Source organism: Hemitrygon akajei, unplaced genomic scaffold, assembly GCF_048418815.1.
Source record: "Hemitrygon akajei unplaced genomic scaffold, sHemAka1.3 Scf000144, whole genome shotgun sequence".
Lineage (NCBI taxonomy): Eukaryota > Metazoa > Chordata > Chondrichthyes > Myliobatiformes > Dasyatidae > Hemitrygon > Hemitrygon akajei.
The window spans coordinates 1,217,036-1,271,767 of record NW_027332030.1 but is presented as its reverse complement, the minus strand read 5'-3'; the positions used below and the strand labels follow the sequence as shown (position 1 = coordinate 1,271,767).

Below are 54,732 nucleotides of genomic sequence, written 5' to 3'. Positions count from 1 at the left end.
ACTCGATAGTCTGCTGTCAGGCTTTAGAGGTGCATTGCAGCAACCCAGCTGTCTGAGGCACAGTCCTTTGAAATTGGTGAAAATGACACAAAATTTGAAAAGAGCAGGGAAATAGGAGTTTAACCACCTTAGTCCAGAGCCCTGGGGAAGGTCAAATACTCAGCGAGATCATCGTGTTAATTAGCCTGGGGAAAATCATGCAGGAAATTCATGCAGGTGTATAAGATGATGAGAGGCATTGATCGTGTGAAAAGTCAGAGGCTTTTTTCCCCCCAGGGCTGAGATGGCTAACACGTGGGGGGCATAGTTACGTACACAACGCTGGAAGAACTCAGCAAAAGGGGGGGGCATAGTTAAGGTGCTTGGAAGTAGTTCAATGGAGGTGTCAGAGATATTTTTTTTATACAGATGGTGGTGGGTGTGTGGACTGCACTGCCAGCGACGGTGGTATAGACGGGTACAATTGAGTCTTTTAAGAGAATCTTAGAGAGGTACATGGAGCTTAGGAAAATAGAGGGTTCTGTCGTAGGGTAATTCTAGGCATTTTCTAGAGTTGGTTGCTGTGGGCCGAAGGGCCTGTAATTTGCTGCAGATTTCTCTGATTCTAAGAAATTCAAGGGAAATCTCTTCTCCCACGGAGTGGTGACGAGTTGCAACAGGAAGAATGAGAGATAATTTTTAAAATACGGATATGGAACAGAAACCTGGGCAGAGAGCAGATAGACCGAGTGGCCTTTCTGGTGTACATTGTGAGTTTGGCAGTGACAGTAAGTACCTGCGACATGGGATTTGATACAGAATTGATTTATCTTTCACAGATCCACAATATTAAACGCCAGTGGGGCGCTGTCTTCTCCCGCATCTCCAACTCCACATTCAAGGATCGGTGGCATTCAAACGCTGGGAAAGGCAACACGTACAACACACTGGAGGAACTCAGCAGGTCGGGCAGCATCCATGAGAACGTTGTGTAGAGGGGGTTTCTTATTAGTATAAGGGGGTTCCTTCTTTGTGAGGGTTTATTTTTCTTTTTTGTTACTGCGTATGTTAATCAAATGGCTTCTTTGTTTTGTTAAAAGTAGGAATGCTTCTTTGTTGCGAGAGAGTGCTGGAAGCTTGTTTGAGTTAAATTTACTGATAACGGGAATTGTATTCATTTGTTAACCAATTGGGATTAATGTTATTCTCTCTTCTGGGTCTGTAAGCTATTGTTGGTGGGCTTTTGGGGAGATCGCCGCGAGGGGGTGACAGAGAGAGAGGACGCGATGCTGTAAACTGGGTGAGGAACGGACCCCGAGTGGGGCTCCGAGGCCAGGATGTTCGGCGAGGAGAGAAGACGAAGATAGATGTGCTTGGTTGATCACTTCGAGTGGTCCTGAGCTACGAGTCGAGGAGTTCGGAGGGGATCAAATGGTGGCCAGAAGACTTTGTTAATTGAGCTCCAACGGTTGTACACGAAGTGGTTTGGACTTTGATAAGGCTTGGCGCCTTTTCTTTATTTTCTTTTCCTTTATATATATTGTATCATTATTAATCACATAGTTCCAGTAATATCTATAAAGTGTTATCATTTAATCGCATATGGTGTGCTGTCTATTATTATTTATTAAACCCAGAGTTTCGAGCTGCTTGGGAGGACTTGTGTAATAGCCACGGGCCGGTACCGAATTCAAACGAGAGCCGGTGGTGGTACTGCCTGGGGCAAGTAACTGAGGGTGAGACCCTCTTAGTGGACGCTCCGAAATACCACGATGGAGGGGAGTTGACCGCTGAAGATACCTCGGTGAGAGAGAGAGGTTGCGGCGACTGGGCCCTGAAGCCGTAGGAGACGTAGGCAGCGTGAGTGTGGATTATATTGCGCTGAAGAGGTGCACTGTCAGTGACCAGAATACGGCCCTGAGGGCCGAAGAGGCGATGGCCTGTCTGAGTGGTGCGACGTGGTTTAAGGTGCTGGATCTGAGGAGTGGATGTTGCCAGATCCCGATGAGTGAGGCCGACAAGGAGAAGACGGCCGTTATAGGTCCCCTAGGATTCTTCCGGTACGAAAAGATGCCAGAGGGCATATCCGGAGCCCTTGCAACCTTCCCGCGGGGCATGTGGAAGACCATGGGGGATGTGGAGGTGTCTGGAGTTTTGGCGTATGTGGATGTTCTCCTGGCATTTGGATTTGCCTCGGGAGAATCTGAAGCGAGACTGTTGCAGGAGCGACTGAGAACTAAAGAGCTAAAGCTTTCTCTGGTCACGTGCCAGGTCTGGCGAAGGTCGCAGCTCGTGAGTGACTGTCTCTACGGAGTCAAGTTTGATGTGGAGATGGAGAGGCCGAATTCTCAGCAGAGACCGGAGAAAGTGATCCGGTATCAGTTGGGAGACCAAGAAAGTTATCTGATTAAGAGTAACAGCAAACCGAGAGCCCGGAGAGGGGAGTTTGAGGAGGTGAAGCAATTGCGGACAGATCTTGGAAGAGGGAAGCGGAAGCTTGAAGGGAGCCTGAAGATGACCATCGACAGTCCAAATGAAGTGGAAACCCTGAAGATTGACCTTGAAGAAGTCATCAGGAAGGAAAAGCTGGAGATAAGTGCAGTGAATACAGAATTGTTGAGACTGTGGCGGGAGTTGGAGGAGCCAGAGAGGAAGCTGATGTCTCGATTGCGGGAGGCTGAAGAGGCTGGGGGAGCAGTGCAGGCCACGTGCTTCCGTTTGGAGAAGATCAAACAGCAGCTACCGATCGCAGAAGTGAGGAAGAATACGGATTCGAAGGATGATGCGCTGGATGTGTGGTACATGCTGCCGTTTGCCAACTTCCCCTCGATTGAGGAAGAGACCTTTGGCCCTTCTACCACTGAGTCAGGTGTAGTGGGGAGGGTTAGCCGTGGACAGCAGGCGGATCAGAGTTGCAAGGGGTTATGAGTGAGAGATTGAGAGAGGAGTTGGCAAGCGGACCCGAGGTATCCCCGGTTGTGTCCGAGCCTGGAGGGTTTTGCTGAAGGGGTACGGAGGTCTCGGAGGGTTAAGGAACTCCCAGATAAGTTGACCTGTGTAGCGCCTGAGGAACAGGGCGTGAGGTCTACTGTTTGGGGAGCAATGTCACTGTTTGTGCCTGGGTTAGGGTGTGTATTGGCAGGAAGGGTTGGGGAGTTATTTAGAAGTCATGAGGACATGACTTTTATTTGGTGGGGGGAGAGTGTAAAGGGGGTTTCTTCTTTGTTACTCCGTCTGTTAATCAAAATGGCTTCTTTGTCTTAGATAGATAGATAGATAGATAGATACTTTATTCATCCCCATGGGGAAATTCAACTTTTTTTCCAATGTCCCTTACACTTGTTGTAGCAAAACTAATTACATACAATACTTAACTCAGTAAAAAATATGATATGCATCTAAATCACTATCTCAAAAAGCATTAATAATAGCTTTTTAAAAGTTCTTAAGTCCTGGCGGTAGAATTGTAAAGCCTAATGGCATTGGGGAGTATTGACCTCTTCATCCTGTCTGAGGAGCATTGTATCGATAGTAACCTGTCGCTGAAACTGCTTCTCTGTCTCTGGATGGTGCTATGTAGAGGATGTTCAGAGTTATCCATAATTGACCGTAGCCTACTCAGCGCCCTTCGCTCAGCTACCAATGTTAAACTCTCCAGTACTTTGCCCACGACAGAGCCCGCCTTCCTTACCAGATTATTAAGACGTGAGGCGTCCCTCTTCTTAATGCTTCCTCCCCAACACGCCACCACAAAGAAGAGGGCGCTCTCCACAACTGACCTATAGAACATCTTCAGCATCTCACTACAGACATTGAATGACGCCAACCTTCTTAGGAAGTACAGTCGACTCTGTGCCTTCCTGCACAAGGCATCTGTGTTGGCAGTCCAGTCTAGCTTCTCGTCTAACTGTACTCCCAGATACTTGTAGGTCTTAACCTGCTCCACACATTCTCCATTAATGATCACTGGCTCCATATGAGGCCTAGATCTCCTTGTTAAAAGTAAGAATGCTTCTTTGTTATAAAAGAGTGCTGGAAGCTTGTTTGGGTGAAAATTTACTGATAACGAGAATTGCATTCATTTGTTAACCAATTGGGATTAATGTTATTCTCTCTTCTGGGTCTGTAAGCTAGTTTTGGTGGGCTTTTGAGGAGTCGGCCCGAGGGGATGAGGGAGAGAGGACGCGATGCTGTAAGCTGGGTGACGGAACCGAGGCCAGGTTGTACATGTACATCTGTACAAAAATGACAGGAAAAATATAAATGGACCGTGAGCAATGGCTACAACCGCGACAGCGCAGGGATCTACCTGCAAATTAACTGTGATTGTGCAGGTAGCTCATTGCATTAGTTTCCATTCAATAGTACCGATTACAGAAACAACATACCATCTCGATTTCAGACAAAACCTAGGTTCAGCAGCAGATTCTATTGGTGCCAGATATTGTTTCAATCAAAAACTATTTCTGCCCAATCAATTCTAAGCGCTGACTATAGACAGCGCAATGCGACAGATTATGTGAACACAGGACAGGGCCTTTCTGTGAAGTTTCTGTCCATATTCCACTTCAATCGACCGCTTAAACGTCCAAGTTTCGCAATTCCCGCGATGTGCTCTTCGGTGAGATTAAAGAATGTTTCAGTGTCGTCAGGGACAGTGAATATGGAGCACAGAAACAGATATAACGGCGGTCTGAAGTTATTTATTTATAAGTCAATTTGCCAGATATTTAAAATATCCATTTTAGTAATGCAGTGAATAATGTTCCATGTTTGCCGGAGCATAGAGAGCAGGTGTTACTGAGGTTAAAGTAATGGAGAGCCCTATCTGTATACCTATGTCAGTCACTGAGGGATATACTGTGCCCATGATTGTAAGCAGGTTCCTCAAAGTCGTTCTGCACAGCAGCCGCTTCATGTGACGTCACCGCCGACTGTGCGGTGAAGCTCCTGAAGTTTTGAGAGGTAGTTATGCCTCTCAGAATGCAGAATTCTGAGCAGCGCCAGTGTGGCCACGGAGTTAATGTTACAATCCGCAGCCGCTTGCCATACTACAATTACCTATCATGGAGCATGAGAGTCTGTGGAACGCTTTGCTACAGTCTGCGGTGAAGGACAAGTCTTGCTTTACATCTCAAGCACAAGTCTGTCGTTTCCTGAAAGGTCAGGGCATCAAAGGATATAGTGTGAAGACACTATATGGGGTTGCGTGGAATCCAGGATCAGCCATGAACTGGCGGAGCAGACTCGATGCCCAATTCTGACATTTCGTCTTCTGATCTTATGGTCCTCTGGAGCTAGAACTGGAATATGGAGAGTCCTCCATATCCCTCCCGTCCATGTGTATTTTGTATTAGATTAATAAATCGGGAAGATGGGGAGTTAGAATCTCTGCTGAAATTAGAGAAAACACGTTCGACAATTAACTCCCACTCAACAGGAACAAATGTTGGCAATTATTTTCTCAGTGACTCTAGAACTAAAGGAGTCTATTCACGTTCATTATTTAACACAAACATTAAGAGATTATTGCCATACCATCCGGGCAACTGCTGTCGCAAGAAACCCCCTCCTCCACGGTAAACAGCGGGTTTCATTTCACAAGCAGGGGTTGTTGACCCCACCCAACCGGAATCATTTGTGGAATTTGTCTCCCTGAAAGTCCATAAGACAAAATGACCATAAGACATCGGTGCAGAATCAGCCCATCAGATCCATCGAGTCTGCGCCGCCATTTCATCATGACTGATTCCGGTTCCGTCTGAGCCCCAGTCTCCTGCCTTCTCCGTGCATCCATTCATGCCCTGACCAATCAAGAGTCGATCAAACTCTTCCTTAAATATACATAAAGATTTGGCCTCCACAGCAGCCTGTAACAAAGAATTCTACACATTCACCGCTTCCTGGCAAAATAAATGCCTTCCAGAAGGACGCCTCTCCATTGTGAGGTTGCGTCCTCTGGTCTCAGACTCTCCCACCAGAGGGAACATCCTCTCCACATCCACTCCGTCAAACTCTTCAGTCAGGCTTCAATGACGTCACCTCTTATCCTTCTGAAATCCAGTGAATACAGGCCCAGAATCAAACACTTTTCATATGACAAGCCGTTCAATCGCAGAATCGTTTTCGTCAACTTCGTCTGAACTCCTTCCAGGTTCACAGCACTTTTTCTAAGGTAATGGCCTGAACTGCTGACAGTGCGGCCTCACCAGTGCTTTACAAAGTCTCAACAGGACATCTTTGCTTTTATATTCTATTCCTCTTGAAATGAATGCTAATATTGCACCTGCCTTCCTCACCACAGACTCACCCGGAAAACTCACCTTTAGGGAATCCAACACAAGGACTCCCAAATGCATTGGCGCCCTCGTGTTTTTTCGTAATTTCCCTCCGTTTCGAAAATACTCAATCCTTCCACTTCTTCAACCAAAGTGCCTGACAGTACATTTGCAGACACTGTGTTCCAACTGCCATTTCTTTGTCCACTCTCCTAATCTGGCTGTCCGTCCCCCTGTACCTCCTCAACTTCCTCAAAACTACCTGTCCCTCCACCCTTCTTCATCTCACCTGAAACTTTTCAACAAGGTAATCAATAACATCATCCAAATTCTGGCGTACAACGCAAAAAGAAGCAGTCCCAACACATGTCCCTGTGGAACACCACTAGCCATCGCCAGCTAACCAGAACAGGCTCGATTTATTCACGCTCTTTGCCGCCTGCCAATCAGCCACTGATTTATCTATGCCAGAATCTTTCCTGTAATACCACGAGTTCGTAACTTTTTAAGCAGCCTCACTGTAGGAAGGATGTGAAAGCATTCGAAAGAGTACGGAGGAGATTTATCAGGATGCTTCCCGGTTTAGAGAGTATGGATGATGATCAGAGATTAAGGGAGCTAGGGCTTTACTCTTTGGAGAGAAGGAGGATGAGAGGAGTCATGATAGAGATGTACAAGATATTAAGATGAATAGATAGAGTGGACAGCCAGCGCCTTTCCCCCAGGGCACCACTGCTCGGTACAAGAGGACATGGCTTTCAGTTAAGGGGAAGGAAGTTCAAGGGGGGTATTAGAGGGAGATTTTTTACTCAGAGAGTGGTTGCTGCGTGGAATGCACTGCCTGAGTCAGTGGTGGAGGCAGATACACTAGTGAAGTTTAAAAGACTACTAGACAGGTATATGGAGGAATTTAAGGTGGGGGTTATATGTGAGGCACTGTTTGAGGGTCGGCACAACATTCTGGGCCAAAGGGCCTGTAATGTGCTGTACTATTCTATGTTCTATGTATGGAGTCTTGTCAAAGGCCTTCTGAAAATCCGAGTACACAGTTTCGATCGATTCTCCTTTACCTCTCCTGCTTGTTATTTCTTCAGGTAATTCCAACAGATTTATCAGTCGAGATTGTCCTTTGAGGAAACCATGCTGACGACGGCTTATCTTATCATGTGATTCCAAGTACCGTCAGATCTACTTAATAATAGACTCCAACACCTTTCCAACCCGAGGTCAGCCTAACTGGCCGACAATTTCCTTTCTTCTGACTCTTTCCCTTCTGGAAGAGTGGAGTGACACATGCAAACTTCCAGTGTTCCGGAACCTTTCCAGAACCCAGTGCTTCTTGAATGATCATCACTAATGCTTCCACAATCTCTTCAGACACCTCTTTCAGAATCCTGGGATCTCACCATCTGGTCCAGGTGACTAATCTTCCTTCAGACCTGTTAGTTCCCCAACAACCTTCTCTCTAATGATGGTAACTTCACACACTTCATGAACCATGACACCGGGAAATTCCACCATATTGCTCGTGTCGTCCACAGTGAAGACTGATGCAAAATACTCAATCAGTTCGTCCGCCATTTCCTTTCCCCATTACTATCTCTCCAGCGTCTTTTCCCAGCGTCCGACACCTAGTCTCACATTTTGCTTCCGACTGTAAGTTTCGAAAGAAACTTTCGATATCCTCTTGGAATGTCGCTTATTCCAAAGGGCCAACTGATTTAACACGGGAAAGAGTGATGGGCTGATCCAAAATGGGAACCATGGAGGGAGTGAGGTAAGAACTTCAGTAAAAAATTGTTGTCAGAATGTCGTCTGGGAGGGAGAGATGCACTCACTGAAAATTTTCACCTGTGTTAAAATGCCCGAAGGGAGGGTATGACGACCTGATTGACAATCAGCGAAGGAGTGAGCCGCGGATTGAAAATGGCCACCTGTGATGAAATGCACTGACCTCTTCAGGCTGTAGAGCGGGGAAGGTGTCTTCAATGGATTTCTGTGCCAACTGGAGGCGAGGTTTAAAGGTGCAAGTTGGTAAGCGTCAATCAAGACCATCTTCTACAAGGGACATGGAGAGCGGGAGAGGGGATGGGAAGAGATTGGGGAAGAGAGTGGGGAAAGCGAAGTGGAGAAGAGGAGGAAAGATGAGTGAAACCATCATCACCCCTGTGTCCTCCATCTCCACTTACCCTTCACATTTCTGTCCCTCTCTCCACCAGTCTTTCCACTCACTCTGCACTCTCTCAACCCCCTCGCTCTCCGCCCACACTCTCGCCTCTAGCTCTGCACCGCTCCGTCAGCACCCCCCTCACCACCACTATACTTTCCTCTGCACATCCTTTGTCCTTCATTCCCCATTCCCCCGGTCTATCCCTCTCTTCCCATCCGTCCGCTCCATTAACCCTACCTGTAAGCCTCATAATTTGTATAATCTCTATCAAATGTCCCGGAAATGTACATTCCAAGGAATAAAGTCCTAACATATTCAATCTTTCCTTATAACGTAGGTCCTCCAATCGCGGCACCATACTTGTAAATTTTCAAAGTATTCTTGCAAACCTATTTACATATTTCATGCAGTTCAGTGACCAAAACTGCAGACAATACTCTACATTAGGCCTCACCAACTTCGACATAACATCCCATCTCCTGCACCCAGTACATGAAGTCCAATGCGTCAAAACATTTCCTTACGACCCTATCCACATAGGACGCCATTTCCAACGTATTGTGACCTTGTATTCCCCGAACCCATTGTTGTACACACTCATCAGTGTCCTACTTTTAATCTGTAAACCCTAGCCTCCTGGTTCCTACCGAAGGTCCATTTGCTATTTATCCAGCTGATCCAAATCCCTCTGCAAGATATGATGGCCTCCTTCGCTGTACAATATACGCGCACTTGGTTAAGTACATGATCTGACGGATTTACAGTTCGACACGGTGATCGGGAGCAGTGCGTGGAAATCGCAATACCCCCAACCCCCACCTCACCCCTCAACACCCCCCTACCCCACCCCAGCGTCGGGTTGCAGAACCGGGGCCATGTGCGGTAAAAGTTTCGCTGTGGGATTCCGAGACGAGGGCCACAATCTCAACCATGACTAACATATTCGCCACTGTGGATAAATAACTGGTTAGTTCAGTCATTCTGACCAGACGCAGCGCCTCTCACTCATCCATGTCTACTCACTACCGCTCCCCTTCGCAGTGGACTCTTCTTCCAGCCTCTCCCTCTTCCCTTCCAAATCGCTCCACTCTCCTCGCCACCCAAAACACTGAACCCTCCTTTCTATGAACCCGGTCACACTGCACTCATTCACTCATTTACGCTGCAAACTCGTCTCCCCCTCTCCTTTCGCTTGACGCCATTTTCACTCACCTCACCTTCCTCGCCACCCCTATAGCTCACCCCCACCACCTCGGTATCCTGCACACCCATCCTTCCTCACCCCTTTCTGTAGCCCACCACGCCGCCTCCCCCCACCCCACCAATTCCACCTTTCCATCCCAGTCTCCGTAAAAAAATACTCTCCACTCCCTTTCTTTTAGCCCTCTATCAAGTTAGTAATGGGTCTCAAGGTAATGAGTTTGTTGAAGCGACAGGTTACTATCGATGCAATGCTCCTCAGACAGGATGAAGAGGTCAATACTCCCCAATGCCATTAGGCTTTACAATTCAACCGCCAGGACTTAAGAACTTGTTAAAAGCTATTATTAATGCTTTTTGAGATAGTGATTTAGATGCATATCATATTTTTTACTGAGTTAAGTATTGTATGTAATTAGTTTTGTTACAACAAGTGTATGGGACATTGGAAAAAAAATGTTGAATTTCCCCATGGGGATGAATAAAGTATCTATCTATCTATCTATCTAATACCCGAGGGATAGCCTTTCAAAGCAGTTTGTCGTTGAGCCTACTACGGAATCAGCAGTACTGGATTGGGTGCTATATAATGAACGGGAGGCGATTAGGGAGCTTAAAGTAGAAGAGCCTTTGGAAAATGTGATCGCAACACGAGTGCGAGCAACTAAAATCATTAGAAGGGAAAAGATGAAATATGAAAGCAAGCTGAGAAATAATATCAAAGTGGAATATAAAAGTTTTTCCCCAAGTGTAAATTAAAAATAAAAGAGAAATTGGAGTGGATCAAGGACCGCTAGAAAACGAGGCAGGAGAAATAATAACCGGGTACAATGAGATGGCTGATGAAACTAATTGAGTATTTTTCATCATTCTTCACTGTGGAAGACACTAACAACACGCCTGATATTGTGGTGTGGGAAGGAAGAGAAGTGGGTGCAGTTACTATTACAAGAGAGAAGGTGCTCAAAATACTGAAAGACCTAAAGGTACACAAGTCACCGTGACCAGAAGAACTGCACCCTGGGGTGCTGAAAGAGGTAGCGTTAGAGATTCTGCTGGCATTAGAAAATATATTGCAATAATGATTAGACTCCAGCATGGTGTCGGAGGACTGGAAAATTGCAGATGCCACTCCACTCTTTAAGAAAGGAGGAAGGCAGCAGAAAGGCAACTATAGACCAGTTAGCCTGACCTCAGTTGTTGGGAAGATGTTAGAATCAATTGTTAAGAGTGAGGTGATGGAGTACCTGGTGACACAGGACAATATAATACAAAGTCAGCATGGTTTCCTTCAGGGAAAATCCTGCCTGACGACTCTTTCGGAATTCTCGAAGGAGATTACAAGTAGATTAGATAAAGGTGATGAATTGGATGCTGTACATTTGGAACTCCAGAAGCCCTTTGACCAGGTGCACACACGTGAACTGCTTACCAAGGTAAGAGCCCATAGTATTACAGGAAATTCACTAAAATGGTTAGAACATTGGCTGGTTGGCAAGACGTACGGAGTTAAAATAAAAAGGACCCTTTTCTGGTTGTTTGCCAGGCACTAGTTCCACAGGGGTCAGTGATGGGACCGCTTCTTTTTATGCTTTATATAAATGATTTAGATGATGAAATAAATTGTTTTGTTGCCAAGTTTTCAGATGATGCGAAGGTTGGTGGAGGGGCACTAGAGTTGAGGAAACAGGAAGGATGAAGAAGGATTTAGTTTAGGAGAATGGGGAAGAAAGTGGCAAATGAAGTACAATGTGGGAAAATCCACGGTCATGCAATTTGGTAGCAGAAACAAATGTGCGGACTATTTTTTAAACGGGGAGAAATTCCAGGAATCTGAGATGCAGGGGGAGATGGGAGTCCTTGTGCAGAACACCATGAAGGTTATCTTATAGGCTCAGTCGGTGGTGAGGAAGGCAAATGCCATGTTAGCATTCATTTCAAGAGGTCTAGCCTACAAGAGCAAGGATCAGATGCTGAGGCCTTATAAGGCACTGGTGAGTATTGAGTATTTTGAACAGTTTTGAGACCGTCGTCTTAGAAAAGATGTGCTGCCATTGGAGAGGGTCCAGAGGAGGTTCACAAGGATGATTCCAGGAATGAAAAGGTTATCATACGAGGAGCGTTACATGGCTCTGGGTCTGTACTCGCTGGAATTCAGAAGGATGAGGGGAATAAGGAGCAGACTCGATAGGCCAGATGGCCTCATTCTACTGCAATGTCTTATGGTCTCTCTTTCTCCTCCTCTCGTTTCCCCACCATCTCTCCACACACTCACTTTCATCTGCAGCTACCCACTCTCCACTTTCCACACACAACTTTCTCAACACCTCACTCTCCTCCCATTCCTCAGCAATGGAGGGAGGTAGCGTTCTATCTCTACCTCCACCCTCATATAAAGATCACTTAACAAGTCAGTAGCTCTGACCGCGAACGCTGCAGATTCCAGATTCTCGGTAATGTTCGTTATATTGAGGAAATCACAGTTAGGAACGCCACGGGCTGGTTTATGTATGTTGCAAGCGGGAGGGCGGGGGGCGCTGGTAGCGGACCCAAATGCAAGACACAGACACTGAAGTACTGGGAGCAGGGCTAAGATTATCCAGAATGCAACGGAAGTCAGGAGGAAAGGACGCTGGACATGGATACAGGCCCTGGACGAGACACGCACACCGAGCCTGGTCTAGGACTCAGACTGTGAAAGCGGGACCTGGATGAGGGACTTGGAACTGGATGTCTGGACTAGGACTCCGAGCCAGAGACTGGACAGGGACCCGGAACATGGGTCTTGACTCGGGCTCGGAACCCGGATCCAGTCGAGGACTCGGGACTAGGAACAGACTAGACACAAGATAGCACTGGGATCACAGGGGCGTGGCTTGGACTAGACCAGGATCTTGGACGTGGCTAGGGCTGGACGAGGAATCTCCAGCACCAGGCTGGGCGAGGTACTCCTGGGCTCAGTGAAGCACCAGAACTGGATGAGGACACGAAGCTCAGACTTGGACGGGGCTGGAACACGGCGCCCTGACTTGATCTTGGAACATGGAGCCTTGGTGTTGGAGTACAGGGTCACAGAGCCGGGACCCCTCCTTGGGAACAGGTCTGAGAGCCGGGGTTCTCCACAGAACACAGAACCAGGACCCCTCCTTGGGAACAGAACTTAGGGCCGGTGATCTACACAGAGTCAGGACCCTCCTAAGGCCGGGTCTCTTTCCTTGACGGACACTAAACACAGGGACACAAAGAGAGAGAGAGAGAGAAAGAAAGAAAGAAAGAAAGAAAGAAAGAAAGAAAGAAAGAAAAGAAAGAAAAGAAAGAAAGAAAGAAAGAAAGAAAGAAAGAAAGAAAGAAAGAAAGAAAGAAAGAAAGAAAGAAAGAAAGAAAGAAAGAAAGAAAGAAAGAGTGCCTGGATATCGGAAGATCCCCACATGCTCCACGGAGTTCGTAATCACTTTAGTATATATGTTTATTTCTTTCCCCAAATAACCAATTATTTTATCTTCAGAGCACCTATATATTTAATCCCGTCTTTTGTAAATAAGGGCGCCAAATTTTCAAAAATGTTTCATATTTATCTCTTAGATTATAAATAATTTTTTCAAGTGGAATACAGCTGGAAATTTCATTCTTCCAACGATCTATACTTAAGTATGAATCCGATTTCCAAGTAAATGCAATAGCCTTTTTGGCTACTGCCAGTGCAATTTTTATAAATTATTTCTGATATTTATTCAATTTGGGTTTCGATTTTATCCCTTCAATATCGCCTAATAAAAGTAATATTGGATTATGTGGAAGTTGTGTTCCAATAATTTGTTCCAGTAAAACTCTTAAATTTGTCCAAAAAGGTTGAATTTTAGAACAAGACCAAGTAGAATGTAAAACAGTACCAATTTCATGGTTACATCTGAATCACTGATCAAATAAATTTGGGTTTAATTTATTTATTTTTTGTGGTGTAATATATAATTGATGTAAAAAATTATATTGCACTAATGTTAACCGGACATTTATTGTATTTGTCATACTATCAAAACATAGTCTTGACCAAGTTGTTTCTTCAATTTTAATATTCAAGTCACTTTCCCATTTTTGTCTTGACTTATGGACTCCTTGTTTAAATGCCTGTTTTTGAATCAAGCTGTACATACAAGAAATAATTTTTTTAGTTTTTCCTTTTTGAATTAAAGTTTCTATTTTATTAGATTTTGGCAATAACATTGTTTGACCTAATTTTTCTCTTAAATAAGCCCTTAATTGGAAGTAACAAAAAAGAGTGTTTTTTGATACTTTATATTTATTCTTTAATTGATCAAATGACATTAATATTCCTCCTTCAAAACAATCTCCTATATATCTAATCCCTTTTTGAAACCAATTATATAAAAGTTGAGTATCGATTGTAAAAGGAATAAGTCTATTTTGAATTAAAGATCTCTTTGTTAATAAAGATTTCTTTGTCTCATCATCAACATTTATCTTATTCCATAAGTCAATCAAATGTTTTAATATAGGAGATTCTTTCTTTTCCCGTATCCATTTTGATTCCCATTTATATATAAAATCTTCTGGTGTATTTTCTCCTATGTTATCTAGTTCTATTCTAATCCATGCCGGTCTATCTTTCTGAAAAAAAGATGCAATAAATCTAAGTTGATTTGCTTTATAATAATTCTTAAAATTTGGAAGTTGTAACCCTCCTAGATCAAATTTCCATGTCAATTTTTCCAACGATATTCTTGACATCTTACCTTTCCAAAGAAACTTCCTCACATATTTATTTAACTCTTGAAAAAAATTCTGGGGAAATTGTATTGGTAGTGATTGAAATAAGTATTGTAGTCTTGGGAATATATTCATTTTTACGGTATTTACTCTACCTACTAATGTTATTGGTAATATCATCCATTTATCAAGATCTTCTTGAATTTTTTTCAATAATGGTAAGTAATTTAATTTGTATAAGTTCTTTATATCATTATCAACTCTTATACCTAAATATTTTATACCATTTGCCGGCCATCTAAATTGAGTTATTAATCGACATTGACTCCTTTAGTAAGAGGTAAAATTTCACTTTTATCCCAATTTATTTTGTAACCTGATATTTTCCCATAATCTTCTAATCTATAGATAATTTACGCAACGAGTGCAATGGGTTTGTTAAGTAAAGCAGAGCATCATCAGCAAATAAGATAATCTTGTATTCTTCCTGATTAACTCTGAAACCCTTAATATCTGGGTCCATTCTAATTAATTCAGCTAATGGTTCTATCGCCAACACAAATAAAGCAGGTGATAATGGACAACCTTGCCTAGTTGACCTTGTTAACTGAAATTGTGCTGAAATTTGACCATTTGTCGCTACTTTAGAGATATTATGAATTTAGGTGAAAGATCACATAAGGTCCTTGCATGGCAGTTAAAAACAGACCAGACTTCTAAAACGATAAATGCAATTCGAACAAGAGTAAATAAAATTACTTAGAAACCTTTAGAAATTAATGAAACGTTCAAGAATTTTTATTCTGAATTGTATCAATCAGAATCACAAAATGATAATGTCAAGATAGAAAGGTTTTTATCAGAAAAAAACTCTTCCAAAATTAAATACGGAAGAACAGAAGGGATTAGATATGCCTTTTACATTAAAAGAGGTTGAAGAAGATCTAGGATCATTTCAAAGCAATAAATATCCAGGAGAAGATGGTTTTCCACCTGAATTTTATAAAAAGTTTAAAGATTTATTAATTCCTCCTTTTATGGAGTTAATACATCAAGCGGAAAGAACTCATAAACTTCCAGAATCTTTTTCGACAACTATTTTAATAGTATTGCCAAAGAAAGATAGAGATCTTTTAAAGCCAGCATCATATAGACCTATTTCTTTGTTAAACACTAATTATAAAATCATAGCAAAAATCTTATCTAACAAACTATCTAAATACTTACCAAAATTAATACATATGGATCAAACAGGATTTATTAAAAATAGACAATCGGCAGATAATGTAACTCGGTTATTTAGTATAATTCATTCGGCTCAAAAGAGGGAGGAAATTAATGTGGCAGTTTCTTTAGATGCAGAAAAAGCATTTGATAGATTGGAATGGGATTTTTTATTTAAGGTATTGGAAAAAATATGGATTAGGGGTATCTTTTATAAAATGAATTAAAATAACTGTTGAGATAAGCTGCCGAACTAACTGCCAGGGATTCAGAAGTGCGGGAACAGGAAGAAAGGAGAGAACAGTCCAGCAGACTGAAGCTGAATCCCGAAACGATTTATGGAGCCAGCCCAAAACGAGAAACAGGTGCCTCAATTAAGGCAGCCACTGGACCCAAGGAAAACAGGAAATCCCGGACTGAGGATCGATGAACCGGACCGTGAACCGGAATACGGATTTCAGGGACCGGACCATGACACTCACTCCAGTACAATCGCATGTTTATTGTGATTCTTTTTCTCAGTTAATCTGAGAGGGGATAAGTTCAAAGGAGATGTGAGGCAAGTTCATTCACACAGAGATTGGTGGGTGTCTGGAATGCCTGGGGTGATGGTAGAGGCAGATATATTAGAGAATTTTAAGAGACGCTGAGACAGACACATAAATTTGAAGAACATGGAGAGAGATGGACAGGCACAAGGAATCAGTTTAGTGGCCATTTGGTCGCTAATTTATTTGGCTGAGCTCAACATGATTGGCCGAACTTTGTTGACGTTCTTTGTTACGTCAGCAATATTTCAATGTTAATTTCAGTTCGGTGCGTTGTTTTACCGTACCGAGCTGCAGAAATCCTTTCAGCATTTTGTCCAACTTTGCAATATCATTCCTGATTCCCACATCACTCTCTGGCACTGGGAGCCTTTCCCCATCACCAGGTCTGAGGAAAAGCGGGGAATCCTCTGTCACGGTTTCCTTCTCTGTGAGTTCTGTGATTTCCTGTAAACATGGAAGGTGTTGAGTGACGGACTGAGTGAAGGAGAATGGTGAAGACATTATCTGCTCAATGATGAGACGTCCCAGTGACTTTGATCACAGGAACAGTCACTGGGCAGCCGCTACACCCATTCTGTAAATTACTGGGTTCGGTAATTAGCAGCAAAGCACATGACTGTGGAAATTACAAATCAGAATATTATTAGAGTCACAGAGCCCAGCAGCACTGGAACAGGCTTTTCAGCCCTTCTAGTCAAAACGGACCGGTTTTTGTTTTTACTGCCAACAACCTGCATACACTTCCCATCCATGTTCTCACCCAAATTTCTCTTTAGTGTCTAACTCGAACCCACATCCACCACTTCCACTGGCAGCTCATTCCACACTCGCACCAACCTCTGAGTGAAGAATCCCCCTTCAGATTCCCCAAAAATATTTCACCTTTCACCCTGAAATATCAAGTGTGACAGTGGGAATGTGTGTATTGAACCGGAGGAAATAGCAGAGGTACTTAATGAATACTTTACTTCAGTATTCACTATGGAAAAGGATCTTACTGATTGTACTGATGACTTGAAGCAGACTGAAAAGCTTGAGCATGTAGATATTAAGAAAGAGGATGTGCTGCAGCTTTTGGAAAGCATCAATTTGGATAAGTCGCTATGGATATGAACATTTGGAGAGGTATAATGTGATTAGTAATAGTCAGCATGACTTTGTGAAGGACAGGTCGTGCCTTACGAGCCCGATTGAATTTTTTGATGATGTGACTAAACACATTGATGAAGAAAGAGCAGTAGATGTAGTGTATATGGATTTCTGCAAGGCATTTGATAAGGTAACCCATGTAAGGCTTATTGAGAAAGTAAGGAGACATGGGATCCAAGGGGACATTGCTTTGTGGATCCAGAACTGGCTTGCCCACTGAAGGAAAAGAGTGGTTGTAGACGGGTCATATTCTGCATGGAGGCCGGTGACCAGTGGAGTGCCTCAGGGATCTGTTCTGGGACCCTTACTCTTTGTGTTTTTTATAAATGACCTGGATGAGGAAGTGGAGGGATGGGTTGGTAAGTTTGCTGATGACACAAAGGTTGGATGTTTTGTGGATAGTGCGGATGGCTGTCAGAGTTTACAGCGGGACATTGATAGCATGCAGAATAGGGCTGAGAAGTGGCAGATGGGGTTCAGCCCAGATAAGTGTGAAGTGGTTTATTTTGGTAGGTCAAATATGATGGCAGTGAAAATGTCGGGAATGAGATGAGGGGAAATGTCTCCACGCCGAGGGTGGTGAATGTCTGTAAATCCCCACCACAGAGGGCGGTGATAACTCCGTGATCGTCTTCACATAAAACAGAGGTTGGCAGATTTGTGGAGACCCAAGGGATCGAGAAAATGTGGATCGGTAGAAGCATGTGGCTGAGATGGGAGAGTAGCCTCCATCTTGCTGATGGGTAAAGGGGCCGAATGGCCTCCTCCTGTTGTTTCTCACTTAATGTTTCAGTGTTCCTGTCCAGTGAGGCTAGAAGAATGTGAATAGAAATGAGTGTTTATAAACATAGACTGATTTAAATGACAAACACGAGGAAATTTGCAGATGCTGGAAATTCAAGCAACACACACAAAATGCCGGTGGAACGCAGCAGGTTAGGCAGCATCTATAGGGAGAAGCGCTGTCCACGTTTCAGGACTGTCGAAGGGTCTCGGCCCGAAGCGTCGACGGTGCTTCTCCTTATAGATGCTGCCTGACCTGCTGCGTTCCACCAGCATTTTGTGTGTGTTGACGGATTTAAAAGAAACCTGCTCATTTTCTGTGTGGGTCTGATTTTTGTGTCGGGATGGGAAGTGAATCAAAACTATAACTCTGTGACCTGGGGCTGGAGGGAAAGGGATCGGGGAAGATATGGAGGGAAAATCTAAATACGTATGGAAATGATATAGGGAAATAATGAAATAATGTGGGAAATGAGGCGGTGGGTAGGGCAGTATGTGAAGGGCGAGGAACAGTCACCGGTCACATGGGAGACCCTCCAGCGAAATGTGATAATGTTTTACCGCAGATCGGCAGCATTTGCGGGTTTGTTTCCGTGGCCCCGCCCACCGCCTGTGACGCTATAAGAAGCACATTGCGCATGCTCACAGGCCCGAGCCAGGCAGTGTTGTTTTTTTCGTTCTTTGTGGAACTGGGTCAGCGGCGGGTCCGGGTTCGGGATCGGGATCGGGAGGGGTTCCTCGCCCCCTTGGACGGGGTGCCGGAGACGGATTATTCTCTGCGGGGCAACACCAACGATTTCCCTTCGGTGAGTATTGAAGACGGTCCCGAGCGGGGAGTTCTGATGTTGAGTGGTGAGTTAACTTTCCCGAACTCAAACAAGAGAAAATCTGCAGATGCTGGAAACGCGAGCAACGCGCACAAAATGCTGGAGGAACTCAGCAGTCCGGGCAGCATCTCGGGGAAGAACACAGTCGACATTACCGGCCGAAACCCTTCGGCAGGACTGGAGAATAAAAGGTGGGGGTGGGGAAGGGAGAGAGAAACACAAGGAGATCGGTGAAACCTGAAGGGGGAGGGGATGCTTTCCCGAACTGGCGGCCTCGCCTCGCTTCCTTCACAGAATCTGCCGGGGTCGGTCCGGGTTGTGAGACCTTCACACCGAACCGTCTGAGATGAGCCGCCGCTCAGCCCCTGTTGTTCTGGCCTATTAGCCGGAGGAAGTAAAACATGTTTCTGGATTGTTACTGACAGAGAATTGTATAATTGCTGTTCTGTGTGTTATCTGAATGTACTTGCCTGTGATGCTGCCACAAGTCAGTGTTTCTCTGTACCTGTACCTTCCCGTACTTGTGTACTTGGCAATAAATTCAACAGGACCTGAGAAATCTCAGTGAGATTTGATTAGTGATGATCATCTTGGCAGCTCGGTAAGTCGAATGTATGAGACAGTACACTGTTAAATGCAAAACCCTGAACAGTGTTGATGATCAGAGCGATCTTAGACTCCAAGTTCATCTCTCCCTGAAAGAGACTGCACATATTGATCGGGTGGTTAAGAAGGCAAATGGCATGGTTGTCTTTATCAGTTGAAGCATTGAGTTCAAAAGTCGGGAAGTTGCGTTGCAGCTTTATAAAACTAGTTAAACCACATCTGGAGTGTTTCATACAGTTCTGGTCGCTCCCATTCTCGGAAGGATGTCGGGGCTTTGGAGTGGGTGCAGAAAAGGTTTACCAGGATATTTCCTGGATTAGAGGGCCTGAGCTTTAACGGGAGGTTGGACAAAATTGTGTCGTTTTCTCCGGAGCCGTGCCAGCTGGGGTGAGACTGGATGGACGTTTATAAGACTACCAGAGGATTAGAATCCATGTCTCAGAAAGGCAGCGTCCATTAGCAAGGACCTCCATCACCCAGGGCATGTGGTTTTCTCAATGTTACCAGCAGGTAAGGAGGTACAGAAGTCTGAAGGCTCACACACAGTGATTCAGGAACAGTTTCTTCCCCTCTGCCATCCGATTGCTAAATGGATATTGAACCCTTGAACACTACCTCACATTTAAAATATATAGTATTTCTGTTTGTTGCAAGATTTTTAATTTATTCACAGAAACATAAAAAACCTACAGCACAATACAAGACCTTCGGCCCACAAAGTTGTGCCAACATGTCCCTAACTTAGGAATTACTATGGTTACCCATAGCCCTCTATTTTTCTATGCTAGTATTTCTTTATTTTTCTCCAGGTACCTATTTTGCTGTCTTGTCATAACCATTTCAGCCCTGGGAAAAAGTCTCTGACTGCCCACATGATCAATGCCTCTCGTCATCTTATACACCTCTGTCAGGCCACCTCTCATCCTCCGTTGCTCCAAGTAGAAAAGGCCGAGTTCACTCAAACTATTCTAATAAGGCATGCTCCCCAATCCAGGCAACATCTGTGTAAATATCCACTGCACCATTTCTATGGTTTCCACATGCTTCGTGTAGTGAGGCAACCAGAATTGAGCACATTGGGGTGTGACAAATGTCAGATATTGCTGCAACATTACCTCTCGGCTCCTAAATTCAATCCCACGATTGATAGATAGATAGATAGATACTTTATTCATCCCCATGGGGAAATTCAACATTTTTTCCAATGTCCCATACACTTATTGTAGCAAAACTAATTACATACAATACTTAACTCAGTAAAAATATGATATGCATCTAAAATCACCCTCAAAAAAAGCATTAATAAATAGCTTTTAAAAAGTTCTTAAATAGTTTACTTAAATACATTGAATGGTAACTTAAGCTCAGTCCTAACCCCGGCACTTTAACATATCTTACTCCTGGCGGTTGAATTGTAAAGCCGAATGGCATTGGGGAGTAATGATCTCTTCATCCTGTCTGAGGAGCATTGCATCGATAGCAACCTGTCGCTGAAACTGCTTCTCTGTCTCTGGATGGTGCTATGTAGAGGATGTTCAGAGTTATCCATAATTGACCGTAGCCTACTCAGCGCCCTTCGCTCTGCTACCGATGTTATACTCTCCAGTTCTGTGCCCACGACAGAGCCGGCCTTCCTTACCAACTTATTAAGACGTGAGGCGTCCCTCTTCTTAATGCTGCCTCCCCAACACGCCACCACAAAGAAGAGGGCGCTCTCCACAACTGACCTATAGAACATCTTCAGCATCTCACTACAAACATTGAATGACGCCAACCTTCTAAGGAAGTACAGTCGACTGTGTGCCTTCCTGCACAAGGCATCTGTGTTGGCAGTCCAGTCTAGCTTCTCGTCTAACTGCACTCCCAGATACTTGTAGGTCTTAACCTGCTCCACACATTCCCCATTAATGATCACTGGCTCCATATGAGGCCTAGATCTCCTAAAGTCCACCACCATCTCCTTGGTCTTGGTGATATTGAGACGCAGGTAGTTTGAGTTGCACCATATCACAAAGTCCTGTATCAGTTTCCTATACTCCTCCTCCTGTCCATTCCTGACACACCCTACTATGGCCATGTCATCAGCGAACTTCTGCACATGGCAGGACTCCGAGTTATATTGGAAGTCTGATGTGTACAGGGTGAACAGGACCGGAGAGAGCACGGTCCCTGTGGCGCTCCTGTGCTGCTGACAACCGTGTCAGACCTACAGTCTCCCAACCGCACATACTGAGGTCAATGCATCATTTGCCTTCTTAACCACAGAGTCAACCTGTGTAGCAGCTTTGAGTGTCCTATGGACTGGGACCCCAAGATCCCTCTGATCCTTCACACTGCCAAGAGTCTTACCATTAATGTTATATTCTACCATCATGTTTGACCTAACAAAATGAACCACTTCACACTTATCCTGGTTGAACTCCATCTGCCACTTTTCAGCCCATTTTTGCATCCTATCAATGTCCCACTGAAACCTCTGACAGCCCTCCACACTATCCACAACTCCCACAACCTTTATGTCATCAGCAAACTTGCTAACCCATCCCTCCACTTCCTCATCCAGGTCATTTATCAAAATCACAAAGAGTAAGGGTCCCAGATATACTGTAAATGATTTAGTTGTTTCTTTTTATTATTTTATTTTGTTTTTTTTTTCCTTTCTATAATATGTATTGCATTGAACTGCTGCTGCACGGTTTTCAAATTTCATGACACACACCGGTGATAATAAACCTGATTCTGATTCTGAGTGGACAGACAATCTATTTTTCCTGGGGGTTGAAATGTCTAATATATTTAAGGTGAGAGGAGATGTAAGCAGCAAATTTGTTTCTTTACAAAGAGTGGTGGGTAGCTGGAAAACTCTGCCTGGGGTGGGAGACCCGACTGGTCACGTGATCCCGTTTGCCCCTCCCATTTAACAGCAGATGGGCAGCACCTGTGTATCTGTTTCCGAGGCCCTGCCCTCCGGATGATGTGACACTCACTTCGCGCATTTTCACTGTCTCCGGCCGGGCGGTGTTTTCTTTTCTGCTCAGTGCTGAAGCGCATCATCTGTGGGATCGAGGGAAGGGTCCTCACCTCCTGGGTGGGGGAGCCAGGGATCTGGATCACTGTCTGTGGGCCGAAGATATTGCGTTCCCATTGGTGAGTACTGAGACCAATCCCAAGCGGGGAGATCCGATGTGGGCCATGAGCCCCAAACTGAGGACCAATTACTCATTTATTTTCCAATTATCTGGGCTGGTCAAAAATGTGTCGACTTCACTTAATCTGCATTGAACGATCCAAACCTGGAGCCCAGGCGGTCTATTTCCGCAGAGTTGAAATGGGAGACCCACAAACAGGTCACGTGAGGAAGTTTACTGTCGATCTGCCCTACCCTTCACTTTGTGATGCAACATGACGTGGTGTGTGCTCAGAGTCCCCGGATGGGTCAGGATGCTTCCTCTATGTTGTGTTGGGGGATCTGACATTGGTCACTGAGTCCCGTTAACTTCCCCCAACTCGCCTCGTTTCCTGAGGCTGCTCACATTTGTCCTTGAGCTTTATGGCTGTTGTGTCTTCTCCCGGACTGGGGTGGGTGAGAAAGGAGAACGTCCCAGGTTGTGGGGATCTTTGATTTCACTGCCTGCTTTACCGAGGGACTGGGAAGTCTCGGGGGGAGAGTGGTTTCTGTGATGTGCACGTGGCCAAGTGGTTAAGCAATCTGAAGGTCATGAGTTTGAGCCTCAGGCCAGGCAGTGCATTGTATCCTTGAGCATGGCACTTAACCACACATTGCTCCTGCACATTTATAGCCCAGATGGATCAAATCACCTAATCTTGTTCCTGTGTCTTATGTATTACCATGACAGAATGATGGCTCCTTCTTATCCCATATTGTTTTGTGATGTGTGAGGGACAATAAAAGATTGTTCACTGAGATTATTATATTTGGCTTCAACGTTTAAATTTCAGTGAGTTTTGTTCTTAGTAACATTAAGCAGAAATGTTTGCTTCTCCTTTTCATTGTTAATGTGCTTCATTATCTCTCTGGTTAGTGTTAGACCTGCGGTGAGAGGTTTATTGGAAGAAAAACCCCAACTGGAAGCAAACCACAGCTGAAGATGTGGGAATAGCAACAAGTGAACCAGCCCGAGGATTGAGAGCATCAACTGGAGAGAACCCATCTGACTCGGAGATTCCAGTGATTCAGTCAGGAGAAAGTTTGGTGAGTCTCATTTACTCAAACACTGGTCCTTTAGACATTACGTACCTGTACAAAGGAAAGTAGGAAATATTTGGGAGTGAGACAGAATGTGCCCAGAAGAACCTGTTATGCCAGTATCAGTCTGACCCAGTTGTGAAGATGCCCCCCCATTATATTCCCTTTAAACTTTTCGCCCTTCACCCTTAATCCATGTCCTCTGTTTTTTTTTTCTCCCCTAGCCTCAGTGGATAAAGCCTGCTTGCATTCACTCTATCTGTACCCATCATAATTTTATATACCTCTATCAAGTCTCCCCTCATTCTTTTACACTCCTAGGAATGAAGTCCTAAACTATTCAACCTTTCTCTGTAACTCAGTTTCTCAAGTCCCGGCAACATCCTCATAATCCTTCTCTGCACTCTTTCAGCGTTATTAATATCCTTCCTGTAATTCGGTGACCAGAGCTGCACATGATACTCCAAATTCGGCCTCACCAATGCCTTATAAAACCTCACCATAACATTCCAATTCTTATACTCAATACTTTGATTTACAAAGGTCAATGTATCAAAAGCTCTCTTTACTACCCTATCTACCCGTGACACCACTTTTAGGGAATTTTGTATCAGTATTCCTAGATCCCTCTGTTCTACTGCACTCCTCAGTGCCCCACCATCTACCTTATATGTTCTACATTGGTTTTTCCTTCCGAAGTGCAACACCTCACACTTGTCTGTATTAAACTCCATCTGCCATTTTTCAGCCCATTTTTCTAGCTGGTCCAGATCCCTTTGCAAGCTTTGAAAACCTTCCTCACTGACCACTACACCTCCAGTCTTTGTATCATCAGCAAATTTGCTGATCCAATTTACCAAATTATCATCCAGATCATTGATAAAGATGACAAATAACAATGGACCCAGCACTGATCCCTGTGGCACACCACTAGTCAGAGGCCTCCACTCAGAGAAACAATCCTCCACTACCAATCTCTGGCTTCTCCCATTGAGCCAATGTCTAATCCAATTTACTACCTAACCTCCCATGCGGGACCTTGCCAAAGGCCTTACTGAAGTCCATGTAGACAACATCCGCTGCCTTGCCTTCATCCACTTTCCTTGTAACCTCCTCAAAACACTCTAATAGATTTGTTAAACTTGACCTACCACACACAAAGCCATGTTGACTCTCCCTAATGTCCCTGTCTATCTAAATAATTGTCGATCCTGTCTCTCAGTACTCCTTCCAATATTTTACCCACTACCAACATCAAACTTACCAGCCTATAATTTCGAGAATTACTTTTAGAGCCTTTTTTAAGCAATGGAACAACATGAGCTATCCTCCAATCCTCTGGCACCTCACCCGTAGATAATGACATTTAAATATATCTGACAAGGCCCCTGCAATTTCAACACTCGTCTCCTTCATGGTCCGAGGGAATACCCTGTCAGGTCCTGGAGATTTATCTACTTGCCTCAAGGTAGCAAGCCCCTCCTCCTCTTCTCTCTGTATAGGTTCCATGACCTCAATACTTGTTTGCCTTATTTCCATTGACTCCATGCCAGTTTCCTTAGTAAATTCAGACACAAAAAAACCATTTAACATCTCCCCAATTTCTTTTGGTTCCATACATAGCCCACCACTCTGATCTTCAAGATGACCAATTTTATCCCTTAACTATCCTTTTGCTATTACTATACCTGTGGAAGCTCTTACTATCCTTCACCTTGACTGCCAACGCTACCTCATGTCTTCTTTCAGCCCTCCTGATTTCTTCCTTAAGTATTTGTTTGCAATTTTTATACTCCTCAAGTACCTTATTTGCTCCCTGTTTCTTACACATGTCATACATCTCTCTCTTCTTTATCAGAGTTCCAATATCCATCGAGAACCAAGGTTCCTTATTCTTATTCACTTTGCCTTTAATCCTGAAACTTTGTTCCCAGGGTGTCCTCATGGGCCGTACAGAAATGATTTCAGCTGGTGACAGCCCTGTTTTCCCCTGTGGGGTAACCCTCATGTGGAATCAGGCTAATGGTCGGACCTTCAACCAAGTGAGTCCAGTCTCCGCTGTTAATCTGGCCAATTTACTCTTCAGAATGCCATTGGCTCTTTCCACTCTGCCAGCGGCCCATGGGTGGTATACACAGTGGAATTGTTGCTTGATAGCTAGTTTGTTACATACCCCTTCGTTTGCTTTCACCATAAAGTGTGGGCCATTGTCAGAGCTCAGCATCTCTGGCAGGCCGTACCTGGGAATTATTTCCCGTAATAATACATTCACAACAGTCACAGCAGTATTGATGGCAGTTGGAATAGCTTCAATCTATCTACTAAACACATCTATAATAACTAAGCAGTATCTATAGCTATGTACTCTAGGCAATTCAATAAAATCATATTGTAGACACGAAAAAGATCCACCTGTCTAGGGAGTCGTACCCGGTGTGCAGGGTACAGGTTACCAACCATTCCCTCCTTTCCCAGGTGTGTAAAATCATGTTTCTGATCGACTGATATTGGTAAAAACTATGTAGGAACACAAACCTGTCCTGCTGGGTGATCCAAAAACTTAGGCCAGGGACTTTCTGGCACCTCATATGGGACTACAGTTTGCACTCCTCCACAGAGGTGTTTCCCTGAAAAGAAATAACTTGAGGTAGCTGTAGAGTGGTGTATAAGTTCTTTACAAAGGTGGCATTACTAATGGGGTGGCCAAAGGAAGTCAGGAATCCCCATGTTCCTAGAGAGCCCTGTAGTCATGTACAATTCCAAATGCATAACGGGAGTCTGTGTAAATGTTCCCACTTTAGTCTGTTGCTTGGATACATGCACGAGTCAGAGCAAACAGCTCAGCCTTCTGGGTGGAGACAGCTGCTTCAAAAGATGCCTGCTCAATTACTTCACTGTCCATCACTATTGCATAGCCATAATATCATTTTCCTGCTGGATCCACAAAAGAGTTTCCATCCTCATAAAACGTTGCCTCAGGCTAGAGGGGGTATTGCAGAATGGATGGGAGAGTCTGTCCTTCTTTCACTGTGATCCAGACGGCTAGAGGGGGTATTGCGGAATGGATGGGAGAGTCTGTCCTTCTTTCACTGTGATCCGGACAGGAGGGCTGACTTCATGGACTGAAATTGCCCAGAGATGGGGGACAACATCTTGGGTTCGGTCACTATTAAAAGAATGTCTTACCAGATGTCCTGTCTTCACCTCAGACTCCTTCCAGTATCGGAGTTGGCCCGCGCCAAGTCTTGCCAGTTTCCCTCGGTGCTGGAGGCCTGTTTCGTCAGGGTGTGGGCAAGGAGCCCTAGTCTCTTTGGCTTGAACCCAGGGCAAACCCTGAAGGTGGTATGGGGAACCACCAGTCCTGTCTGTCGTCAAAAGAAATCTGGAACTTCAACCAGAAATGCAATGTCGTCTCTTCCTTTAACCTCTCCAATCACCGTGACTGGGAATTTCTGTCCCTCGAGGGGTGCATAATATTGGCTTTCCTCAGTTGAGCACCATGTAGGGCCATAGCACAGAGTCACATGGTAGCTGGCCACTGGCAGACGGGGTTCAAATGCAGTGGAGTCCAGAAAAAGTGCCCACCACTGGGTGATCAGAGGAAGCTATCAGTTGTTTGCAGTTCCAGCGTGCTATCCTTGTCCGTGCATAGAATCTCGACTTCCAACGGGCAGAGCAAGTCTCTCCCTATGAGATTACACCCCCGTCTGGTGGTGACTGTAAATGAAACCTCACACTGGTTCCCCTGGAATTCCACCTGCAGTGGCTGGGTACGTGAATACGTACGCTCCGTGCCTTCGAAACCAGACAGAGTGATTGTAGCGTCTGATAGCTGGAAGTCCTTTTCCGATACTATTTCCTGATCGAGAGTGGTTGTGGTTGCCCCCATATCAATCATAAACAGAATTGAAACTCCAGCAACTGTCAATATTACATTGGGCTCTTCCTGAGGGGTGGTACTCACGGTAGGAAGCATCCTTGCTTGTCAATTTCTAAACGGGTTGTTGTCCCCACCTGTCCCTTGGTAGGTTTTTGTTCCCATTTCTGATCCCCAGATATAGCCCATTCACATCCTTCTTCCTGCTGAACATGTTCACTTTAAATATCAGTTCCTTTCGGGGTTGATCAGGAATCGAAAATCAGGTCCCAGTAATATGTCAAAGCTCGTCACATTCGATTTCGGTCATTGTCAGGCCAGTCCATATTATCTGTTTTAATCATGTTGGCTTAGTTGGTAAGTTTTGGAGCAGTAGGGCATTAAACTGGGGGGGGGGGGGGGGGGGGGGGGAGACAGGCTTGGTTTCCTGTGAAAGTGCCGTAGCAGGCCACAAACCACTCCCAATAGTCTGGTCCCCATTCCCCAGGCTTAGGTAAACTGGGGGGGACAGGCTTGGTCTCCTGTGAAAGTGCCGTAGCAGGCCACAAATCACTCCCAATAGTCTGGTCCCCATTCCCCAGGCTTAGGTAAACTGGGGGGGACAGGCTTGGTCTCCTGTGAAAGTGCCGTAGCAGGCCACAAATCACTCCCAATAGTCTGGTCCCCATTCCCCAGGCTTAGGTAAACTGGGGGGGGGGGGGGGGGGGGACAGGCTTGGTTTCCTGTGAAAGTGCCGTAGCAGGCCACAAATCCCTCCCAATAGTCTGGTCCCCATTCCCCAGGCTTAGGTAAACTGGGGGGGGACAGGCTTGGTCTCCTGTGAAAGTGCCGTAGCAGGCCACAAATCCCTCCCAATAGTCTGGTCCCCATTCCCCAGGCTTCGGTAAACTGGAGGGACAGGCTTGGTCTCCTGTGAAAGTGCCGTAGCAAGCCACAAATCACTCCCAATAGTCTGGTCCCCATTCCCCAGGTTTCGGTAAACTGGGGGGGACAGGCTTGGTCTCCTGCGAAAGTGCCGTAGCAGGCCACAAATCACTCCCAATAGTCTGGTCCCCATTCCCCAGGCTTAGGTAAACTGGGGGGGCAGGCTTGGTCTCCTGCGAAAGTGCCGTAGCAGGCCACAAATCACTCCCAATAGTCTGGTCCCCATTCCCCAGGCTTAGGTAAACTGGGGGGGACAGGCTTGGTCTCCTGCGAAAGTGCCGTAGCAGGCCACAAATCACTCCCAATAGTCTGGTCCCCATTCCCCAGGCTTAGGTAAACTGGGGGGGACAGGCTTGGTCTCCTGTGAAAGTGCCGTAGCAGGCCACAAATCACTCCCAATAGTCTGGTCCCCATTCCCCAGGCTTAGGTAAACTGGGGGGACAGGCTTGGTCTCCTGCGAAAGTGCCGTAGCAGGCCACAAATCACTCCCAATAGTCTGGTCCCCATTCCCCAGGCTTAGGTAAACTGGGGGGGACAGGCTTGGTCTCCTGCGAAAGTGCCGTAGCAGGCCACAAATCACTCCCAATAGTCTGGTCCCCATTCCCCAGGCTTAGGTAAACTGGGGGGGACAGGCTTGGTCTCCTGTGAAAGTGCCGTAGCAGGCCACAAATCACTCCCAATAGTCTGGTCCCCATTCCCCAGGCTTAGGTAAACTGGGGGGGGGGGGGGGGGGACAGGCTTGGTCTCCTGTGAAAGTGCCGTAGCAGGCCACAAATCACTCCCAATAGTCTGGTCCCCATTCCCCAGGCTTAGGTTTGCATTCAGGTACTTTAGAGATGTTTACAGGTTGCTGGAGAGCCCTTTCCAAGGCTTGAATGATCTGGTCTCTCTGTTCATTCTCATTATGGTTTCCCGCCTGTAACTCCTGATAGGTTTGGTCTCTCAATTCTGCCTTCCATTTCCGTCCTTCATCAGCTGAGAGAATCATGCAGCAGAGACTGAATAAATCTTGCAGGGTCATGTTAAACATTTGTATGGTACTGTGGACACACTGAGCAAACTGTGCTGCTTTTTCTTTTCTACCTGGGGCCTGATTCATGATCATTATCATTTCTCGAGGCTTCCAGGGTGTATACACAGGAATCACTGAGCGCTGTCCCTCCTCCTGCTCGTGGATTGGGCAGCATTTGGGTGGGCAGTTGTCTTTGTGGAGTCACTAACTCTGGGGATTTATTGGATTCTTCCCTCCCTGTCTCGGAATAATCCTGGGTATTCCCTTTCTGGATCTCAGGATGTAGTGACATCCCTTCCCTATGCCGCTGTTTTACCTGAGTGGCCACCGTATCTGGGTACTGGGAGGATTGGGGTTCGGGAGCACTGGGTGAACTTGGCCCCTGGTAAGGTAGGAGAGGTACGGTGAGTGCCCACTCCTCATCACGGTCACTGTCCTCAAACAGGGTCGATATGACAGACATGGGTTTGGGATCCCTTGTGTCCCTATCAGTTCGAACTTTAGACTGATATTCCTGCCCTTCTCTCCTATCTGGGCCGGCCTTGGTTTGCTTACGTTGTTTTTCCTGCTCTCGTTTTTTAGTGCCCATCCACCCATTCACGCTTCGCTTTTAGTGGCTCCCAACCTTTGGCGTTCCTTCTGCAGTACAGACCTCTATCCCTTTCTCACATGTATTATTCCTCCAACTTGCTGATAATATACTGTTCCGCTTTACATCTTCATTCAGCCCATCTGCTCAGCACTCCCTATATTGGGATCGTGTTTGTGACTCCAAATGTTGAAGTTGAATAAAACTCGGGAGACCAGCTTCTTATCGTCACCACAGTTCATTTTCCAGCAGGAGTTTGAGACCCAGTTGTCAAAGGGAAGGCATGTAAGCACTGCCACCATCTGACTAGTGGACTGATTTAGTCAGGTTACAGCCATATATTTATACATAGTAAGCCCCATACATTCCTATTGCGAGATGTTATTTGAACTGGTACGTGCACTAAGTCTGTTGGCTCCAAACTTAATTAGATAATAGAGTTTGCTGACTGAAGGTTTTAATTACAGATGGATATACTATCCAGTCCTTATCAGTTATTCCCTTTGCAAGGCCCTGACTTAATTACAAACAGATGTTTATTCCTGTCCTTATCAGAGAGTCCTCCTCCCTTTACTCAAAAGAGGGTACAATGTATAATGTTATCAACTAATGAGGGTACAGTGTATATTATCATCGCTCAGTATGTCACTCTGCAAGCCACAGAGAACTGATAATGAGCCTGTCTTAGCTAACCACTGAAGACAGTGTTTACTTTGGTTCAAATATTCCTATTCAATCCCAATTATTCTTTTAGCCAGAGGTTACATAGGTTCAAAATGATTTTATTTAATATATCCTTAATTCATCAGGAGGGTTCGGGGGAAATGTTTTTGTCTAATCTAGAAACTGGTGTCACCTGTGTGTATTGTGGCGATGCAAAAGTTGCTGTAGAACTTACAAGTGGGAAGAAGTGGAGTGATATTTGGAAATCTGACTTTTTAAAGCGTAATTTAGCAAGTAAACCACATATGCACAATGTGCAAAAGCTCTGGTAAGAAAGTCCTTCATTACCTGTTACAGTCCTGCTACATAGTTTGTGTGAGAAAGCAGATGAACTCGATCAAACCCAGAGGAGATCATAGTTCTTATCGACAGTGATTTCCTAGCTCTTAAAATGAATACCTCACTATATAAAAATCACTGTGCACATGTTGTCACTGGGTAAAAATAAGCACAGTACATGATTTATGTGCACACTGGTCATTAGAAATTAGAGGGGGTATTGGAGGGAAGGTGCAGAGACCTTCAGTGGCCCTGATGCCCTCACCTACAAGATGTGCATCCAGCTGCAGCTTGTAGCCCTGCACTTGAAGGAGCTCGGACTTGAAATTGTTGAATTCTGGATCAGCTGGGAGTCAGAGGGGGTGATAGATGTGACATGAAGAGAGGTGAGTTACACCCAAGGTACAGGACGCAGGAAACTGGGTGACAGGCAGGTGAATGAAGTTAAACAGCCATCGAAGAGTAATCTTGCGGACATCCCACACATCAGCAGGTGGACCACTTTAGAAACTTTTGGGGGGATTACCTGGCAGTGGAAAGTCAAATAAGTGTTAGGGGATTCATTAGTTATGGGAATGGAACAAGGAGGGGACTAATATCCTAGTATTAAGGCTTGCTGGAGCTAGTGTGGTGAGAGGGTGAAGTGGTTAAAATAAGTTGTAGGGGGAATGGGAGCCAGAGTGACTGAACGGATAGTGGAGAGGGTAAATTGAGTCAAATTGAATTGACTTTATTACATACATACTTCATACACATGAGGAGTAAAAGTCTTTACGTTACTCTCCATCTAAATGTGCAATGTGTAATTTATAGTAATTTATAATATATTGTTTATACATAGCACAGTCAATATAACATCAACATGCAATTATATCAGCATGAATTAAGCAGTCTGATGGCCTGGTGGAAGATGATGTCCTGGAGCCTGTTGGTCCTTTTGCTGTGGTACCGTTTCCTGGATGGTGGCAGTAGGAACAATTTGTGGTTGTGGTGAATTGGGTCCCCAATATCCTTTGGGCCCTCTTTACACATCTGTCTCTGTACATCTCCTGAATAGTGAGAAGTTCACATCTACAGATGCACTGGGCTGTCTGCACCACTCTCTGCAGGGTCCTGCGATTGAGGGAAGTACAGTTCCCATACCAGGCACTGCTGCACCCAGTCAGCATGCTCTCTATTGTCTCGCTGTAGAAAGTTCTTAGGATTTGGGGCCCACAACAAGCAACTTCAACCATCTGAGGTGAAAGAGGTGCTGCTGTGCTCTTTTCACAACACAGCCAGTACGTAGAGCATTTGAGATCCTTGGTGATGTTTATGCTGAGGATCTTAAAGCTGTTCACCCTCTCAACCCCAGATCCATTGATGTCAATAGGGGTTCACCTGTCTCCATTCCTCCTGTAGTACACAATCAGCTCCTTTGTTTTTGTGACAATGAGGGAGAGTTTGTTTTCTTGACACCAGTCAGATGTTGTTCAGACCTCAGATATCGATCACTCCTACCTTTTCCTTTCCAAACAAGTTTGGCCAGCTTCTCTGTCACAGAAACATGGAGGTGTTCGGTACGGAAACAGGCTATTTGGCCCATCTAGTCAATGCTAAAAAAAACATTTAAGGTATCTATTGCAACTACCTGACTGGAACCATCGTCCTCCATACCCCTACCATCCAGGCTCCCATCCAAACTTCTTTCAAATGGTGAAACTGAGCTCACATGAACCCCTTGTGCTGACATCTCATGCCACACTCTCACGACCATTTCAGTAAAGAGCTTTTCCACATGTTCCCGTTAAATTTTCACCTTCCCCACTTACCCATGACCTCAGTTGTCATCCCACACAACCTCAGTGGAAAAAGCTGCTTGCCTTTACGCTATCTGTACCCTCATAATTCTGTATACTTCCAACAAATCCTCATGCAATGTTTAATGACCTTGTCTATGTTTAGTGCATTTTTTAGGTGTATAAGATGATGAGGGGCATTGATCGTGTGGATAGCCAGAGGTTTTATTTGCAGGACTGAAATGTCTAACACGAGAGGACATAGTTTTAAGGTGCTTGGAAATAGATACCGAGGGGATGCCAGGGGTAAGTTTTTTACCCAGAGAGTGGTGGGTGCATGCACTACACTGCCGGCTATTTGTGTGAGAGTGTTTCAGTTACTGTGTGGTCATGAACCCATGCAGCTCAGTGGGAACAGGGAATAATATCAATCTAGAGAGTCAGACTGAGCCAGGTCACAGATTGGAGATGGCAGAAATGCCCCATTCTTATAGAGACAGGAAGAGCATCAGAGAGTTTGATGGTCATTCCAGATACCAGCACTGTGCCCAGTTAGAAGGTGATTTCTCTCTCCAACTTGGGTTGAACTTCACTGTAACAGTGTGATGCCAGATCACACCTTGACAACTTATGTGAACTCATCTGAAATGTTGTCCTGCACCCATTGACAGATATTGTAAATCTTTTTACAGGTCAAAAATGACAAGGAATTTGTGTACAGGAATCTGGAGCTCAACACACCAGTTTTGCTGTCTCTGTCCAGATATTTAAGAAGTGGAGCAAGGGATTCACTCGATCATCCTTCCTGTTCAGACTGTGGGGAAGGATTCACTGAATCATCTGATCGACATTTTGCACAGGGTGGAACGATTCATCTGCTCAGACAGTGGAAATGGAATCACTCGGCCTTCTCAACTGAAGGTACATCACTGGGCAAGGCCATTCACCTGTTTTGTGGGTGAGAAGGGATTCAGTCAGTCTTCCCACTTGTGGACACGCAAGTCAGTACATAGTGGGCAGAGGCTGGTCATCTGTTGAATTTTGGGGAAGCATTCACTAGGTCATCTGACCTAATGGCTCACCAGCGAGTTCACACCGGGGAGAGGCCGTTCACCTGCTCGGACTGTGGGAAAGGATTCACTTGCTCATCTAAACTGAAATTACATCAGCGTGTTCACACTGGGGAGAAGCCGTTCACCTGCTCAGACTGTGGGAAGGGATTCAGCTGGTCATCTCACCTGAAGGTACATCAGCGAGTTCACACTGGAGAGAGGCCGTTCACCTGCTCAGACTGTGGGAAGGGATTCACTATGTCATCTAATCTGAAGATACATCAGAGAGTTCATACTGGAGAGAGGCCGTTCACCTGCTCAGACTGTGGGAGGGGATTTACTTGCTCATCCCAACTGAAGGTACATCAGCGAGTTCACACTGGGGAGAGGCCATTCACCTGCTCGGACTGTGGGAAAGGATTCACTTGCTCATCCGAACTGAAGGTCCATCAGCGAGTTCACACTAGAGAAAGGCCATTCATCTGCTCAGACTGTGGGAAGGGATTCACTCAGTCAGCAAAGCTAAAGGTTCACCAGCGAGTTCACACTGGGGAGAGGCCATTCATTTGCTCGGACTGTGGGAAGGAATTCACTTGCTCATCCGAACTGAAGGTTCATCAGCGAGTTCACACCGGAGAGTGGCCGTTCACCTGTTCATACTGTGGGAAGGGATTCAGTTGGTCTTCTCAATTGAAAGCACATCAGAGATTTCACACTGGAGAGAGGCCATTTACCTGCTCAGACTGTGGGAAGGGATTCACTGCGTCATTCCACCTGAAGGTACATCAGAGAGTTCATACTGGAGAGAGGCCGTTCACTTGCTCAGTCTGTGGGAGGGGATTTACTTGCTCATCCAACCTAATGGCTCACCAGCGAGTTCACACTGTGGAGCGGCCGTTCACCTGCTTAGACTGTGGGAAGGGATTCACTTGCTCATCCGAACTGAAGTTACATCAGCGAGTTCACACTGGGGAGCGGCCGTTTGCCTGCTCAGACTGTGGGAAGGGATTCTCTTCTTCATCCCAGCTACTGAGTCACCAGTCAGTTCATACTGGGGAGTGGCCATTCACCTGCTCAGTCTGTGGGAAGGGATTCACTCAGTCAATTCAACTGAAGGTACATCAGCGAGTTCACACCGGGGAGAGGCCGTTCACCTGCTCAGTCTGTGGGAAGGGATTCAAATGGTCATCTCAACTGCAGAGACACCAGTCAGCCCACACAGGGAAATGGCCATTCACCTGCTCAGTCTGTGGGAAGGGATTCACTTGGTCATCTAAACTGAATAGACATCAGCAAATTCACACTGGAGAGAGGCCATTCACTTGCTCTGTCTGTGGGAAGGGATTCACTGAGTCATCCGAACTGAAGGTACATCAGCGAGTTCACACTGGGGAGAGGCCGTTCACCTGCTCAGTGTGTGGGAAGGGATTCATTCGGTCATCTACACTGAAGGTACATCAGCGAGATCACACTGGGGAGAGGCCGTTCACCTGCTCAGACTGTGGGAAGGGATTCACTCGGTCATCCAACCTACAAGCACACCGTTCAGTTCACACTAGGGAGAGGCCAATCACCTGCTCAGACTGTGGGAAGGGATTCACTTCGTCATCTCAACTGGAGAGACACCAGCAAGTTCACACTGGATAGAGGCTGATCTCCTGCTCAGAGTTTGGCATAAGATTCTCTCAACCAAATCAACTGAATGTGCATCATTGAGTTCACACTGGGGAGAGGCTGTTCACCTGCTGTGAATGTGGGAAGCGATTCACTCAGTCATCTAACCTTATGCAACTCTCACTTCGGCTAGCAGCTGAACTTTTGGAGTGATAACTCCCCAACCCAGCTAACTTAAGAAATGTCATTCGGGTGGATGCTTCATGATGTGTCCCGTTCCTAATCAGTACACTGAAATAACAAACTGTACACAATATGTGATTAAACAATTGAGATTTATAATTCTTACTTTGACTATAGGGTTAGTAAAGAAAACAAAAAGAAAGAAAAAGGGCCCACTCTCTCCATTCCCGTCTTCTCATCTCTCCCCAGCAAAAGGTGGTGAAATTCTCTCTTCCAGACTCACAGGAAAGAACAACATTTCTGCCATTGGATAGCCCCGCATTCCCAAACCCTGTTATCTCTAGTCAAAACCTAAATATTGCTGCTACAGAGAAACAATTACCTCAGCAGTGAAACATTGCATAGAGGCCATTACATTAGCAGTGAAATCTTACAGCATGTTATACTTATGACTCACCGCCGGGTTCACACTGGGGAGGAAGTTTCAATGAGCTGCATGCTGGATATTTGTCCATCACCATTGCTGAATGCAACTTCGAGAGTGACTGTCGGTGCTGAACTCTGCAATTATTACTGCTGCTCACCACACCCAGTTCTGCACCCTGGTCACTGGGCATGGGAGGAGTTTCTTCTGCTGCACATTCACCTCTAATGGGACTGGAGTTTAATATTCTGGGTCTGAGACAAATAAATCAGTTCTATTTTAAACTCTGTCTTTGGAACTCTGTGAGTTTACAACACAACTAGTGTACTCAGGCCGGCTGGACCCTGCCAGTGATTCTGTTCCTTGACAGTCCTTTTAAATCCTCCCCTATTGTTCATCTCCTGCTGTCCAAACAGTCGCCATGCTGTGGGTAAAGATGTTTCCCTGAACTTTTCTACTGACTGAAGAAGTTGCACGCATTGCAGTTCTGTCTGAGATGTTCTTCACCCCTCTAGTCTCTGGGCTGACAAAGAATGACATTGGGTGTTAACCTCCTTATTCAGGGCTCATTTCCTTATTTTGGGCCATTTTCCCTGCTTCTAAAGGGTTGCTCAAAACACCATTCTCCTCTAAAGACTGAAATCAGAATGGAAAACCATCCGTTGGATGTTCAACGAAGCAGGGTCAGAAACCAGAGGCAGGTCCGCACAGAGCAGAGTTTGGGGCTCTGGACAATGGTCGGGATAAGAATGTATGATGAGGAGAAGGAAATCAGCAGCAGGGCGTGGCAACAAATGACAGAGTAGCAAGATTTTGAAGCTCATTTGTCGGAAAATAATTCAGTTGTCTGACTGCCAACACAGACAATGCCTGTTGTGAGATTCCCCATTTGTTGAGGCACGTGTGTGTTGAGAATGGTGATATCTATTGAAGCAGTTGTTCCTGCTTGTTTATCCTGTAATATTATATCCGGATAGTTATTTTAGATTAACCTGTCTGTTATAATGTATTGATTATAATATAAATTGTGAGATTCTGTCCCTAACTGGATATGGCTTCAATTTATGGTGCCTTAATGAGGTGATGGAGGTCATTCATGAGTTTGTATTTTAAAGCAAGATTTTGGTGAATGATATTTGCCACTTGATTGTACCTGCATAAGTAATCAGATTGAGTTAAACTGCTGCAGGATCCTGGAATATGTTGGATTGTGTCTGGTTTCTCTTGGCATTTTCTGCATTTATTGCCTTGTTTGTTTTTATTGTATGTATTTGTGAGTTTTTATTAACCACCTTGTCCTGTATTTCTGCAAGGAATCCCTCTGTTTCTGGGAAGAGGTGTCCAACTCTCAGTCAGGTGCTCGATGCTTACTTTTCAACATCTTGTCTGCTCAGATCATTGGGATGTCTCCCATGGAGGGTCATTCTCATTCTGTTTGTTAATGTTTTCTTCCATATTGATTATTCATTTTTCTGAGTTGGCCTCTCATTTAAGTTTTCTGGTCTTCTTAGCACAATTGCATATACACACTTGGAGTGCTGAATCCTGTGTACTTTTGAAGAAAATATATACTTCAAAGTTTTATCTGACTGTTGTGTGAATTTTTTTTTCATTCATGTTATTCCTCTTCCTCCTGTCTAAGGTACTGTTTGAGTGTAAGTAGTCTTTTCTGAAGTTTTCTAAAGTTCTTATTTATCTTTGTAAATTTTACTGATTGAAGTGGGACTAAGGTATTTTTATTTTTAAAAAGTCAATGTCGGTATTGATGAAAGTGTTTATTGCCTTTGTTGTATTTGTTAATTATTGAGCTCTGTTTGGCAGGTTTTCTTAAGCCTCGAACTAAATTTTGTCAAAGGTTCTCCCTATTTCACACTATTTTCTATTGTCTTTGCTTGTTGATATTCCAGGTATGTGGGTATCAAGAGTCCTGGTGAAGGGTCTTGGCCCGAAATGTTGATTCCCATCCATAGATGCTGCCTGACATGCTGAGCTCCTCCAGCACTTTGTGTGTAGTTCTCTAGATTTCTAGCATCTGCAGGTCCTCTTGTTTCCCCACATACTTATTTTTCTTGAAATAACAAGCCGGTTGTAGTGTCGTGTAGCTCTGTTGGTAAAATATTAAATAAAAACATGAGAAAGAGGTGGCACAGGGTTGGAAGATGTAGAATATCAGTGGGTAGAATTAAGGAAGAGCAAATGTAAAACAAAATCCCTGATGGGAATTGTTTCGAGCCCCTCAAACAGTAGTAAGTATGTGATCCACAAATTACAAAGGGAGATAGAAAACGCTTGCCAAAAGTGTAATGTTAGGATAGTCATGGGGATTGTCATGCAGGTGATTCGGAAAATTAGGATGGTGTTGGTCTCAAAAGGAGGAATTTCCTAGAAAGCCTACAAGATGCTTTTTTCGAGCAGCTCGTGTTTGAGCCCAGTTGGAGATCAGCTATTCTGCATTGGGTGTTGTAATGAACCAGAATTAATTAGGTCACTAAAGTCCAAAGAACACTTAGGGGCAAGTGAATTTAATATGATCAAATTCCCCCTGACATTAGTGAAGGAGAAGCTAAAGTCGATGTGGAACAAAGAGAATTAGAGAGGCTTGAGAGAAAAATTGGTCAAAATTGATCTAAAAAAAAAACGTGGGCATGGATGAAAACAGAGTAGCAATGGCTGGAATTTTTGGAAGCAGTTTGGAAGGCACAGGATATACACAGTGGCATGCAAAAGTTTAGGCACCCCTGGTCAAAATTTCTGTTACTGTAAATAGCTAAGTGATTAAAAGATGACCTGATTACAAAAGGCATAGTTAAAGATGACACATTTCTTTAATATTTTAAGCAAGATTACATTTTTATTTCCATCTTTTGCAATTTCAAAATAACAAAAAAGGAAAAGGGCCAGAAACAAAAGTTTGGGCACCCTGCATTGTCATTACTGAGTAACATCCCCTTTGGCAAGTATCACAGCTTGTGAACACTTTTTGTAGCCAGCCAAGAGTCTTTCAGTTCTTGTTTGAGTAAATTTCGGAGTTCAGTCAGAAGTAGCAAAGTACTGATTGTGGAAATTACTAATGAGAATATTGTTAGAGGCACAGAGAGCAGCAGCAGCACTGAAACAGGCCTTTTGGCCCTTCTAGTCCATGCCGACCTGTTTTTGTTATTACTGCCTAGTTCCAACTAACTGCACCCGAGCCTCCATACACCTCCCATCAATGTCCTCACCCAAATTCCTCTTTAGTGTCTAAATCGAACCCACATTCTCCACTTCCACTGGCAGCTCATACCACACTCTCACCAACCTCTGAGTGAAGAATTCCCCTTCAGATTCCCCGGAAATACTTCACTTTCACCCTGAACGTTTGTCCAATGTCAGGGTGAGAGCGAGGACGGGGCAGAGAGGGAAGACAGTAAGGGGGAGGGGGTGGTTGAGTGTGGAGAGGGAAACAAAGCGGAGTGTTTATACTTAATATCTTTCAGAAAAAAGTAATTGTTTGAACTTGCTGCAAACCTACTTTCCATACCCTGTACATTCTTAACCAAATTACTGATCCAGATGACAAGTAGCAGTGGTTGATGTTCAAAGTAAATGTTATTATCAGTGTACATATATGTCACCACATACAACCCTGAGATAGTTTTTCCTACAGGAACACTTAGCAAATCTATAGAATAGTAACAGGATCAATGAAAGATCAAGTGGAGCATAGAATTCAACAAACTGTGCAAATGGAAATATCATTAAATATCAATTAATATTGAGAGCAATGTGGTGTAACCCTGGGGAACCTCACTAGGCTGGGGCCTCGAGTCCAATAAACAGCCTCCCACCATCACTCTCTGCTTCCTACCATCAAGACAACTGTGCATCCAGTGAGCCAGCTCTCCCTGGATCCCGTGTGATCTGACTTTCCACAGCAACTTACCATGTGAACCTTATCAAAGGCCTCACTGATGCCCATATCGGCCCCGATCCTGGGACAGAAGTGTCACAGATCAGAGGGCATAGATTTAAGCAGAGGATGAAGAGGTTTAGAGGGATCTGAGGAAGAGATTTCTCACTCGGAGGGTAGCTGAAATCTGGAACACACTGCCCGAGGTGGTGGTGGAGGCTGGTCCCTTCACAACATTTACGAAGAGGATGAGCATTGAAACTGCCGAGATACAGTCGGCTATGAACCAAGTGCTGATAAACGGGACCGGTGGAGACAGTTAGTGGATGATCAGAACAGGTATGGCCAGCCAAAGTCCTGTTTCCGTGCTGTGTGATCCGCCACTCCGGACATGCAAAATTAACAATGGTGGCACCGAAAGGCATTGATTTCAAAACTCCACACCCCTCACCAACCTGAAATAAACCAGACTGAACCCTTTTGTCACCACTGGGAATATCTGTTTCTGTCAAGGTAATATACCAATTGATCACGTCTGCTGAACAACTGGCAATTGGTGAAGTTCCTGTGTTTTCTTCTGTTAATGTTGCCACCCTACAGCAAAACTAACCTCACTGTGTCAGAATCGGTGATTAAATCAGACTCCAAACACTGCTTTCATCCCTGCACGTTATAACTGGAACCATCTCACTGAGGGTCTGTAGACACAACCCCTGCCCTCTGCACATGTGATCATATCTCCCCTGCTTCTGTCATTTCAAATACCCTCAGAATGGTTTTCTGATTCAGTCTGAAGGTTATGGTATATTCAGCTCGTCCTCAGACCTGACAAACCATGTCTTCCCACAGCTGGTTCCACCTGTTGGTGTGTCCTCTTTCCTCCACCTCCAGGGAAGCTGCATCTCCACACAAACTCCTCACTGGAGACGACTGTCTGTACCCGTGACACAGGAAATCATATCACTGTCACTCTCCTGATACCGTGTCTGACCTGCTCACCTCCGGGTACCCTCCATCAACAAGCCTCTTCCTCAGTCACCGTCTGTGAGATTATATAAAAATACAATTACTGTAAAACGATCTATCAGACAGCTCCTGTACCCCTCCACCTCTGACCATGCTTCGCTGGTTAAAACTCTCTCTCCCTTTGTAAACACCGGATGTCCCACTAGATCCGAACCATCTGTACAAACCCGTGTCCTCCTCTGATGCAAAGGTCACTGACCACCCCCCCCCCCCCTTCCCAATCTGCAGTCGCAGCCCATGGTCTCCCAGACTCTGGGCTCTGTAACAAACACAATGTTAACAGCAACATTACACAGTAATTAATATGATCAGAGAATTGCTGCTTCCCGAAAGGACACGCCAACAGACTCATCCAATTGCCCAGATTCTCCCCAGTTAACAACTTATTTTGTCCCGGGACCTCTCTTCCCCGGGTTACAGAACGTCCGATCACCACTCTGCTCCCACATCCCTCATCCGCTCACTCACCCCACACCTATACATCCACCTATCAGCTCTATCCACACAAACAGACAGATCCCCTTCGTTCCAAGCATCCTTCCGGCTCGGGGAACCACAACTTACCGATCCCACAGCGTTCGGGCCCAAAGCTAAAACCGGAGAGCCCGGAGCTTCCAGCCGTCCGGCCGAGCTCGATCCCGGGCCTTTCCCTCTGCAGTCGGCCCCAATTTACACAACCCCGGGATCAGCCCCTTACTCATCGCTGCCCGAATAGGAGATACGCCGCGCCTGCGTTCAGCAGGAGGTTCTCCGTAGCCACACTGGTGGACAGAGGTCTGCACAGCGCCACCAGTGGTCGGAGGCCAGAGGGACAACGGAGAGGGAAATCACAAACACGACGAAGTCCTCAGATGCTGGAAATTCAGAGCAACACAAATAAAATGCTGGCGGAACTCAGCAGGCCGGGCAGCCTCTATCGAAAAGAGTTTCCAGTTGAACCCCCCTTCAGGACTGAGATGGGATGGGAGAAATATCTGAATAAAATCGGGGCGGGCGAGGAAATGTCTCACTGGAAGGTGACAGGTGAAGCCAGGTAGGTGGGAAAGCTCAAGAGCAGAAGAAAATAGAGTCTAATAGGAGAGGAGAGTGGAGAATAGGAGAAAGGGTTGGAGCAGTGGACCCAGAGAGAAGTGATAAGCAGGTGAGAGGACGTGAAATTCGTATTGGAAATCACATGAGAGGCCAGAGGTGGAGGTGAGAAAATCTTATGGCGGTGCTTTGGAAGGATAGATTAGAGAGCTCCTCTAGGGAGGCTATTTGGGTGGAATTGAGGAATGGGAAAGGTGTAGTAACACTGATGGGAGTGTATTATAGGCCACCTAATGGGGAGCGTGAGTTGGAAGAGCAAATGTGTAAGGAGATAGCAGATATTTGTAGTAAACACAAGGTGGTGATTGTGGGAGATTTTAATTTTCCACACATAGATTGGGAAGCTCATTCTGTAAAAGGGCTGGAAGGTTTAGAGTTTGTGAAATGTGTGCAGGATAGTTTTTTGCAACAATACATAGAAGTACCGACTAGAGATGGGGCAGTGTTGGATCTCCTGTCAGGGAATGCGATAGGTCAGCTGACAGATGTATGTGTTGGGGAGCACTTCGGGTCCAGTGATCACAATAGCATTAGCTTCAATATAATTATGGAGAAGGACAGGACTGGACCGAGAGTTGAGATTTTTGATTGGAGAAAGGCTAACTTTGAGGAGATGCGCAGGGACTTAGAGAGAGTGGATTGGGTCAAGTTGTTTTATGGGAAGGATGTAATTGAGAAATGGAGGTCACTTAAGGGTGAAATTATGAGGGTACAGAATCTTTATGTTCCTGTTCGGTTGAAAGGAAAGGTTAAAGGTTTGAAAGCGCCATGGTTTTCAATGGATATTAGAAACTTGGTTCGAAAAAAGAGGGATGTCTACAATAGATATAGGCAGCATGGTGTAAAGGAATTGCTCGAGGAATATAAAGAATGTAAAAGGAAACTTAAGGAAGAGATTAGAAAAGCTAAAAGAAGTTACGAGTTTGGTTTGGCAAATAAGGTGGAAGTAAATCCGAAAGGCTTCTACAGTTATATTAAAAGCAAGAGGATAGTGAGGGATAAAATTGGTCCCTTAGAGAATTAGGGTGGTCAGCTATGTGAGGAGCCGAGGGAGATGGGAGAGATTTTGAACGATTTCTTCTCTTCGGTATTCACTAAGGAGAAGGATATTGAATGGTGTAAGGTGTGGGAAACAATTAAGGAAGTTATGGAACCTATGACAATTAAAGAGGTGGAAGTACTGGCGCTTTTAAGAAATTTAAAAGTGGATAAATCTCCGGGTCCTGACAGGATACTCCCCAGGACCTTGAGGGAAGTTTGTGTAGAGATAGCAGGAGCTCTGACGGAGATCTTTCAGATGTCATTAGAAACGGGGATTGTGCTGGAGGATTGGCGTATTGCTCATGTGGTTCTATTGTTTAAAAAGGGTTCTAGAAGTAAGCCTGGCAATTATAGACCTGTCAGTTTGACATCAGTGGTGGGTAAATTAATGGAAAGTATTCTTAGAGATAGTATTTATAATTATCTGGATAGACAGGATCTGATTAGGAGTAGCCAGCATGGATTTGTGCGTGTAAGGTCATGTTTGACAATCCTTATTTAATTTTTTGAAGTAGATACGAGGAATGTTGACGAGGTTAAGGCAGTGGATGTAGTCTATATGGACTTCAGCAAGGCCTTTGACAAAGTTCGACATGGAAGGTTAATTAAGAAGGTTCAGTCGTTAGGTATTAATGCTGGAGTAATAAAATGGATTCAACAGTGGCTAGATGGGAGATGCCAGAGAGTAGTGGTGGATAATTGTTTATCGGGATGGAGGCCGGTGACTAGCGGGGTGCCTCAGCGATCTGTTTTGGGCCCAATGTTGTTTGTAATATACATAAATGATCTGGATGATGGGGTGGTAAATTGGATTAGTAAGTATGCTGATGATACTAAGGTAGGAGGTGTTGTGGATAATGAGGTGGGTTTTCAAAGCTTGCGGGAAGATTTATGCCGGTTAGAAGAATGGGCTGAACGTTGGCAGATGGAGTTTAATGCTGAGAAGTGTGAGGTTCTACATTTTGGCAGGAATAGTCCAAATAGAACATACAGGGTAAATGGTAGGGCATTGAGGAATGCAGCGGAACAGAGAGATCTAGGAATAACAGTGCATAGTTCCCTGAAGGTGGAGTCTCATGTGGATAGGGTGGTGAAGAAGGCTTTTGGAACGCTGGCCTTTATAAATCAGAGCATTGAGTACAGAAGTTGGGATGTAATGTTAAAATTGTACAAGGCATTGGTAAGGCCAAATTTGGAATATTGTGTACAGTTCTGGTCACCGAATTATAGGAAAGATATCAATAAATTAGAGAGAGTGCAGAGACGATTTACTAGGATGTTACCTGGGTTTCAGCACTTAAGTTACAGAGAAAGGTTGAACAAGTTAGATCTCTATTCATTTGATCGAGGTATTTAAAATGTTGAGAGGGATAGATAGAGTTGACGTGAACAGGCTGTTTCCATTGAGAGTAGGGGAGATTCAAACGAGAGGACATGATTTGACAGTTAGGGGGCAAAAGTTTAAGGGAAACACGAGGGGGTATTTCTTTACTCAGAGAGTGATAGCTGTGTGGAATGAGCTTCATGTAGAAGTAGTAGAGGCCAGTTCAGTTGTGTCATTTAAGGTAAAATTGGATAGGTATATGGACAGGAAAGGAGTGGAGGGTTATGGGTTGAGTGCGGGTAGGTGGGACTAGGTGAGATTAAGAGTTCGGCACGGACTAGGAGGGCCGGAATGGCCTGTTTCCGTGCTGTGATTGTTATATGGTTATATGGAAAAGTCAGAGAAAAGAGGTGAGGGGTGGGGATGGGGCAAGAGCTGGGGAGTGAGAGGTGGATCCAGGTGAGGGGGAGGTGGGAAGGTGGAAATAGTGACAAGGGTGGGAGGTGAGTGGTTGGGGCAACACGGGGCTGCAGAAGATGGAAATTAATTCCACAGAGGATGAACAAAGAGGTTAGAGAGTATTTGTTATCGAGAGTGCAATGAAGCTTCACCTAACTGATCCCTGGGGTGGTCTGTCATCATATGAAGAAAGATCAAATGCGATAAGCCTTTCATTTAGAGAATCGAGGACTGAGATGTGAACTCATTGAAATGCACAACATTATTACCGGTTGAACTAGGGATCCCAGTCTCTGAAACAGGGATGGACTGTCCGGGACTGAGATGAGGGGAAATGTCTCCACTCCGAGGGTGGTGAATGTCTGTACATCCCCACCACAGAGGGCGGTGAAGTCTCAGTGATCTTCTTCACATAAAACAGAGGCTGGCAGATGTGTGGAGACCAAAAGGATCGAGGAAATGCGGATCGGGCAAAAACATCTGGCTGAGATGGAGGGCAGCCGCCATCTTGTTGATAGTTAGAGGGTCTGAATGGCCCCCTCCTGCTGTTTCTCAGTTGATGTTTAAGTGTTCCCGTCCAGTAAGACCGGGGGAATGTGAATAGAAATTAATATTTATAAACATAGACTGATTTACATGAAACCTGCACAATTCTATTTTGGATCTAAAATGTTAGTCGGACCGGAATGGAATTCAAACTCGTAACCCCTAACCCAGGGAGGTGGAGGGATGGCACGGGAATATACGGAGGGAAAATGTTAAACATGTACCTGGTGTAAATATGGAATAACATGGGAAATGTGGTGGGGAGATCGGGCGGAGTGTGAGGGGCGAGGAGCGGAGTCACCAGGTCACGTGAGAGACCCTCCACCGGTCACGTGATCCTGTTTTACCGCGGATCCGCAGCATCTGCAGCACACACAAAATGCTGGTGGAACACAGCAGGCCAGGCAGCATCTATTGGGAGAAGCACTGTCGACGTTTCGGGCCGAGACCCTTCGTCAGGACTAACTGAAAGGAAAGATAGTAAGAGATTTGAAAGTACGAGGGGAGGGGAAAATGCGAAATGATAGAAGAAGACCGGAGGGGGTGGGGTGAAGCTAAGAGCTGGAAAGGTGATTGGCAAAAGGGATACAGAGCTGGAGAAGGGAAAGGTTCATGGGACGGGAGGCTTCGGGAGAAAGAAAGAGGGAGGGGGCACTAGAGGGAGATGGAGGACAGGCAGAGTGACGGGCAGAAAGAGAGAAAAAAAGGAGGGTGGAAAAACTAAATATATCAGGGATGGGGTAAGAAGGAGAGGAGGGGCATTAACAGAAGTTAGAGAAGTCAATGTTCATGCCATCAGGTTAGAGGCTACCCAGCCGGTATATAAGGTGTTGTTCCTCCAACCTGAGTGTGGCTTCATCTTGACAGTACAGGAGGCCATGGATAGACATATCAGAGTGGGAATGGGACGTGGAATTAAAATGTGTGGCCACTGGGAGATCCTGCTTTCCTTGGCAGACAGAGCATAGGTGTTCAGCGAAATGGTCTCCCAGTCTGCGTCGGGTCTCACCAAAGGCCACACCGGGATCACTGGACGCATTATACCATACCAGTCGACTCACAGGTGAAGTGTCGCCTCACCTGGAAGGACTTTCTGGGGCCCTGAATGGTGGTGAGAGAGGAAGTGTAAGGGCAGGTGTAGCACTTGTTCTGCTTACAATGATAAGTGCCAGGAGGGAGATCGGTGGGGAGGGATATCGGTGGGAAGGGATGGGGGGACAAGGGAGTCGCATCGGGAGCGATCCCTGCGGAAAGCAGAAAGGGAATGTGGAGGGAAAGAGGTGGGATCCCGTCGGAGGTGGTGGAAATTACGGAGAATTATACGTTGGACCGGAGGCTGGTGGGGTGGTGGGTGAGGACAAGGGGAACCCTATCCCGAGTCGGGTGGTGGGCAGATGGGGTGAGGGCAGATGTGCGGGAAATGGGAGAGATGCGTTTCAGAGCAGAGGTGATGACAGACAGACAGACATACTTTATTGATCCCGAGGGAAATTGGGTTTCGTTACAGACGCACCACCAAGAATAGTGAAGAAATATTGCGATATAAAACCATAAATAATTAAATAATAATAAATTAATCATGCCAAGTTGAAGTAAGTCCAGGGCCCGCCTATTGGCTCTGGGTGTCTGACACTCCGAGGGAGGAGTTGTAATGCTTGATGGCCACAGGTAGGAATGACTTCCTATGACGCTCAGTGTTACATCTCGGTGGAATGAGCCTCTGGCTGAATGTAATCCTGTGCCTAATCAGTACATTATGGAGAGGATGGGAGTCATTGTCCAAGATGGCATGCAACTTGGACAGCATCCTCTTATCAGACACCACCGTCAGAGCCCCTTTGTTTAAAAAAGGGAAACATCTCCTTCGTCCTGGAATGAAAAGCCTCATTCTGAGAGCAGATGCGGCGGAGACGGAGGAATTGTGAGAAGGGGATAACATTTTTGCAAGAGACAGGGTGGGAAGAATAATAGTCCAGGTAGCTGTGAGAGTCTGTAGGCTTATAGTAGATATCAGTAGATAGGCCGTCTCCAGAAATGGAGACAGAAATATCAAGAAAGGGGTGGGAGGTGCCGGAAATGGACCAGGTAAATTTGAGGGCAGGGTGAAAGTTGGAGGCAAAGTTAATGAAGTCAACGAGCTCAGCATGCGAACAGGAGGCAGCGCCAATGCAGTCGTCGATGTAGCGAAGGAAAAGAGGGGGACGGATACCCGTAAAGACTTGGAACATGGACTGTTCCACAAAGCCAACAAAAAGGCAGGCATAACTGGGACCCATGCAGGTGCCCATGGCTACACCTTTGGTTTGGAGGAAGTGGGAGGAGCCAAAGGAGAAATTATTGAGAGTAAGAACTAATTCCGCTGGACAGAGGAGAATGGTGGTAGAGGGGAATTGTTTAGGTCTGGAATGCAAAAGGAAGCGGAGAGCTTTGAGACCGTCCAGGTGGGGGATGGAGGTATAGAGGGACTGGACGTCCATGGAGAAGATAAGGCGGTGGGGGCGAGGGAACTAAATCATTGAAAAAATTCAAAGCGTGAGAAGTGTCACGAACATAGGTGGGAAGGGATTGAACAAGGGAGGATAAGACAGCGTCAAGGTATGCAGAAATGAGTTGGGTGGGGCAGGAGCAATCTGAGACAATGGGTCTACCTGCACAGGTAGGTTTGTGGATCTGCAGCTTCGTTCCGTAACCCCGCCCACTTACCTGGTGACGGGCTGGCCACATCGCGCATGCTCAGTACGGGAAGGGCGGTGTTGTTTTTCGTTCTTTGTTGAAGCGGGTTGGCGGTGGGATCGGGATCGGGATCGGGTTCCCATTCCCACCCTCGCCCCTTAGGGCAGGAAGCCGGGGACGGATTATTCTCTGCGGGGCGACACCAACAATTTCCTTTCGGTGAGTATTGAAACAGGTCCGGAGCGGGGAGGTCCCGAATTCAAACAAGAGAACTGGAGAATAAAAGGTGGGGGTGGGGAGGGAGAGAGAAACGGGGAGGGGATGAACTTTCCCGAACTGGCGGCCTCGCCTCGCTTCCTTCACAGAATCTGCCGGGGTCGGTCCGGGTTGTGAGACCTTCACACCGAACCGTCTGAGATGAGCCACCGCTCAGCCCCAGTTGTTCTGGTCCTGTTAGCAGGATGACGTAAACATATTTCCATATTGTTACTGACAGAGATTTTATATAATTTGTGTTCCGTGTGTTAACTGAATGTACTTGCCTGTGATGCTGCCACAAATCAGTGTTTTTCTGTCCCCGTACCTTCCCGTACTTGTGCACTTGGCAATAAATTCAACAGGACCTGAGAGAACTCAGTGAGGTTTGATTAGTGATGATTATGTTGCCTGATTTACTGAGGCTGCGGGAAGTATAGAGCGAGTCCATGGGGAGGCTGGTTTCCATGATGTGTTCAGCTGTGTTCAGTTCTCTGCTGTTTCTGGAAGCCAACAGAAGAAAGTAGCTGTACGAAGGTGTGAGGTATCCGGATGGGATACGTTTTATGGTGTGTTGATGAAATTTGGTGATGCTAAAGTTCTTATTTGTCCTAGTGTTGTCATTTTAGAATCATTTATACAGTAGTATGTACTATTAATTCAGTACCTGTGTTTTGCTGGAGGACCATCAGGGATTGTTCTTGATCCCTTTTCCTACCTGATTCTATCTGCTCGTTCCCTGCCCATCCTGTTCAGTCTTGTCCAGACTGTATCCCATCAGCTCAATTATATCTATCAGCAATCTTTCTTCTAACCTTTGTCTTCATTGCGAAGTAGAAGATAGCGGAGTCAAGGGATATGGGGAGAGGGCAGGAACGGGGTACTGATTGTGTGTGATCAGCAATGATCACATTGAATGGCGGTGCTGGCTAAAGGGCCGAATGGTCTACTCCTGCACCTACTGTCTATTGTCTATAGTTATTCCTGTTTCACCTCACTGTTTTCCAGGAATTGTGTATTATTTTTTGTTAATTGAGGTTACATTGGTACAGAACATGGCAGGGTAAACACAGCCATTTGAGTTTTAGCTTCACTGTTACAAAATATTGCAAGTGTTAATCTTTGTCATAACAATTTCAATATAATATGTTATGAGCTCCAGTGTTTCCTTTTCCATTTATTTTTGGTGAGTTACTTCCTCCGTTTCCAGGGTAACAGCCAGCCAGAGCTGGAAGAAGAGTTGCACATTTTATCCCTCTGTGTTCACCACTTCTCAGCGTACAGACAGTGGCCTCAGGAACAAATGCAACAGAATGATAGTGGGAGGAAAGGATGCTGTGAGCATTTACTGTATGGGATGTGTTTACATCAGGGTTAGAAGGAACTGAAAACTGACAAATTGCTGGGGTGGGGTGAGGTGGCATTTACAGAAATCTGTTGAACAGTTTGGGGTGCCCCAAACATTTTGCAACCAAATAATATATGTGCATTGAAGTAGACACAAAAAACTAATTTTGTAGGAAATGTAAAGCAAGGAGGATATACTGGAATCACTCAGCTGATCTGGCAGGATCTTGGACAGTCCCATTTCTGAAACTGGGTCTTCCACAATTTCTCCTTTCACAGATGTAGCCTGAAGTACTGAGTTCCCAGAGTTTTCTATTTTGTGATTTTTCACTAAAACTGCTTTGTTCCTGCTACACTGTGGGGAAACATGGAAGCCAATTCTGCAGGGTGAGATCCCACACAGCAATGATATAGTGATCAAACGTGCTCAGTTTAGCTGCTGATACAAGCTGAAGTGTGTCTGCATCCTCTCACAATCTACAGACCAGAGAACCAGCCTGAGCACTGGCCAAGGCAGAGTCATTAGGTTCCAGTTCTACCTTAGTCTGTGAATAGGAAATGGTAGGAACACAACAGCAAATTGACAATGCCAGAGCATCCTAGGAGAGTCTGTGTGTGGGTTATAATATTGGGATGGAGCCTCCGAGTATATAGAACTGTCAGTATACGGGCTTCAGTCCAGATAGATAAATCTACAAACACCAAAACGTCAAAGAGGAGTCTGTATGTGGGTTATACTGTAATATTGGTGTGGTGACTCTGAGGATATGGAACTGACAGTATACAGGTTGGTAATTCTGCAGCTGGGATCAGAACTCCCTGAGTCTGCAGTGAAGCTGAAGTCTCGGATGGTTAGACGTTGATTATGGGGAAATCACCAACTACACCACCCAGAGGGACGTCAAGCCTCTCAAGTATTCTGGAGATTTTTGAAGAGGTAACTATGGGGATAGGTGAAGTTGGGCAGTGATGTTGTCCGTATGGACTTTGCTAAAGTCTGTAACAAGATTCCACATGGCAGCTGATCTGGAAGATTAGTTGACATGGGACTCATGGGGAACTGAAGAGGTGGATTCAGACCGGGCTCGATGACAGGAAGCAGAGGGTGATGGTTGAAGATGGATCTAGCGAGTGGAGGCCTGTGATGATTGAAATGCGTGTGTCACAATTGAGACCTTTGTAATTCATTATTCATGCCATTGGTTTGTATATGAATGTACGTAGCATGGTTAGCAAGTTTGACACAAAATTCGGGAGTCTGCTTTATATTGCAACAGGTTACTTTGTATTTCAAAGGGACCTTGGGTCTGTTATGGAGATGGACTGAGGAATGACAAATGGTTTTCCATGTGGGCAAGTAAAAGATGGTGCATTTTGGACAGTCAGACCAGAGTGGGACTGGTATAGTGAATGGGAGGGCATGGAGTGTCGTGGAACAGAGTGACCTGGGAGTACAATTGCACAGTTCACTGAAAGTGGACGTGCAAGTATAGAGGCTGGAAACGAAGTCTTTAATCATTCTGGCCTTCATCAGTTAGGGCATTGCATTTTGGATTGTGGACAATATATTGTAGTCATATAAATAGCTGGTGTGGCTGCGCAGAGTATTATGTATAGTTGTGTTCACGCTACTGTAGGAAAGATATTATCAATCCAGAGAGGGAGCAGGATGGGGGAAGGAGCCCATTCACATTGGGGAACGGACATGCAGGGCTCGTCTGTGGAAATGTCTGAGTCCACAGTGGTGTCGAGCAGAGAAATTCACCACTTTTCGGGTCAAACACTGGCAGACTGTTGAGCTGCAAGTGAGGCCAATGGTCTGGGCAAAGTGGACTGAAGTGGTGTTGGAGGGCAAGGATGGACCAGTGTTGGGTCTTACTGAATGACAGGATGGGCTGAGCGGCCTGTTCCTTTCTTGTTGTCTGTGTGTTTAAAGAAAAGAATAACCAGACCCTTCTTGGGCCTGCAGGATGTCACAGTGTGTGTTCCAGGGACCAGTACTTAGAGCCCAGTTGTTCCCAAACTGTGTCAACAATTTGGCGGAGAGACCAAATTCGACATTTCCAAGTCTGCTCTTGGGAAAAAAAAGTATATTTACACATTGTTATTGACACAAAATGTGTATTTTTGATTATTGACAGAGCATACATATTTGTATATTGGTAATGACATAAAACTTGTATTTCTATATTGATAATGATACAGAACTGTATAATTTCTGTTCTGTGAGTTATCTGAATGTACTTGCCTGTGATGCTTCTGCAAATCAGTGTTTCTCTGTACCAGTACCTTCCTGTACATGCACACTTGACAATAAATTCAACAGTACGTGAGACAATTAAGTGAGATTTGATTAGTGATGATCATCTTGGCAGCTCAGTAGGTCAATTATAGAGATAATACACTGTTAAATACAAGACCGTTAACAGTGTCAATTGGCAGAGGGATCTCAGAAACCAAGTTCATCACACCCTGAAAGTGGCTACACAGATTAACAGGGTGGTTAAGAAGGCAATTGGCATGCTTGTCTATTAGTGAAGATATTACATTCAAAATTCAGGAAGTTATGTTGCATAACTTATAAAACACGAGTTAGGCACATCTAAAGTATTTCATACAGTTCTGGTTGTCTCATTCCAGGAAGGATGTCAATGGCCCTGGAAGGAGTGCAGGAGAGGTTTACCAGGATATTGCCTGGATTAGAGGGCATGAGCTATTACGAGAGGTTGGACAAGCTTGGGTTGTTTTCTCCAGAGTGGTGCAGGCCAGGGTGAGATGATTGAGATTCATAAGGTTATGAGACACATAGATAGAGTAGACACAGAATATCTTTTTACCCGGGGTAGAAATGTCCAATACAAGATGCCATGCATTTATAGTGAGAGTGTAACTTGAACTTGCCTGGAGTGATGCTAGTGGCAGATAGACTGGGGACTTTTAAGAGATATTTAGATCAGCACATGAATGTGAGGAAAATGGAAGGATATGGACATTGTTCTGGCAGAAGAGATTAGTTTAGTTAACCATTTCATTAATTGAATAGATTGAGCACAGCATTGAGGGCCTGTTCCTGTGCTGTACTGTTCTATGTTCTGTGTTTCTTGTCAAAAGGTTTCGGGGTAATGGAGGCAAAAAGAGTGAGTGGGAACAACAGGTCAGCTGGAGCCCAATGTGGGAAATGTGAGATCACCCACTTCTGTAGGACAAACCAAAATCCTGAGTGTGTTTAAATTGAGAGGGACTGAGGTGCAGTGGGTAGGGAGGGAGGTCAAAGGTACATTGTATTTATTGTAAGAGTTATTGGGTATAAGAGTGAAAATGACCTTAACAATTATTTTGGTTTGGTTGATATTATACCTGGGATATGGTGTAAAATCTGGCTCCTCATGCTAACACGGGTTATACGGACCAAAGGACAAACTGCCGGAGGAACTCAGTGGGCCGGGCAGCATCTGTGGAGGGAAATGGACCATCAACATTTCGGGCCGAGACCCTCCCTCTGGACTGAGAGTGGATGGGAAATAGTCAGAGAAAAGAGGTGAGGGCTGGGGATGAGGCAGGAGCTGGGGAGTGAGAGGTGGATACAGGTGAGGGGGGAGGTGAGAAGGTTGAAACAGTGACAGGGGTCGGAGGTGAGTGTTTGGGGCAACACGGGGCTGCAGAAGATGGAAATTAATTCCATAGAGGATTAACAAAGAGGTTAGAGAGTATTTGTTACAGAGAATGCAATGAAGATTCACCAAACTGATCCCTGGCATGGTGGGGTCGTCATTTGAAGAAAGATCAAATGCAAAAACACCTTCATTTAGAGATTTGAGAACTGAGAGGTGAACACATCGAAATGCACAACATAATTACTGGTTGAACCATGATCCCAGGTTCTGAAAAAGGGGGTGGGGTGGACTGTCCGAGACTGAGATGAGGGGAGATGTCTCCACTTAGAGGGTGGTGAATGTCTGTAAATCCCCACCACAGAGGGCGGTGAAGACTCGGCAATCGTCCTCACATAAAAATGAGGTCGACAGATGTGTGGAGACCGAAGGGATCGAGGAAATGAGGATCCGGCAGAAATATGGCTGAGATGGGAGAGCAGCTGCCATCTTGTTGTTGGTAGGAGGGGCTGAATGGCCACCTCCTGCTGTTTCTCACTTGATGTTTCAGATGCTGGAGTCAAAGCAACACGTACAAACAAGCTGGATGAACTCAGCAGGTCGAGCAGCATCCGTGGAAACGAGCAGTCAACGGTTCGGGCCAGAACCCTTCATCAGGACTGAAGAGGGAGCAGACAGAGGCCCTATTAAGATGGTGGGGGGAGGGTGGGAAGGAGAAGGCTAGTAGATGCCAGGTGAAAAACCAGGAAGTGGAAAGATAAATGGGTGGGGGAGGGAAAGCAGGGAAGGGATAGGCAGGAAAGGTGAAGAAGGAATAGGGAATAGCACACTGGGCAGTAGAAGGAGGTGGAACCATGAGGGAGTGATAGGCAGCTGGACAAGGGGACAGAGTCAAACTGGGATGGGAATTACAGGAAGTTGGAGAATCCAATGTTCATACCAAGGGGCTGGAGACTACCCAGACGGTATATGAGGTGTTGCTCCTCCAACCTGAGTTTAGCCTCATCATGGCAGTAGAGGAGGCCATGTGTGGACATACCGGAATGGGAATGTGAAGCAGAGTTGAAGTGGGTGGCAACCGGGAGATCCTGTCTGTTGTGGCAGACAGAGCGGAGGTGCTTGGCGAAGCAGACCCCCAATCTGCGTTGGCTATCACCGATGTGGAGGAGCCGCACCGGGAGCACCGGGTGCAATAGATGACCCCAACAGACTCACCAGTGAATTGTTGCCTCACCTGGAAGGACTGTTTGGGGCCCTGAATGGTGGTAAGAGAGGAGGTGTAGGGACAGGTGTAGCACTTACGCTTGCAGGGATAAGT

At 45.4% G+C, this 54,732-nt stretch overlaps 1 protein-coding gene across 2 annotated transcripts; it reads left to right on the top strand.

The window, feature by feature from the left end:
- The first annotated feature begins 18,760 nt into the window (after window positions 1-18,760).
- On the top strand, window positions 18,761-37,736 carry LOC140723896 (uncharacterized). Of its 2 annotated transcripts, XR_012097994.1 has the most exons (4): window positions 18,761-18,865; window positions 23,536-23,705; window positions 33,574-37,051; window positions 37,468-37,736. XR_012097994.1 is itself a non-coding variant. In XM_073038435.1 (3 exons), the coding sequence occupies exon 3, from the start codon at window positions 33,955-33,957 to the stop codon at window positions 35,578-35,580; it is 1,626 nt and encodes a 541-aa protein (XP_072894536.1). In that variant the 5' UTR covers window positions 18,761-18,865; window positions 23,536-23,705; window positions 33,574-33,954; the 3' UTR covers window positions 35,581-37,736. The 2 variants fall into 2 exon arrangements, 1 of the variants encoding a protein (XP_072894536.1); XM_073038435.1 differs by having other exon boundaries at window positions 33,574-37,736.
- Window positions 37,737-54,732: the final 16,996 nt, after the last annotated feature.

Coding starts and splice junctions, on each gene's coding strand:
- LOC140723896 (XM_073038435.1), top strand. CDS start 33,955: ATGGCTCACCAGCGAGTTCACACCGGGGAGAGGCCGTTCACCTGCTCG.